Source organism: Neovison vison, chromosome 12 (genome assembly GCF_020171115.1).
Source record: "Neovison vison isolate M4711 chromosome 12, ASM_NN_V1, whole genome shotgun sequence".
Classification (NCBI taxonomy): Eukaryota; Metazoa; Chordata; class Mammalia; order Carnivora; family Mustelidae; genus Neogale; species Neogale vison.
Genome location: NC_058102.1, coordinates 53,549,000 through 53,621,088, shown reverse-complemented (window position 1 = coordinate 53,621,088; position 72,089 = coordinate 53,549,000). Strand labels below are relative to the sequence as shown.

The 72,089-nt window shown below is 36.9% G+C and overlaps 3 protein-coding genes and 1 pseudogene across 9 annotated transcripts; 1 reads left to right on the top strand and 3 right to left on the bottom strand.

The window, feature by feature from the left end:
- Window positions 1-13,268: 13,268 nt before the first annotated feature.
- Window positions 13,269-34,393, bottom strand: LOC122891267 (killer cell lectin-like receptor subfamily F member 2). 3 transcript variants are annotated; one of them, XM_044226804.1, is made up of 7 exons: window positions 34,288-34,393; window positions 25,594-25,685; window positions 24,667-24,765; window positions 23,459-23,548; window positions 19,662-19,816; window positions 18,553-18,665; window positions 13,269-15,901 (listed from the first exon to the last, which is right to left on the bottom strand). In XM_044226804.1, exons 2-7 carry the CDS (start codon window positions 25,682-25,684, stop codon window positions 15,769-15,771), a joined length of 681 nt encoding a protein of 226 aa, XP_044082739.1. In that variant the 5' UTR covers window position 25,685; window positions 34,288-34,393; the 3' UTR covers window positions 13,269-15,768. The 3 variants fall into 3 exon arrangements, with proteins under 3 accessions (XP_044082739.1, XP_044082740.1, XP_044082737.1); XM_044226805.1 differs by lacking the exon at window positions 34,288-34,393 and adding an exon at window positions 31,431-31,453; XM_044226802.1 differs by lacking the exon at window positions 34,288-34,393 and having other exon boundaries at window positions 25,594-25,720.
- Window positions 34,394-37,327: 2,934 nt separating this feature from the next.
- On the top strand, window positions 37,328-37,917 carry LOC122891269 (annotated as a pseudogene).
- CLEC2D (C-type lectin domain family 2 member D) lies at window positions 37,355-69,843 on the bottom strand. 5 transcript variants are annotated; one of them, XM_044226809.1, is made up of 6 exons: window positions 69,712-69,843; window positions 55,409-55,522; window positions 53,992-54,176; window positions 48,507-48,610; window positions 46,798-46,963; window positions 37,355-37,436 (listed from the first exon to the last, which is right to left on the bottom strand). In XM_044226809.1, exons 1-5 carry the CDS (start codon window positions 69,752-69,754, stop codon window positions 46,825-46,827), a joined length of 585 nt encoding a protein of 194 aa, XP_044082744.1. In that variant the 5' UTR covers window positions 69,755-69,843; the 3' UTR covers window positions 37,355-37,436; window positions 46,798-46,824. The 5 variants fall into 5 exon arrangements, with proteins under 5 accessions (XP_044082744.1, XP_044082743.1, XP_044082742.1 ...); XM_044226808.1 differs by lacking the exon at window positions 69,712-69,843 and adding an exon at window positions 59,718-59,937; XM_044226807.1 differs by lacking the exon at window positions 69,712-69,843 and adding an exon at window positions 59,718-59,906 and having other exon boundaries at window positions 37,355-37,432.
- On the bottom strand, window positions 44,332-45,588 carry LOC122890897 (glyceraldehyde-3-phosphate dehydrogenase-like). Its single transcript, XM_044226341.1, has 2 exons — window positions 45,580-45,588; window positions 44,332-44,747 (listed from the first exon to the last, which is right to left on the bottom strand). The coding sequence occupies exons 1-2, from the start codon at window positions 45,586-45,588 to the stop codon at window positions 44,358-44,360; spliced, it is 399 nt and encodes a 132-aa protein (XP_044082276.1). The 3' UTR covers window positions 44,332-44,357.
- Window positions 69,844-72,089: the final 2,246 nt, after the last annotated feature.

The following is a 72,089-nucleotide window of genomic DNA, read 5'->3' as shown; positions in this document are numbered from 1 at the left end:
TAGTGCTAACCCTCCTGAGAGAGTTGGTATCTCCATTCTCTTCATTTCTTCTCTCTGTGTCATATGATTTTTAGCTATTTTTCCAAAGTATCTTACAAAGACCCACACTGTGTGGATAAAAGGTAACTTTTTTGGTATGATTTTTAACAGCTTTATTAGATAAAATTGACATACATTAAAATGCTTAGAAACAGCTTCCCAATTTCTACTTTCCAAAAAAAGTGCCTGCTGGGAATTTTGTTTGGAATTGTGATGAAACTATAAATTATTTTGAATCGAATTGACATCTTCAAAAAATTGTGTCTTCTGACTCACTTAAATGGTATCTTTCTCCATGTATTTATGTCTGTAATTTATTTCACAATGTTTTCTGGTCTTCAAAGTACAAGTTTTGCACGTCTTCTGTCAGATTTATCCATGAGTATTTAATATTCTTATGCTATTGCAAATAGTATATTTTAATTTTCTTTGATCACTGCTAGCATATAGAAATATAATCAGTTTGCATATATTGACCTTGTTTCTACAACATTCTAAACTCCCATTTTAGTAGTTACTAAAAACTGATTGATTTCTTTATAGGAGATGTTATTACTTTCAACCTTACTAGAAAATCACAAGGACCCTCAAAAAGGGATAAAAAGCACCTTTGTAGCTCTAAAATTATCACCACTCTCATCTTCTTCCTGGTGCTTTTGATAACTACACTGGCCACAATTTTAGCAGGTGAGTTGCCCACTTCCCAAATATTCTCATGTTAACTCTACTACAAAATATTACATCATCTGTGTGCCTTTCACACTGTAGCTCAAGATTAAGGGTAATTTCAAACATTTTGTACATGGGATGAATATATGTTTCTTCTATAAAATGAGGATAATATTTATACTGCATATTGTGAGGATAATAGTAATTTAATACATATGAAACTTCCTTCTAAACCAGTATTAGCTATAGTCCTTACAAGGTAAGGGGATCATGGTAAAAATGTAAATCCCTATACAGTATATTTGGTGACACAGTTAGTTACCAATGTACCACAAGGTCCTTATCTCCATTTGGAGACTCTTTTATAAACCATATAGTAGCAAACAGTTTATGGAACATTATCTAGACATGGACTACCTTTCCCTAAACCATATACTTTTACATAAATATTGTTATCTTTTTTTAAGCTGCTTTTGGCTAATGACTATTTTTACAAGACTGGGAAACGGAGTTAAAGGTGTAAAACATCTGCTCTCTCTCTCTCTGATTGTGCAGCTTCCAATGATGCAGTCAGATTTACAAGTCCCAATCAAAATTCACAGCTAGGTGAGCTATAGAGAATTGGACAAGAAAAAGTTGTTACTATACTAATGACCATATTTTTTATACAAAATATAGATTAGCCTCTAAAAGCACATTTAGAATGATATATCTCCCCCTCATGAGGCCAAAATATGCACACGTATGCTAAAAATAACTTGAAGCAATTTTAACAAGATGTTTGAAAATATATACACAAGAATATATTTATATAGATGTGCATATATAATATGTATATGGTTTATACATGAATATATGTATTATAAATGTATATATTATACATAGATATGTAATTTGTAGAAATTAATGTACATATGTATTATATACACTTGTATAAATAAATGTGCACATAAGTATGTATAAATGAGTTTATATAATATAGCTATAATGATCAAGCTTATACTATCAACTAGGCATTAAGCCTTGCATATATACATGATTATGAACAGATACTTGACTATATTTGCATATGTATAGATATGAATAAATATGTAAGTAAACTGTATATATATAAATGGATGGATAGATAGATATATAGATAAGGAGATAGAGAAAAAATCATTATTTGAAATGGACACTATGTTAGGTGTTGACCAATGATTCTTGCCCTCATGGAACTTACTCAACTAGAGAAAAAGGAGGATGATGAAAAGGTGCAGAAGGAAGAGGAGTTGGAAGAGGAGGAGGAAGAGAAGAGGAGGAAAGAGAGGAGGAAAAAGGTTTTTGATAAAGCTATATATTTACAAAGCATTTTATGCTTTATATTTTAATACACAATATTTTATTTGCATTTTTGAGTGACCCAGAGAAGTAATGAAGTATTATTTCCCTTATTGTCTTCTGTTATACACAAGGACTTTGAATCTCAGAGATAGTAGCTATCTAAACACAGCTAAGTAAAAACTGAGTCTAAGTCTTCTGAATTTTATTCATTGTTCCTTACCACGTCTACAATGTTGTGTCTTCCTAAATGAGCTTATTTCCTACAGTTTATATAATATAAGCACCCAGTGATTTATTAAAGGAAATAAAATATGTTCAACCTGTTATTAGAAAGAGTTTCTTCTAGGCCACCTGCTGAAGTCCGTGCAGGCCTTACCAGGGGCTCCTAATTTTCCCTCAGTGGAATTTATTCAATGGAATTCCTAAGAATTCTCATTTTTGTTCTCTGATTCAAGTTATATTCAAAAGACTATTTTATAAACTGTATCACATTACACTCTAGTCAGTTTATAAAGGTTAATATGATTTATCCTGCAGTGATACTGAAATGTGGGGCCAGAATTCCATCTTGAGGTTTTGTTATTAATTATAAGTCTTCTAGGGTCTAACATCTCAGCTTCCCTATCTATACAACACAGAACTGGACAGGATAATTTTTAGTGTTGCTTGTAGTGCTGAAACTCTGATTTCCTAAAGTTATTAAGTAAAAATAAGGGTTATTTAAAATAATCTAGGAGAGGAGAAATAAATATGCTGAATGCCTATGCCACATCAGATGATTGATTCTGGACTTTGGCATAAAACTAGACTTTTCGTACATAAAAGACATTACTGCTTAGGTTAAAATAGTCTGCAACACATAAGTCAAAAATATAATCAGGTCTAGAATAAAAATTTTTCTTTATCTTAGGCATGCTTGAGAATGGTTACATAGATTTTTCTCAGAGACGTATGACAGTTACATATTTTGTTTATTTATACAGCAAACAGACATGACATAATCCTCAGGTGCTGGCATAGAGAAAGAAGAGGCAAAATTTATAGTCATTACTACAATGTATTAAGTCTGATGGTCTATGGGAAGCCAAAATCATGGAAAAGAGAATATCATCGATTCCACTGGGATAGAGTAGGGGGAATTTGTAGAGAAAATTAGTTTTAACATAATAGATTATTGAAATACAAGTAGATACTTTCCAGTTGGACAGGGGTAGACTTCTTTATTGCAAGTTAGGGTGGGGCTATGGCATTGGGGAACACAGGTCAGCATGAACAAAGGCCCATATATCACCTAAAAGTAACATGACATGTATTAGGGACTGCAACAAGCTTGGTATACAAGGAAATTAAGAGGAAAACAAAGTGCCTACAGAAAAATAAGACAAAATAAAGCCAAATATGTAAACAAAGATCAAATCCTGATGCACATTTCATTACAGTTTAAAGAAAAATTTAGGGGCACCTCAGTGTTTCACTTGGTTAAGTGGCTGTTTTTGGCTCAGGTCATGATCTCAGGGTTCTAGGATCGAGCCCCACATCAGGTTCTCTGCTCAGTGGGATGTCTGCTTCTCCCTCTCTCTCTGTGCTCTTGTCTTCTGTGTTCTCTCTCTTGCTCACTCTCAAATAAATAAATAAAATAAAAATTTTAAATCTTTTTTAAAAATTAAAACAAAAATAAAGAAAAGCTAGACTTTAACCATGGTTTAAGCTTAGTGGAAGAATAGGTGGAACTGGATCAGATATATCCCACTTAGTTGTTTTCATACACTTCAAATGGAACACTTGTCTTTTTCCCAAATCTGATTTTCTTCTGACAATTCTTTTTATGAATCAACATGCCATCCATCCAGCCCATACGTCACCACCTATCTCTAGTTTGGAACAATCCTTTTAGGATAAGTTGTAAAATATTTTCTGTGTACATAGGCAACATCTCATTCCTGTTCATTCTTCTGGCCTCAGTTCTTGTTAGGTTTCTTCTACTCCACTCAGATTGATTTTCCTTTCTCAAGTGAAAAGATCACTCACCCCAGGACCTTTATACATTCACTTCCTCTTTTCTGAGAACATGCTTTCCTCATTCTTCATCTGGCGATCCAGCTCTCTCCATCCTTAAAGTGTCAGCTGAAATGTCTACTCCAATTCCCACCCTTGAACTAGACTAGTTCCTCTCAACTCATGTTCTCTCAGTGTGGCTATTCCGCTTGTACCGTTCCTTGATTTTGTAATTATTTGTTGAATATCTAGACTCAGCACAGTGATGGCAGGGATTATGTCTCTAATAAACATATACAACAGTGCTTATCATAGTGTGTACTCACAAATACCTTGTTATTCAATGAATGGGTGTCCATTAGGTAGTTGTATATGGGAAATTTCTGATGAGAGGCCTGGGTTGGACACATCACTTTAGTAATTACCTGTATAAACATGATATAACGTCATGAAAACAACTATGTTCTCCTAGGTGAGTGTGTCACTTGAGAAGACACCCACCCCTGAATCTGAGCCATAACAACATATACATGAGTGCCATCTCCCAAGGATTTCTTTCAGTTTAGCAAGAAAAATAAATGTAAAAATTTAGGAGCTGACCTCATTTGGAGAAAAATAAAGAATGATTAATGAACTTCAAAACCTTCATATCAAAGGGCCAAAGCTAGTTTGATGAATTTCATTGATGTGGATAAGATAACTGTTTTAAATTAAATTCTATTATTTCTCAGAGCAGGACATTCAGGTTATGCCACCAGTAATTAATATGTTATTAAATCACTTTCAGTTGAAAAACACAAATATTCCACTGAACCTATGCCATGCTCAAATGGCTGGATTGGTTACCTAGGAAAGTGCTTCTATTTTTCTGAAAATACAAGAACCTGGGCAGCAAGCCAGAATTTCTGTGCCTCTCATTCAGCCACTCTTGCTGTCTTCAACACCACAAAAGAACTGGTAAGGCAATTCTTTTTTTTTTTATTAACATATAATGTATTTTTAGCCCCAGGGGTACAGGTCTGTGAATCCCCAGGTTTACACACTTCACAGCACTCACCATAGCACATACCTTCCCCAGTGTCCATAACCCAACCACCCTCTCCCTAACTCCCTTTCCCCGGCAACCCTCAGTTTGTTTTGTGAGATTAAGAGTCTCTTATGGTTTGTCTCCCTCCTGAACCCATCTTGTTTCATTTTTTCCTTCCCTACCCCCCAAACCTCCCACTTTGCCTCTCAACTTAGTAAGGCAATTCTTTTGAATTATAGTTATGTTTTCAGAGATCACAGCTGATGTGAAGAAGGCACTGAAAATGGAAAGAGCCAGAAAAGACCCTCTCACCCAGCTCCAAAGCCCTTTTTATCCACATCAGCTTAATCATAGAAAGAGCTCACATCAGGTCAGAACAACCCTTAGGGTACAAATTATCAGGAGATGACTGCCCTACTTGACTTTTCAAGTGGGAGTAAAAAGAATTTAAAAATAAGTTACATAGTAGGCATTTTCCCTATGCCCTGTATAGAGCAATTTATATACTACGACCTACCAGAAAGACCCCAACTATTGTCCAAAGACGTTCAACCACATATTACCCAGCTCTACATTTTCAAGTTGGAATACAGCACCAAAATCCAGGGAAAACCCAAAACTACCTCCCACGAAGTTCAGACCCATGAAGCCATAAGAAAGCCCTCATTAATGAACTATTATTACCTACCTATTTCACACCAAACTAAAGTTGCCCTTGGGGGAACCATATTCAGAAACATAATAAGCAGAAAGTTATGGTAAACCAGTTGTCAAAGATACTGGAAAGGACTTAAAATGCGTCACTATAACCAAGAAGGCCTGGAGCTTTTGGCACAGAAAAAGATCAATGGAGAAACCAACAGCACAGTACAAACCTCCCCAAACCTGAAATAATAGAGATGTAGAAAGCAGAAGTGTTAGGAGACAGAAGAGTTAAGACCTCAAGGAGCATAGGGATATATTTCACATTTACTGACCATATACTCTACCAGGAAAGGTCAGAAGAGGGATTGTCCCAAATTGATATTAGTTTGGTAGACCATTCTGACAAAGATTTTTAGATAAGTACATTTGGATGGCTGAAAAATATAAATAAAGTCATATAGTCCATTCTACAGAATAATAAATCGAGAAAAACCAAAGCAGAGAAAAAATGAGAAATGATGAATATTAAAACAAAACAAAAGAAATATTTTAACTAAAAACACAGTAATTGAAATAATTTGGGAAATAAACATAAAGAAGTCCAACAAAATAGTGAGGATATACAAAAGCAAAACTGGTTCTGTGCATAGACAGGATTGATCACAGAAAAGGAAAAAAGACATGTACCTAATAAATACAAACAGTAGGAATTTAAAAGCATAAAATCTTCAAATAATTTTATGTCCATAAATTTGAAAACTTTGAAGAAATGGTTAATTGTCTTCACAATTATTTGAATAATTGTTTAGACAACCTATATTGAGATATGTATAGACAGGCATTTATTTTTAGATAAATGGTAAGCACCAAGTAGTAAAAAATGTCCTAACAAATGAAGGTGTTCAAATAAATTAAAGATGTAGAAAAAGTGTCAATCCAATAGTATTCAGAAAAGGTAAAAGAACAAAGAAAAACTAGTAGTCAGAAAACACAACCTTAATAAATACAAATACAACAGTGATCATGATAAAACATGAATGTTCTAATTTGTTTCTTAAATGACAAAAATTATCAGACTGGTTTTTAAAAAAAACAACAAAGTCTAGTAACATGCTACTTACAGAGACATACCTAAGTGCATGTACACACACACACACACACACACACACACTAGAAAATGAAAGGAATAGTTATGCAAACCAATTGCTAACCAAACCCAAACAAAACATAAAAGCAAGGTTAGTGGTAATACTATCAGTAAATTTAATGTATCATAATAAATTATGAAGATATATAAAAACCTGGATGAACCAACTATCTTACTGTTAAGATTCTCCCATCCTAAAAGACACCAAACCTAGGACTTACTGGCAAATAGGAGTAAGGTATCACAGAACAGGTCATTTCTGTCTTTTAAAAACTCTTTGGAAAATAGAAAAGAAAGCTACTCAGTGCAATTTACTATGGTAATTGTTAGAGAAGTAACCCAATCCATGAACTAAACTGTGAACCAGATAAGGATGCTGTCCCCTCTATGATCACTTCCAAATATAAAAGTCTGTATTCTATAAAAAGTATACTGAGACAAAAGAAAATGCAACTGAATGAAGCATTTGCTATTCATCCTATAAATGTACTCTATTAAAGGATTTCCTGAAAAGATATTCTGACCATTCTCAGTATTGGATAGGACTGAGTCGAGAACCAGGACAGACGTGGAAGTGGATAGATGGAACCATATACAGTGGCTGGTAAGTCCTGGGTATATAACTCATACACCTAAAGCTGGGGCTCTGAGCCCTTTGCCACCACGGAAAGGTCTGAGTTACAGCCCATATGCACCATTCTCCTGGAAGTTTCCTCTGTGGTGGAAAGTAAAATGAGCCCACAGGAAAAGTAGTAATGTAAATATTACTGTACAGAGTATTAATACCTACAGTATTCCAAACAGTGCTTCATAATCGTGATCTCATTTGACCTGCACAACAACTGTGGGAAGCAGGTATATTTATCGCCACTTTACTTGCTGTTCAAAGATGTGAAGACCTACACTATTTTACAACACATATATAAAATGTATTTGTTTACATAAAATATAAATAAATTCATATAAAATATAAACAAAATTTGTTTATATAAAATATAAAATGTATTTGGCAATAAATCCCACACATCTCCATCATATAGCTTATAGATTTCTCAAGTTTATAAAGCCACATTTTAGATCAAAGCATATGAATTCACTTTGCTTTGTATTCAAACACTGCAGTGTTGGGTGAGACAAAAACTCTCAGTAGAAAAATCTTAAAGAAAAAAAATTTTTTTAAAAAGGGCACCTGGGTGGCTCAGTGGGTTAAATCTCTGCCTTCGGCTCAGGTCATGATCTCAGGGTCCTGGGATCGAGTCCCGCATTGGGCTCTCTGCTCAGCAGGAAGCCTGCTTCCTCCTCCCTCTCGGCCTGTGGCTGCCTACTTGTGATCTCTATCTGTCAAATAAATAAATAAAATCTTTTAAAAATTAAAAAAAAAAACTCAGCAGAAAAAAATTTTTTCACTAATTCTTCCAAACAGTGCTCACCAATCTATTGCCTTTCATTTTTCCTTCTGTGTTTTGTTTCAGGCTTAAAATAATTGGAATTGGAGAATGTGCCTATCTACACAGAATTGGGATTAGCAGTGCCAGTACGCACTTGGTTAGGAAATGGATTTGCAGCAAACCAGACACATGTATACCCAGAAGTTAAGACATCATAGTTCTAAGATATCTTATATAAAAGATAGTTTTTATTCCTCTTAAAATACATATATTATATTAATATAAAGTACATGAAATTCATGTTTAGAAATTTTCACTGGTGCTTTTTATTCCCAAATCTCTAAACCCACTTTTATAGATCTACTAAATACTTAGTATTCAAGAAATATATGCCCAATATATGTCCCCAAACTCCTATGGAGTAAAATTTCTGATACATTAAAATATAAATGAAAAATTTAAATGATATTTTAAGATATTTACTCATATGAATTCAGACTAAGATTGTTTAAAGTTACTTCTTTTTCAAGAACTCTAATAATATATTTGCCCCATCTCTTTACTTATATTATCAATATTAGTTGTTGATTTTCTTTCAGTTTGGCAAGATGAGATCCACTCATGAATGTAGTGTAAATTAAACTCAGCATTGTATTTAAATGTTTTGATTTCCTAGTGAAATGAATCTCTTTCATATACCAAACTCGCAGAAAAAAAAAAAAATTCACATTCAGACCATCATGGGCATCCAGATTCTGACTGAACAGGCTGAATCAGCAGCTTTCTAGTAGTGAATGCCAAGAGGCTGTTGCATAATGAACAATATGAATGGTACAAATTTGGGGAGCAGATGGGTGAGGGAGCAATTTGCACTTTGAGGCTCAAGCTTCTAGTTGAGAAAATGATAATTAGGTTCTGTGTCAGAATGTGTAACTTTTCATGTTTACTCAAGGTTAACAAGATCTCTTTGTTAAATATCATCCTTTTCTTAAAAGTGAAATCTGTAATCTACATCCTATGGGTGAGCAATCTATACTCATTGATAGAAATTAGAACACTTGTAATAGAACACATACTGGAGAATGGGATGAGTAAGAATTTAGGGAAATCACTTAAGAAAGTCTCATTCTTGTATCTTTTACAAGCCAGGTCACATTTCCCATCTTTTCAACCCCTCTCTGCACCCTCATTTTCACTTCCTTTTCCTCTCTGTACTTCCCCCTCCCCCATTCTTTAGAAAATCAGAGATGGGCTAGATGAACTTTCAACAGATCCTTACCAAACAGTGTAAGGAGTACACAGAAAAATGTAGATGATATATGAAAAGGTTCAGTGGCAGCATAAGAAAGAAAGTGTCCAAAGTCTGACAAAGACATTCCCAGGGAAATCATTACAGGGAAACTATTGATAAATTGACAAAAAAAAGTAAGGGTTTTCCAGGAAGAAAATTCTCAGGAAGAACATTGCCAGCAGAGGGGAAAGTACTGATTGCTGCTCCATTGAGAATTATACTTGTTTGGAAGCACTGGGATGAGAGGTGTGAGATAGGAGAGAGCAGGAGCTGAGGTTGGGAGTGAGGAGGAAGGGGAGGAGGGGGGAGGGCTAGGGCCAGGTTTAGGAGAAATTCTATGTCATGTCAGGGGAGGGTTAGCTTTGATGCTCTAGGTTGTTGGTCTAAAGTTATTGAATACTTGCAGATAGGATACTGACATCTTCAAATATATAATTTAGAATAATTCTCAGGGCAATATAAGATCCATCTGACAGACAAATTATTTAGAAGGCTTTCCAATTGATTAGAAGAAGAAATGATAAGGAGAGTGCCAGAAACAGTGTCAAGAAGAACAGAGACAAATGAGTGGATTCGGGAACTCTTTCAGAGAGAAAATCTTAGAAAATATAGGATGAGGGAAATGAAGGGGAAATAGACAGCAAGAATAAATCCCAGGTTAGGTAGATGAATCGTGGTGCTCTTATTTGATAATGTAAAGTAAAAGATATTTTCAGATTACTGAGTGTTAGGAGCCCATGGGAAATTCAGGTGATGTTTAGTAGGATGTCCATTGTACTGTTCTGGAACTCATGAGCAAGTCTGGGTTGGATACATGACATGGACACAAATAGAGCTGCAGAGGTCTGAGGGGTGAGCTGACATGACAAAAGACGCAAAGCGCTTGGGAGCAAAGAGCAGATGATTATTTGCTTAATAAAAAAATAATCTTTTATAAATGCTTATTTCTTGATTTTTTTGTTTTATTATTTTTAGGTAAGCTCTAAATTTAGGTTATTTTTAATCCCAGAACTGAATCTGTGTGCATAAGAACACTAGTAGAACAAAAGTGCAACTTTAGACAAATAAATTAGTTCATGTGTATTTACAGAAGTCTTAAATGAGAGAAGTGCATATTTTTCAGAAGACAGATGCTAAAATACTCTGAAGTAGTAAATCTGCAAAACTTCTAATACTGAATTGTGTCCAAAATCAAGTAGGAAAATGTACTAATCTTTCTTTGCCCTTTCAATGTATGATGTTAAAAATTATATGATCATTGTATCAGCCCTCTCTAATAATAGAGCAGTAATGTCAAGAATCCCTTTGCATGACTTGTGGCTTTTACAGCACCTAATGCTATTGCATACTTAATAACATAGATTTTAAAGTTGTCTGCCTCAAGTGTACTAATTAGTACTAAAATAAAGTTGTTGCTTTAGAAGCAAATTAAGATTTTTGGTGTTTTTTAAATAAAATAAAAATATTCTTACGTCTGTCTTGCAAGGAAACAATGAATAATTATGCTTGGAAGTGCATATCCATAAAATTTTGGAAAGACAATTTATGAAAGGTAAAACATTTTTTATATTTGATTTAAAATTTTATTATACCTTTAAGTATACTGTATTTGCACTTAAGTTTAATTACACATGTATATGTTATATATATATGTATATATACAGAACTAAGTATACATTTTTAGTATGTATATATTTGTAGTATATATAATATATATGTGTGTGTATTTTATATATACCAAGTATAAACAACGTATGAAAGTAACATGTTAATTTACACAATGATTAGCGGAAAAGCCGGGGTGTACAAAGCAATTGAGGATAAATGGGGCAGGGGGAGATGTTTAGGAATATAATCTTATCACTGTGTAAGAATGAATACATGATTTTTCATTTGACTTGAAAAATGTTTTTTTGAAAATAGGAATACTAATTCAGTCGCTATACAGTATTTACGGGATAGTTTCCAGAATAGTAATTTAATACATATAAACAGGGCGCCTGGGTGGCTCAGTTGTTTGGGTGACTGCCTTCCGCTCAGGTCATGATCCTGGAGTCCCAAGATGGGGTCCCACACCCGGCTCCTTGCTCAGCAGGGGGTTTGCTTCTCCTTCTGACTTTCCCCCTCTCTCTCTCATTTTCTCTCAAATAAATAAATAAAGTCTTTTAAAAAAATATGTATGAACAGTTTACTGTTAAGGGTTTATTGAACAATTCTTTTTTCTCCTTCAGAGTTCTGCTATGGGTTTGGCCTAATTCCACACCCAACATTTATCTCAGACCCACCACCTTTGAGTTGCCATACCATCCAGTGTACATCTTAACTACTAAAATAATCCCATTTTTTCTTCTTTGTTTTTGGGAAATACTCCAACTGGTTTCTGGGAATTAAAAAAAGTTCAGTGGGAAAATAAGGATAATGAAAGGAAGCCCTCAAGAGTAAAGAAGAAAAGCAGTATGGAGAGTTCCTTAGCTAAGGGTGTTCCGACAGGTCCACTCTGGGACACTAGCTACTCAGTTAAACCAGCGTGAAGGGAGCATGCGCTGAGGTGCACCTTATTGTGTTAACAACGTCAGAGAGAAATGTGCTGAGGGGACAAGCGGGCGGTACAACTGGTCCTTATATCTTTTTCACATTTCCTATCTACCTAATGTAGCTCTTTTTTTGGTTATTAGAGGTAATGCATCAGATGAGGTGAAAAAGTGTTAGAATTTTCAAAGAAGGTGAAAAAGGGTCAAGGAACAATAGGAGCCAGAAATGACGTAATAAGACTTCGGGAGAAAAAGAATCTTAGCTGGTCTTCCCTTCCAGGGGAAGGGAGGCAGTCTTAGCACTCAACTTTAATAGAAGTATAAATGGGAAGTTGAACGTGATCTCATCAAAGTCTTTAGTGAAGCAATAGTGAAGCAGCAGTTTTCCCCAACTGCATGTATACACATAAACCTATATACGTATCAAAATAAGTCTAAAGTTAAAGGATAAAAACTTTGGAAGTGCCATAAATTATAAATTTATTCCTAAAGGATCTGCTACTGAGAATCTTCTAATTTATGTCATTTAATATTCTCCTATCCCAACAATTGAATCACTGTATAATTTGGAGAACTGGGTAATCTAAAAGTAACTTTAGTTATTATGATTCAGGCAGTCTAACCCCTTAGAAATATATACATATGTAGATCTATAGTGGAAACAATAAGACAAACTTTGATTACTAGAAGGATTTTTAGACATGACTAATTAAATTCACAGTAGTTTTTAGAATTCATGTATCAAAATTTCAGCATAAAATATTTCCTTAGATACAAATGCAAATTTTAGAACTTAATGGGAAATAGTATTTCAAGAATAATCCTTGAACAAATTTTTTTAAAAAATCCAGCTAGGCTAATTGTTTTATTTTTTAATATTTAATTGAATGCTTAAATATTTAAATCAAATCTGAGTTACAAAGAGCATTGATAACTTAGCTTTGAATTTTAAAAATATCCACAGACTTCTTAATCTTTCATCATTTTTCCCTTCCTTTTCTTTAACTGCAAATTCTCTCCTAACACTCTTCCTGCATTTCTCAAATGTACACATTTAAAAACTAGTATATGTTTGCATTTATTATACTAAATAAACATGGACTTGTGTCCTCTGTGTTTAATTTTTTAAGTGAGTTGAAGTTCTTATATTTCATTTCCTATAAACTATAATTACTTCTGTTCACACATACCAGTTTGCAATAATTTTTTTAAATTCATGTATGACCTATAAGTTTTTCTCTTCGTGGATCTAAGACTTTAAAGTAGGTTTCCCATTGGCGATTTCATATTTAATTGACAAATATTACTGTAATAATCTATCTGCTCCAAGTCTCATTGTAGGTTCTAGGTCAAAAACAAAAACAAACAAATAATAAACCTGGAAAACGTCATTTATTATCTCATGTATACCTAATACTGACCTTTATTGAAAAAAACAAAACAAAAAAGAGTTGGCAGATAATGATCACCAAGGCTAAGGGAAGCAGGGAAGCTCTGTACAAATAGGAAGCTGTGCTGGGGAAACAATAAAATGTTACAAATAATCTCAAAAGTACTTATTTATCATCCATCATGCATCAGGCACCTTGTCTCTCCCATACAGTAATGAGGATCATGTCCTTCCAGAGCTTACAGTAGGTTAATAAATACAAATAATTAAACAATGGTCCAAAAATAGGGTATTAAATGTTAAGATATGTACAGGAAACTATGAGAATATACATCAAATGCATATAATTTAGTCTGGAGTGGAGAATGGTTAAGGAAATATTTTCCACCAAATGCATTTAACTAGCCTTCTCAAACATAAGCAAGAGGAGAAATGAAAGGGAAGCACATCAAGCCAAGCCAAACATATGATTAGATATGAGGCAAGAGAAAGCATGACACATTTGAGAAAATGAATAAAGTTTAGGTTATCTGCATCATTACAATCATGGTGGTGGGCGGGGGGGAAAATGAAGAGGAACCAAGACACAAAGGGTCTGGTCAGAGATGGTCAAAGATTTAAGCAAGGAAAAACCCCTACACAGAAATACGTAGTGAGTAATGTGGCCTGATATCAGATTTAGACAATCTCTGTGGTCATGATATGGAGAATGAACTTTGGCAGGGAAAGCTAGAAACAGAAAACAAGTGTTGAGGGAATCCAGAACCACAGGACCGGTCTGTAGATACGTAGATGAATTCAGAAATAATTATGTGGTAAAATTGACAGGTTGAAATGAGAGTTTGAATATCATGGATGAAAAGAAAGAAGTCATGGTTGACTCCAAGGACTCTGGTTGGACTAATGGGCACGTTGCTGTCATTCACTAAGCTAATGAGTTTCATTTTAACATGTGAAGGCTAAGGGGCTTTGAGGTGTCCAGTTAGAGATGTCCAGTGGCTAAAACCTATAATAAGTTCTGGGTTAGAAATATGGGTTTGGAAGTTACCAATAAGTTTATGACAATAGAACTTCCAGTGTGGGTGAGTTTAGCCAAGAATTGTGTATGATTGAGAATTCACCCAAAACTCTGAGGAATGTCAGTACTGAAGAGATCAGAAGAGAGAAGAGATCCTTCAGAAAAAACTGAGGAGCAACGGCAGGCAACGTAGATACAGGTTCAAGAGAGCACTGTGTCATAGATGCTGAGGTTAGAGAATATTTCTAGAAGAAAGAACAAGTCAATAATGAGCAACACTGCTGAGAGTTAAAATGAAAGCTAGAACATCTTCATTGTGTTTCGCCAGAGGAAAGGCATTTATGACGTTGCGAGAACAGTGGAATAGGAAAAGCAGAAACCAGATTTTAGAAGAACCTGGAGTGGGAGGTGAAAAGAGGAAAGTACAAGTAGAAACAATTTCTAGGAGGTTTGACTTAAAAGAGGTGGGAGAAACTGGGCAGAAACTGGAAGCCACATGTGATTCAGGGAAAATTTTCTTGTGCTCTTGCATGTTTTGTTGCTGAAAGAAAAGGAGACAGATGAAAAGAGGGACCAGAATGGAGATGATAGAGGAGGGACTGTCCTAGAAAAAAATGAAAAGAGGCGATCCCAAATGTAGCACTTAGAAATTTTATTTAGACAGACAGAGGGATATCCCTTTGTTGGAAATAGGGAGTGAGGAAAAAGAAATAAGATGCAGACAATTGTGTAGACTCAGTAGTAGAAAGTCAATGTATAAAATATCATCTATCTGATGGCTTCTTTAAAAAAAAAAAAAAAAGCTCCTTTGCTAATGGTGAATGAGAAGTGTAGGAAATTTTTTAAATTAATTAATTAATTAATTAATTTACTTTTTAGAGTGGGTGAAAGGGCAGAGGAAGAGGGAGAAAGAAAGAATCCCAAGCTGACTCCTCCCTCCACCAGCACAGAGTTCAATGCCATGACCTGAAGATAATCACCCGAGCCCAAATCAAGAGCCCAAGCTTAACAGACTGAGCTGCCCAGGTGCCCTGTGGACAGAATTATTGAGTAGACAAAGGGACAGCTGTGTCTAAAATAGCCACCATAATGCACAGGAGATAGCTGTGGAAATATAGCACCAGTGACCCGGTAGAGCTAGGGCAATGAGTTGAGGCTGATTGCCTGAATTGAGAGTGACACAAATCAACACCATTATCATCATTATCAGCATATTTGTTGTAAAAAATAATGTGTTTCAACAAAATACATAAATTAAAAAGTCCCTGTGAATAGTTTTTACTGGAAGGATAAACTGGGATCAGTTTAGAAGTCAGTGTCTGTAGAAAGCGCGCGTTGACAAATCCAGAAACTGTGATTGCAACACTTTTCGGAAAACACACCCTTCTTTGTTATCACAGCACAGGCATTATCTTCAACCTGGCCCAGGACTTGAAATCTGTGGAAAAGGCAACAAACATTCTGTTCTCATTCAGCTGAAAATGTAACTGTGTGTGTTTTGTATGTTTTCTCTCAGACAAGGAACAGCTGTTAAAAAATGACTTCTTTAATAAACGTAGTTGCTCCAAATAGTTTCTTAAACAAAAATGGTCATTTTTAAATGGAAAGGCTGTATGGAATTAAAATAAAAATGTGAATAAGAGGCACTGGTTTCCCAGTTCCATGTGATCATACAAAAAAAATAAAGATCTTAGAAGACTGTTATCTGGTATGGTCTAAAAGTATGTGTTCCCCCCAAAATTCATATGTTAAAAATTATAACCCATTAAAGTGATGAATTAGGAAGTGGGGCCTTTGGGAGGCGCTTAAATCATGAGGTGGAACCCTCATTAATTCTTTATTAAAAAGACTCCAGAGAGATCCCTAACCCCTTCCACTATGTCCTCACTTGGCTACAAACCAGGAAGAGGGCCCTCACCAAACATGACCATGCTGATGCTTGATCTTGGAGACTCATTTTCCAGAAGAGTAAGAAATAAACTTCTGTTGCTTGTAAGCTACCCAATCTGTTGTATTTTGTCATAATAGCCCAAATGGATTAAGACAGAGGACAGTCCTGCCCTTTTAGGAGAAAAATTCATTTTATTACTCCAGAGATTCTCGATTCAATTTTTTGAATATCTGCAACAATGGAATGATATCAACTTTATAACAGACAATATCATATTTATCATTCTAAGATTTAGAAATATCAACACATCTAAAAATATGTATGCTTTTCAAAAAGTATTAAATCAGTTTTCCGTAGAAAATTAAACTATTACCCTTTTCATTTTCCTCACCCACATCCCAAGTGTCACACCTTTTAAAAATATTCCTTCATTGTTTGCCTATAAGAAGCCTCCTTACTTCTATAAGAGAGCCTAAGAAAGAATGGTATATCTACACTGTACATGTTAAATGTGGCAACAGTAACCCCAGACAGTATGAGGGAAGGAGTTAAAGTCTTCCTCACTTTTAAATGTTTTAAACTCATATAGACACCTCAGCAAGGGAATTTCCACACATTTGTGTATATGTGGGTGTATCCAAATACTTTACCCTGTACACAAAAGAAGAAAAACTCCCCTAAGTTCTGTTTTTCCATATTTTTTGTTTATTTTTCCATATTTTAGGCCAACTTCTCTTGTCTTAAACAAATAAGCCACAAGGCACATTAAAAAATCAGAAAAAAAAACCCTCAATTTTAAAAACAAGACTGGCAAATTAAAAATTCTAAGCAAGTTTTCAAGTGGGTTTATAGCATCACTTAAAAAATACAGTGATACATTTCTATTAAAAATAATCAAAGCTGGGATGCCTGGATGTGGCTCAATTGGTTAAGCATCCGCCTTCAGCTCAGGTCATGATCCCAGGGTCCTGGGATCGAGTACTGCATTGGGCTCTCTGCTCATTGAGAAGTCTGCGTCTCCCTCTCCCTCTGCCTGCCCCTCCCCCTACTTGTGCTCGCTCTCTCTCTCTCTCTCTCTCTCTCTCTTTCTGCCAAATAAATAAATTAATTAAATCTTAAAAAAAAAAAAAAAAAGAATGGGGACGCCTGGGTGGCTCAGTTGGTTAAGCAGCTGCCTTCGGCTCAGGTCATGATCTCAGGGTCCTGGGATCGAGTCCCACATCGGGCTCCTTGCTCAGCAAGGAGCCTGCTTCTCCCTCTGCCTCTGCCTGCCTCTCTGTCTGCCTGTGCTCGCTCTCTCTCCCTCTCTCTCTCTGATAAATAAATTTAAAAAATTTTTTTAAAAAAAGAATTAATGTTAAGTATGGTAAGTTTTAAAATTAATTTAGTGTTTGATATACAGAGTATGATGGCATGGGTGGGTATGGAGTTTAAATTTTAACAAGAAATATTTTAAGTAGTCTCTGGATAAAAATATTCATTTGTAGGGTGACTTTCTCTGTTTCAGAGCATTTTTCCCCCTACTCTCACCCAGTCTATCACTCCAAAGCATCTATAGTCTTCCTAAAACCCCATAACTTCACATCTCTTTGAGAGACACAACAAAATTCCACATTTTCAAGAAGTGTAATTAACTTTTGATAATTCCTGGAACCTGGATGCCTAGAGTAGAAAGTTTCACCCTGGACCTCCAGGAGCTTCTGCCTGTGTTTTGGGGATTAATGCCTAACCTCCAAAGATTTTAGCACTCTCTATCCATGGAATTCAAACAGAAATGAATGAAGTACATAAAAGTAGATACACATAATGCTGACTGGGTGACAGTATTTAAAAAGAGTCAAATGATATTTGTATTATGTACAAAATATTCCATAATATTTCCCAATAATTGAAGTCTTCCTACTAATCAAAATAAGGATTGTTTGGTAAACTTTTAAGAAATACTTCAAAGAAATGAAACTTGGAGAATTTTCATTACCTACAATTTTCCATTTCTACCTCTAGTATTATAGATAAATTCAAAGCCCAAATAAAATAAATTCTCTTAACAGACTTCATTTCTCTAAGGCAAACTTCCTAATCGTTCACACATTAACAAAGGTCAAAGTCTGCGGTCTATGGAACCATTTGGCTATCTGGGGTTTTAGTCAACCCTCAGGAGAAACGGCTGCTGAGAGACTCAAATGTTAAATACTCACAACTGTAGATTCAATGGGGTGCCACCCAGCCAGGTCCATGTCATTTGTGGGTGTGTGATGTTCAACCCAATCCAAAAATAGATTCCATCTTGTATATTATTCTGTATGAAATCCTATGAGAAGACGGAGTTAAACCCTATTAAAATAGCCTCTTCTGACTTTTGTCCAAACTTAAGTCTTGATATTTATCTCCTTATTCAGGAAAATCTTAAGAAGCCTTAAGAAGTTTCTATATATTTAGGGAAGGAAACCGATATAGGAAGGATTTCACAACACATGACTCATATATTATGTGCAGGCATGTGGTGCTTAATGGAATTCATGGGGATAGTGGTTGAACAGCAACTGCTGAGGGGTCTCAAAGAGGATGTGAAGGTAAATCTAGGAAAGAATAGGTTGGCTTAAAGGAGCAAGAACTATTCCCAGCGTGCTGTTGCCAATGTGCAGTCTTGGGGAAACTTGGTACCTACGGTATCCTACCCATGAGCAAAACTAAGGAGCCCATCTTCCCTACCCCAAGGTACTCAGAATATTGCCAGATACTGAAAATGTGCAAAGAGAATCTTTCTTTCCAAGAAGTCCTACGGAAGGGTGGCATTGATATCCCGGCTTTGTCATTCACATGCTGAGTGAAACAGGCAAGTTTTACAACCTGCCAAGTTCTGAAGAGTCTTCTGGAAATAGGGGAAATCCTGCTTATCTCAAAGTTACTGTGAGCACTAAGTTTACGTTCATATGCCTACCACAGTGCCTGGCATCTGCTAGGAATTCAATAAATGGCCATAATTATGAGCAGTATAATTCTTTTATTATAAAACCTACTTTGGGGGGCACCTGGGTGGCTCAGTCCCTTAATTTTCTGCCTTCAGCTCAGATCATCATCCCAGGGTCCTGAAACTGAGCATTGCATCGGGCTCTCTGCTCAGTGGGGAGTCCACTTCTCCTTCTCCCTCTGCCGCTTTCCCTGCTCAAGCTCGCTCTCGCGCTCTCTCTCTCTCATTCCCCTGCTCTAGTTCACTCTCAAATAAATAAGAAATAAATCTTTTTAAAAACCTACTTATTTCTTTCAGCTTTAGAAGGGCTAATTTTCATAGCAAATTAGCTCTTACCAGTTCAGCCTTGTCTTGGATCATCAAGAGATGTGATTTCATTATTAAACAGGATTTTTGGCTATCGGTCCATGATTTAAAGTTTTTAAAAAAATTATAGCATTTCCCTTTTTTCTGCAGCCAGTTATTAGGACATAAGTTTAGCTTTGGTTTTGCTGAAATGCAAAAATAGGAAGAAATAGGAGAAAAGCAAGGTTTGAATATCAAAAAATTGTTTGCACTAATCTTGTAAACTTTTTCCTTAAAAGTAAAGATTTGTCCCACTTCTAAGAAAAGAACTCCCTTTCCACTGATGAATAGTCTTTAGAATAAATAAATGCCAGAAGTATTCATAATTACTGAGTAATTACCACATGTCAAACAATTTCCTGTCATGCTCACAGATATGTGAAATATTTTTCCTTAGAAGAAACATATAAGATATATAAAATTATTAATTTTGTATTCCTCATTTTGTAAATAAAGATACTAAAGTTAAGGTGAAGTAAATTTAAGTAGAAAGGGGAAGACAAAGGTTAAGGTTAAGGAATTTACTCAAGGTTATAATTAATACTGCCAATATAGTAAGTGGTAAGACATAAGGAAATTTAAACTAAAAAGGAGATTCTAAAAGGCATCAGGAGAAAACTGCTGTGGAAAAAATAATACATATATATCCTTTTCATAGTCCCTTGTTGGTACAAAAAAATATGTATTTCATAATATGTTTTATTAGTAACTTTGTAAAGCAAACGGTTCACCATGACCCCAGTAACCTGCCATGTATCTCTGAAAAGGAAAAACTTGAAATAGGTATTAAAATAAACTTATCTTCAAAAATAGGTACACACAGGTTTCAAGTGAACTAATAATTTCTTATATTTTAAGCTGAGTGATAGGTACATAAGTATTGACTGCATTCTATTTAAACTTTTGGGGCTCCTGAGGGGCTCAGTGGAAGCCTTTGCCTTCGACTCAGGTCATGATCCCGGGGTCCTGGGATCGAGCCCCGCATCGGGCTCTATGCTCCACAGGGAGCCTGTTTCCTCCTCTCTCTTCCTGCCTCTCTGCCTACTTGTGATCTCCGTCAAATAAAGAAATAAATAAATATTTAAACTTTTGTATATCTTAAGTAATCCATATTTTAAGATACCCACAAATTTGTGTGCAAACTTGTCTGATATATTAAATAAAATGAAATGAAAATGTAAATTATAAAATACTCTGTACAAAAGTTGTTTATCACTGGTAAAGGTTTTTGAGGGATGGTAGGAGGAATCATATTACTTGGGGAAAATTTCATATACTAAGTTTCTGTTTTGAATCAGCAAACTACCCTGATTTTTGCAACACTCTTCCCAGAGCATTTTATTTTATAAGTCATAACAACATGGGCATTGAAATATTAATGAACTAGGTTTAACTACACTGGTTAGGAAAAATACTTCAAAACACACTTCAGACTAAAGCTAGGGACAAATTTTCATTTTACTGAAATTTGGTATTGTAAATTATTGACAGAAATAAATGACTTTAAGGTCTTGTACTTATTTAGATGTTTATTGTGACATGAACTTTGCTGTGGTAGCATTTGTTCTCTAAAACAAAACATGAATCATTTACTTCACTCTTCTATTTTTTTGCCTGAAATTCACATAGTACAGCAATAAAGAAACCCAGGCTCTTGTCAGTGCAGTAAAGTGGAAAGAAATCCACCCATTGGAAAGTACAGTTATTTAGAAAGTGGGAGGGACCCCTGGGTGGCTCAGTTGGTTGGACGACTGCCTTCGGCTCAGGGCGTGATCCTGGAGTCCCGGGATCGAGTCCCACATCGGGCTCCCAGCTCCATGGGGAGTCTGCTTCGCTCTCTGACCTTCTCCTCGCTCATGCTCTCTCTCACTGTCTCTCTCTCTCAAATAAATAAATAAAATCTTTAAAAAAAAAATAGAAAGTGGGAGACTATTATTGATATGCCAAAGACAATGAGATGAAAACAGCAAATAATTTTTTAATGCTTTAGTTCTGGGACCCTCATGGTAGAAAGGCTTCCAAGTGGTCTAGAGGAACCCAGAAGAGTAATATATGGGGAGCAATATAGAAATATTGGAGAAGCAATGAGTTGACCTATTACAGAGAGGTGATATAAAGACTTAAGTCTTAAGGGAAAAGTGCCAACATAAGCATGCACATTGGTTATATTTTTCATGCTATTTTCTATCACTCTGTATGACCATCAATATTTAATTAGAATGCATTTATTAATTACCCAAACTTAACCTAAGATCTAAACATATATTTTGGCATAATTCATGGTATTTTGACCATGCAAAAGTTTATAGTTTGGGGTAATTTTTTACTTAGAAAATAGCTGTAACTTGGGAGAAAAAGTTAATTTTCTTATTCTACAATAAACATTGATAAGTAAGAAAAAATAAACACTAATTTTTATAAAAGGACAAAGTGAGAACCAGTTTACAAAGTTTTTACTTTAAAGCATATAAATATCCAATGTATGTGATTTTATTTTTAATTTCCTATTATATGAGAAATGTAACTAAAACCAACTATGTGTGGTTTTACCAGATTATATCAGCATTATAGTCTGAACTCTGTGTGTGTGTCTGTGTTTGTGTGTGTTAGAAGGGTTCAGAGAGTACAAAGTCGCAACAGAGAGATAAATATCCAAAAGAAATGGATTGGATCAGTAATGAACAAAGAATTGAGGATGAGAGACTATGTTGCATTTTATTACCATATTGAGGTTTGTTTTGCTGAAGCCTGGAGCACAAAGTGGAGAGTTGCATTGTGAGAAATGAGACTGCTATTGTAAGAAATCAAGTCTCAGAGGGAGACAATGTTAAAATGCTTACTTAGACTTACAGTGCTGAGATTTATAGCCCTTAGACTACAGAAATTCACTGGAGAGTTTGAAGCCCAAGAGTGCCAAAGGAAAGCAAAATATACCACCCCGAAATATCCCTCCTTGGCATGAGGTTTATGCTGAGATGGTTGTTTTTAAGAAAATGCAGACACAGAAGTTCTAAAAACCTAGTAGAAATTATCATTTTTGTAAGAGACGGTTACAGTTACAAGGGAAATCTCCATTTGTAAGGGTGCCCTTCCACTCATAACAAGAAGAGGATGACCAAAATCTCTAGAAAACCTATCGAAGGAGAAGGCATGGATTTAAATTTTTACAACAACCACACCCTGTGCTTTGCCTGAAAACCTCTTATAACTGGTGAAGGTATTAGGAGTTAGTGACTTTCTATATTTTGTATATGCCTAATATAATCAACAGGTTCAGGAAGAAACTTCCTCTGAGCTTCCCTATCTGACTAAAAATAGAATCTTCTGAAATAGGAGGTTGTCATAAATTCCTCTTTGGAGTGGTTTACTCCCAGAAAGAAAAAAAAGAAAAAAGATAACTAAGAACTTTACCATAAATCCCCTTTCTGGAGGAATTTTGTGACTACAAAGAAGGAAAGATTACTCACACCTGTGTATACAGACACTATTATTCACTTTATTATCTACACTTTGTTCTCCTGAAGAGGCCATTTTTCTTTCCTAAAGAAATATATTTGTTTTTCCCAGAGAAGCCACTTCTTTCCCTTCACTTTCTCCTTCTAAGCTAGGTGTATAAACCTTTCACTGAAACCTGGTAGAGCAAGCTACTTCTTTTGTTTGGAAATGAACCTTTTCTTCCTATTACTTGGTCTTTTGACAGTTTAATTCACAGGCACCCTGGTACCAAACTTAAGAGGGTAGAGGAAAATTTTTCCTCCCCTACAATACAATGAAATATAACCACTTACTTGTGAAGTTTGTACTGTTCTGCTGTTTCCTGGGAGAAATATTTATACAATCGCAATCTTTGGTTCCATTCTCGCTACTTAGGCGACTTACTATTAAGTGAAGGAAAGTAGTAACACTAATTAGATTTCTACAAATATAAGCTTGTGCCTTTTAATTATCCGTTAAAACAAAACTATAAATGAATGCACACACTGGTGGCTGATGAATCTGTCTATAGGATTTCAACCCTATAATTTAACAAAATGAATAAACTTAGAAACTCGGTAGATATCCACTTATGAAAAAGTAAGTAGAAAAAAAAACAATAAAAAATCATCTAAGTAAAATTAAAAATATTTTGAAATTTGTGTCTGTTTGGCATGATCTTGAACAGGTTATGTAGATTTCCTGTTTCTCAGTTCACTCACATATAAAAGGGCAAAATGCTTAACAAACTTAGAGTTGTCTCCAGACTAAAAAGTAATGTATGTAAAATGTTTATCGCAATTTCTAAGACATAGAAGGTCACAAGAGGGGCACCTGGGTGGCTTCATCAGTTAAGTGTCTGACTGTTGATTTCCGTTCAGGACATGATCTCAGGGTTGTGAGATCAAGCCCCATATAGAGCTCTGCCCTGAGTGTGGAACCTGCTTAAAATGCTCTCTCTTCCTCTCCCTCTGAAACCCTCCCCCACCTTGAAAAAAGAAAAAAAGAAGGTCACAACAAATAGAAACAATAACATATAATTACCCATAGCTCTTCTTGAAGTAGAGCTCATTTTAGGAATAATTCAAGTTAAATTGGCCTTAAATTTTCAAACAACCAATAAATTTTGTCAAAACTTCAAAATATCAAATTACTTCCAAAGTCCAAAAATTTTATTTAAGGGCCAAATAATCAACTTCCATAAAAGTAAGTGCTTTTACCAAAATATAAAACTTCACTTCATAGAATTGTGACTGCCAAACCCACACGATTTATGAATTAATTAAAATTATAAGCAGAATAGGCTTCTAAATTTCTAAGTTTGTTGTCTCCTCTGTATAGAGGGAAAAAGTATTCATATAAAAAACTACTCACTACAAATTATCAACTGTGTCATTTATTACTAATGTAGTTAAGTAATAATGAAAGAATATGTTAGGTAAGTGTGAAAGATGATTCTGGAAAAGTTTGAGAAATAAAGGTAAACTTCTCTAGTTGAACATACAGCTCTCAATTTACTCACCCCAAATAGTTAGTCCTATGACTGTGGCAATGAGTATAACCAGCACAGGACAGCTTAGTCTCAGAGCAGTGCGATGCCACTTGGGACACTTAGGGTAATCTGTAATAAATAATTTTTCCTTCTGAAACATTTAGGCATTTAAAACAAACTTGAAATGCATCATAGAAATGTAAAATTCTGAGGGTGCACATTTTCTTAAGTAGGGGAAGAAACATACAATCTCTGTTTAAATTACCTTGAGATGAACACATACTTAATTATCTTTAAAGAATTGGATTTATTGATGCTACGAGGTTAATATGTTTTATTTCCTATTTATTAAATATCCTTCTTATGTAACACTTCCATTCAAAAACTACAATTCGCACACAATGAAATTGGTGGATTATTAGTTGATCAGCTGGTTATTCAAACAATTGCCACTGAAATTTGTCAACTACCTTCATTTAGGTCTTTTCTGAATGACACAGATATTATTCAATGGGAATAAAGCCTGGGAAAGCAAAATATAAGTAATGCCAAAATAATTGAATAATAGTAAAAATGAGTGCCAAAAAGAGAAACATAAGCAAGAGTGAGTATTGCAGCCATCTTCTCAAACCTTATTTGAAATAGGAGTTATATTTATATCAATTCATGAAACAAATCTCAGCTGCTAACCTTTATAACTACATACTTTGCTTTAATAAAATAGCATTATAACACTTTCAAAATCTTCAACCCAGGTCAAATCAAATCTGACCCATTACATTCATTTTAACAAGATCTACATAAACATCATTTAAAAGTAAGATAAAACATTTTCTGATTAGCAGATTCTAGTTGAAGTTCTTAAAAGTTCTCATTAAAGGTCTAGGATTAAAAGACCCACAGAAAATTCTAACTGTATTACAATCTGTGGTCTAATGGAGGGTTATGAGTCCTTACCTTTGCGTGCCCACTTGTGTTGGCAATGATAGGGATGCTTTCTTGGCTTCTGCATCATTGATCTCTCTGTCTTCTGCGTCTGTCCAAACATCCTGTAAATAGAATAATCCATATTTGAATGAGATGGAAAGAGAGACATTACCTGATCAAAAGCAGAGTCAGTCTCTACAAACTGTGGCATTGAAATAAACCCAATGCTGAAAACCACAAAGGATGTGATTCATGAGTGAGTTGAGTTTCATCTTTTTTAAATAATCTATTCCTTTTAGGATAGTTTTAGACTGGCAGAAAAACTGTGAAAGTAGTAGAGAAAGTTCCCATATACATCATACCCAATTTCTCCTATCATTACCATGTTACATTAGTATGGTATGTCAAAATTAATGAATCAATATTCATGCATTACTATTAATTGAAGTCTTTAATTAATTCATTTTTCAACTAACACCTTTTCTTAGTTTTTCCTGAATACATTTTTCTATTCAAGGACCACATTCAGGATACCACAGTACCTTTATTCTTCACGTCTTTTCAGATAATCTTGGCTGACACTATCTCACTCTTTCCTTGTTTTTTTTTTGTTTTGTTTTGTTTTTTGTGGGTTTTTTTGATGTTTGGTTTTGGTTTTTTTTACAGTTTCAAGAAAAGTGGGTCAGATAGCTTGTAGAATATTCTCAAATCAGGGTAGTCTGATATTTTTCTCATCATTACACTTAGGGTAAGGTTTTTTGGAGGAAGATCACAGAGAAGAATTGACATTCTTATCACAATTTATAAAGAGTGCATACTACCAACATGCCTTATCACTGTTGTTAATTTTGATCACTTGACTGTAGTAGTGTTTGTGGTTTATGTACTATAATATTACTCTTTTTTCCTCCATTTCCAAACTGTGCCCTTTGAAAGGAAGTTAATATGTGCAGCCCACATTTAAGAAGTGGAGAGTTAGGGGTGCCTGGGTGGCTCAATTGTCAAATGTCTGCCTTTGGCTCAGGTCATGATGCCAGGGTCCTGAGATCGGATCGAGCCCCACATCGGGCTCCCCACTCAGTAGAAAGCCTGCTTCTCCCTCTGCCACTCCCCCTACTTGTGTTCCCTCTCTCACTGTGTCTCTCTGTCAAATAAATAAATGAAATCTTTAAAAAAAAAAAAGAAGTAGAGAGTTATACCATTTCTCTTTCACAACAGAGTTTCTACATAAATTATTTAGAAATCTTCTACAGGTGATTTTTGTCTAATCTCCCATTTATTTCTTTATCAAGTGTTTATATCAGTAAAACTGATTCATATTTATTTGATATTTTCTGTTATAATCCAATACTACTTTATTTATTTTGTTATTCCCATTGCCCCAGCTTTGGCCATCGGAACTACTTCAGTTGGTTCCATGAGTTCACAATGGTGTCTCCAACTTTAATAAATTATAACATGGATCATGTTAACTCTTACCTTTGCATTTCTATTACCTCCTGTTCCAGTAATGAGAAACATGGCTACCACCATCACCATTCATTATACTTAATTATTCAATTCCAGTATATATATTTTGTGGTTTTAGGATTTTTATTTCATACCCTGTGGGAAATTACCATTGACAGTGCTATGTACAGTTCCTTTTGTTACTAGTCTTACAAGCTAAGATGACACATTTCTAAGATTACATAGACTTTATCTCCACACCCTTCAATGAGGCTGCTTCATACCTCTGCAATACAGTCAGAGTCTTTTAGCAGTTTTTGCATTTCATGCTGAAGTACCATAGCCTCCAAAATTATTTTTTTTTAATTTGCATACCTCAAGGTTCACTCTTTCTGCCATAAAGTTCTGTGGGTTTTGACTTAAATATAATGTCAGGAATCCACCATTATAGTATCATACAGAATAAGTTCACTGTCTTAAAATTTAAATCCCCTTGTACTCCATTGAAATAGAAAAGACTTGGGAGTAAAAGATTGAGGAGACATAATTGGAAAAAGAATGATCTGATTCTGGACATAAGTTTGAGATGCCTATTAGATATCTAGAGGGAAATGTCATATAGGCAGACGGATATTTGTACCAGGAAGTCGGGAAAAAGAACTGTTCATGAAGCAGAATGAGCTCTAAAAAGTGCTTAAAGGAGGCTGAGTCCTGTCCCTTGAGGAACTTTGACAGTTGGAGCTAAAACAAAGGGACTGTGGGATGCGTGGGTGGCTTAGTGGGTTAAGCCTCTGCCTTCAGCTCGGGTCATGATCCCTGGGTCCTGCGATCGAGCCCCACATGGGGGTCCCTGCTCAGTAGGAGCCTGCTTCCCCCTCCCTCCGCTGCCTCTGCCTGTCTCTCCACCTACTTGTGACCTGTATCTGTCAAATAAATAAAATCTTTAAAAAAAAAAATTGGAGGGATGGAAGCCAGTAGGTAAGATTGAGAAGGGTAAGCTATGGATGGAAGAAGAAATACAAAGACAAGTTCAGAAATCCACAGAAGAAATTTTGTATTAAATGAGAGGTGGTCAACTGTGTTAAATGCTGCTCAAAGTTCAAGAAACACAAGTATAGCAAAATGGCCATTGAATCTGGCAAGGTAGATTCATTAGTAACATTGATCAGAACTTATTTTATGAAGAGAAGAGAAAACATATTGAAAAGAGAACAGAAGGTGAAGTAGTTGAGAGTGTGTACTTAGCCCAATCTTTTGACAAGTATACTCTGAGAGGAGTAATGAGATAGTAGCTAGAGGAATATGTCTGGTCCTGGGGTTTTTTTAAAAAAATATAGTGAGTCCTAGAACATTTTTATGGTAATAGAAATGAATCAGTGAGAAGGAAAAAATTGATACTTCAAGGAAGTGTGGAAAAAGTGGAAAACACTCAATAGTGTTTTGAGAAGTTAAGAGTAAAATGGGTTCCAGAGTACAAGTGGCTGGGTTTGCTTTTTATAAAAGCAAAGATACTATTTCTATTGTGACAGTAGAGAAAATAGTAGAGATAAAGGTTTTAAATGTATATTATTGATGGATAGAACAAGGATGATCCTGTGTTTGCATTCTAGACACATTTGGTACAATCTGCCAAGGGTTGTGTACAGACCTATAAATTATTTTTCTGCATCAAAGAAAAGAAGTTGTGGAAGGACAACCACAGTCTCTTCCTTTGCTGGGCATTTATTTCCTCTCTGCAGTGGTTCTGGCATTTCCTCAGCATATTTTGAAGACTGTGCCTTACCTAAGACTTCATCATATATGTTCTAGGCTTTTGTGATTTATTCAAAATTTTATAGGAAAAAATAATAAATTAGACCAGTATGCATCTAAGTGGATATGAAGCAAACTCACAAATTGGAAGCCAGGTATATTATGAAGACTTGCTGTGAAAAGGAGAAGATTTGGAACTAAAGAAGAAGGGTTTTTTTTTGTTTATTGGACAGACACAAGAGACAGGCAGAGAGAAAGGAGGAAACAGGCTCCCCATGAAGCAGAGAGCCTGATGTGGGACTCAATCCCAGGACCCTGGGATCATGACCTGAGCCAAAGGCAGAGGCCTTAACCCACCGAGCCATCCAGGTGCCCCAGAAGAAGTTCTTTTAATAGTATGTTTACCTGAAGAGACTATCCTCCAAAAGGCTGGAGGGAAGTGGGGCAAAATAGAAAACAAATAGGCATTTTTAAAAAAAGGAGAAAAGTGATAATGACTTAGAAAGGAAATGATAACAATGTTATGGCAATAGAACTTAAAGCAATTTTAAAAGCAAAGTAAAGGGTGCTTGGTCTCAGTCATTAACCATCTGACTTTGGCTCATGTCATGATCCCAGGATTTTGGGATCTAGTCCTGCATTGGGTTCCCTGCTCAGCAGGAAGCCTGCTTCTCCCTCTCCCACTCCCCCTGTATTGTATTCCCTCTCTCGCTGCGTCCCTCTCTGTCAAAAAATAAATAAAATCTTAAAAAAAAAAAAAAAAAGCCAGGGTGGCTCAGTGGGTTAAACCTCTGCCCTTTGGCTCAGGTTCTTGTCTCAGGGTCCTGGGATTGAGCCCTGCATTGGTCTCTCTCCTCAGCGGGGAGCCTGCTTCCTCCTCTCCCTCTGCCTCCCTCTCTGCCTACTTGTGATCTCCCAATCTCTATCAAATAAATAAATAAAATCTTTTTTAAAAAAAGGTAAAATAAAAAGCTAAGATTGACCTCAAGATCATTCAGTAACTAAGAATTGTTTGTATTCTTATGCTTATCAGAGATCATTTCTTTTCTGTCTTTGGATTTACATCATCTAGTAGAACACTTGATGAATGTAGCTTTAAAAATATGTATGTGTTGAGTAAACCAATACACAAGTGGGATTGACAAAGCCCAGTTGGTACAAAGTGCAGTTCATTTACACAAACCCACTTATGACTGGAGGCAGAAAATGAAAAAGATGAGGTAGGTATTCACTTATTTTGAAATAATAAAAACAGATATTTTATTATTTATATCACTTATTTAAATGATAGATATTATTTTTTAAATTGTTCTGAGTATTTGGACACCTTATTTCATTTAACCATTCAAACCACTCTATGACAGCTATTATCGCCAGTTCATAGATGAGGAAACTAAGAGGCAGAGAGAACAAGTTACTTAAAGTAGAACTGGATCAAGAATGTGGTTCTTGGGGCACCTGGGTGACTCGGACATTAAGTATCTGCCTTTAGCTTAGGTAGTGATCCCAGGGTCCTAGGATCCAGCTCCGCACTGGCTCCCTGTTCCGCAGGAAGCCTTCTTCTCCCTCTCCCACTCCCACTGCTTAGGTTCCCTCTCTCACTGTCTCTCTCTCTCTCTCTGACAAATAAATAAATAAAATCTGAAAAAAAAAAAAAAAAGAATGGATCTCTACAGTCTCTTAAACAAATAACTATAACATTTCTCAAAACAAGCAGACACCACACACACACACACACACACACATTTTCCCAACATCTATTCTATACCATCTCAAAGTCTTCAGTGTCTCTTGATCTTATGAGAAATTTTTTTTAACCAGTGATTACTAATGTGTGAGTAATCACCTTTTCAATCACTTACTGTGCATACTGTACTACCATATTCCTAAATACTTGTTATTAAGGAAACATTTTGATGGGTAAAATAATCAAAATGAGCACTAAGAACTTCAGGGTCTCCAAGACGAAGAGAGCAGAGCAAAGTGGTCTTTGGACAACCATTAAATAATTTAGTCCTGTGGAGGCTTGATCAAAAGATTCAAGAGGGAGAAATAAGTTATATAGAGAATGATTTTCTATAATTATCTAGAAAAGACACGAATCATAATGAAAAAATAGATAGATTTACTGATAATCAAATGTGAAACTTGTACACATCATAGCAAAAATGAAAGAAAAAGAGCCACAGAACTGCATGGACTATTAAGGAGCTAGAAGTCTCCTTCCCTATTCAATACCATTTGCCAAATAGTCAAATAACAAAGCATTATTTGATGGCACGCAGATAACTTATTCCATGGCCAGAGAATGTAAAAGGGGAACAGGTGCTCTAAGGGTTCCTTCTTCTGAGAGGTGGAGGAGCATAGATGACAGGGCTGCGGGGCAAAACAGCAGGGCTTAATGTTGGCCAGATTGCAGGAGGAGGACATGATTTCTAGGAAGGTAAGCCGCACTCTTTTTTTTCTTATTTGGTCAAGGACTTCTTGACACAATGCCTTTGAGGAGGAGATTTTGGTAAGTTAATATAATATAATGAGGGAATATAATGAGCTTTGGCCCACTTTGTCATCTTGGGACCGTCTGGTTCGATTTAGTTTCTTGTGGTCTGACATCAGTCTTATCTGAGCAGGAACACCTCTAGGGAATATACTAGAAAAACACCCACCTTTTAGAAAAATTCTCTCTGGAGTTCTTTGGGGCTCATCTAGTGACAGAAACACAACTTATTTATATTAGTTGATTGATTACATATTCTCTTATACTTGAAATTTCTTAACAGATCTTAATATTTCAAAAAAATATTTGCTACCTATTTTTCCAGGATAAATCCTAACTTACATCACACAAATAGAAAGAATGACTACTTTTAATTACTGGACTATACTAAGGAAATACATAGGATGAGATCAGAAATATGTGCACTTTTTTTTTTTTTAACTTAAAATGTCCATTCAGATTCTTGATACATTTTGACACTATACTTTGGGGAAAAAACAAAAAGGTCGATATGTCTCAAGTCAGAAGTGAGCACCTGAACTATTAATTTACGTTTTTTTCCTCTAGCAACAAGTGCAAATATTCTCAATTGTTTTCTCTAGTCATTACTACATATTCTGAATAATCTTATGAAAGATAATGGCATGGTCATCTTTATAATAATACTAATTCTGAATGAAGGAGTTGATTTCTGGAGTATTAGAGAAAGGAAGCACTAGTCAAAGAATCAAGCATAATTTCCGTGAAAAGGAAAGATAGCATCTCCTATTCACACGTAACCTGTGTTACCTGATCGTCAGAAAAAAGAAAAACTTAGTCACGAGCTGTACAGGATTTAGTCATAGCAACTCATCATATATTATAAAAATTTCCTTTGTTCTTTTCATGTTGTTGAAAACTTAAGACACTTGAAAATAAATCTTAAGCTAAACCAAAACTAAAACACGTTTTTAGACTTGTGTCTCATAACTCCTATGGTAACAACCTGTTAACATAAACAATTTGAGTTGTTGACCCTGAAATGGCAATATAGATTGAAACAATGTAGAAATCATTACAGTGTTATAAAAGTACTTTTGTAACTAAAGAAATCATAGAATTTGAGTGTGGGAAAAGATAATGAAATGGATTACATTTGTTTGTTACTTTGGAATGGAAATCAATCATAAATATAAGCATTGCTCCAAATTTGTTTTCTTAGCTTTTACAAAATGCAGATTACTAGTCCAGAACCCAGAAGATTCTAATCCAATAGACTTGGGACAGTACATAGGAAGGTAGATAGACAGATAGATAGATGGATGGATGATAGATAGATAAATGATAGCTTTTTTTTTTTTTAAAGAATCAGAGACAAGGGAGAGCATGTGGGGGGGTGGGGGGGGGTTGCAGAAGGGAGGGAAAGTGACGAATCCCAAACAGACTCCACACTCAATGAGGAGCCCAATGCCAGGCTCAATCTCAGGACCCTGAGATCATGACTTGAGCTAAAATCAAGACTCTGACTCTTAACCAATTGAGCCACTGAGGCTCCCCTAGGGATATATATGTCAAACAAACAAAAAAATCCCCAGATTTTTGTGATATACATCATAATATAGAGCCATTGATCTAAACTAATAGTTCATTTTTGAAAAATAAAAGAAAAAAAAATGTGAAGGTGTTAACTGGTCACCCAGATAAGTGTGATAAAAGAAGATGGCACTCAGTGTACCTGAGGCTGCCTCCAGCATTCTCCTTATCATACAATACTGCTCTATTAATTATGAGATATGTTATTACAAAAAGGACCCTTTTGCTTCAATAAACGTACTTTCACTAAAATGATATTAATAGCTTAAAAAGAAGGAAAATTGAGCATGTTACTATTTTTATTACCCCAAATCTCAATCTTTACTATGTAGATCATATGCCTGGTCATATTTTCCCTTGGTGCCCAAATCACAATATTGCAAGCTCTATCTCTTTTTTACAGAAGAGAGTCAGCATTCACAAGGTCGCCCTTCCTAAATTTGATTCCGGGGAGATTTTTACCTTTTTTACACATATGCATTAAATGTTCATTTAATTTCACCCAGGATGATTCTAGACGGTAAAATTGAATTACAAGAAGTTGAGTAGCTTGCCCAGAGTCACACAGGAAATAAGCTGAAAGTCAAGGCTTTCCCACAGGCAGCCTGATCCCTACACTTACCTAATCCCACACTACCGTCCGGGGCCTAGGTGGTATTGGAGCTTTTGGCAAAACCACTCACCTCCTCCGCAAAGTGAAAAGGAGCCCTTCCAACCCCTAGAGGTTGAGGTTCCACAATCCCTAACCTCCCTGCTGGTTTTAAGATGTTGTTGTTGAGGCACTTCCCTCAGGAAAGCCCCGCGGAGCCCATGGTTTGAAGCTGTCTTGTCAAATATGACTGGAGAGAATTTAACCACCAAGATTAATCCCTGTGAACGCCAAGGAGCTGAGAGAACCACGGCTAGTCATGTGGTATCCTTTTTATCCACAGGATAAAAAGCACCCCGGGTTGGGGATGGAGGGGATGGGGGTACTTTTCTAGAAGATATCTCCTCTGAGTTGAGGAATTACAAAATGTCCCCCTTCTGGCCTGAGGTAGCACGCCCCCCCACCCCCCCCACACCCATAACCCACCCAGATGCAAGACTTCTGGGTTTTCTTAAAATTGACAATTCCTCTCTCTGTTTTCTCCCATTATAGATGGAAGCTTTTTTTTTTTTTTTTAATCCAAAATTGTTTGCTTTAAAAGTACCTTGGCCACGGACAACGTTCTAGCTAGAGTATTTCGCCTTAGAGACAGAGATTCTTTGCAACTGCCAACAACATATGGACTGTGTAGCCATAAGGATTGAATGATATTGTGCACGGGGGAACACCAAGTTCCACCATGGTACCGCCAGGACCAGCAGTAGATTTGATTATATCCCCGGTTAAAAAAAAGAAACAAAAGCAATGCTCTATCGTGTTTTCTTTCCGTTCCGTGATAAACTAGACGGTTCTGCAGAATCCTCACCCTCCACGGAAGAAACACCTTCGGTCTCAGCGGGAGGAAGTGGTGCACCCACAGTAGCGATTCTTCTCTTTGCAAGGGCGGCAGGGCGCAGGGGAGCAGGGGCGGGGGTGGGGGCGGACTGGCGGCGCTACGGCATCGGGTACCCGGGTTCCGACGCGCGCCCCCGGCCGGCCCTCCCGCGCGACCCGCGCCATTGCGGTGGCGCTGTGCAGCCGGGACTGGAGGAGGAGAGGAAGTGGGCGCGGCTTGGGAGCTCTGCCCCGCAGGCGAGTTCCCCGGATCTCTGGGGCGCTGCGAGGCCCCCTGCTGGCCTTCAACTTTTTTCCCCCGTCTGGATGCCCGGCATCCTGACCATCCCTTAGAGCAGCTGGGGGCTGGCCTGGCGAGACCATGGAGGCGCCTAGGAGTCCTGGAGGAAGATACCCGCTCTGGATTTCCCCTAAAAAAAGCCACAGGTGATCTGGACAGAGCCGGTTTGGGTTAAGTGGGTAAGAAAAAAAGCAAACAAACACTTAGCCAAATGGGTTCAGGAGAGAACGAAAGGGATGTGAAGAGGGGCCTGTAGACATTCTTTTCAAAAGCTATGCACCAGAACAGCTGGGAACTGTAATCAATACAACGCAGTAGTGATTAAAGCTGTTTATTTAACCCAAAACGATCCTTAGCTTTTCTAGACCCTGGTTTATGTTAACTTATTTAGGAATTAAGTCAGTTAGCTAAAAACCATTTGTTTTATTCCTGGTCTCAGAGGACAGAGGCAGGACTGGACCATGGAAGTTTCCACATGGGTAGTAGGAACCGGAAAGGAGACCCCCGGAGGAATAGCGCTGAAAGGCAGTAGAAAACCACAGCTGTGTGTAGAAGAATGAAACTCTACCATTCTCTTAAATGATACGCAAAGATGAACTTGAAATGGGGAAAAGACCTCTACCTGAGGCAGGAATCCATCAGAATCCTAGAGGAGACCATAGGCAGTAACCTCTTCAACAATAGCCACAGCAATTTTTTTCATGATGTCTCCAAAGGCAAAGGAAACAAAAGCGAAAATGAACTTTTAGCAAGATCAAAAGCTTCTGCACAGCAAAGGAAATAGTCAACAAAACCAAGAGGCAACCCACGGAATGGGAGAAGATATTCACAAATGACACTACAGACAAAGGGCTGGTATCTGAGGTCTATAAAGAACTCCTCAAACTCAACACACACAAAACAGATAATCACGTCAAAATATGGGCTGAAGACATGAACAGACACTTCTCCAGTGAAGACATACAAATGACTAACAGACACATAAAAAAATGTTCATCATCACTAGCCATCAGAACCACATTGAGATACCACTTACACCAGTTAGAATGCCCAAAATTAACAAGACAGTAAACAAGTGTTGGAGAGGATGTGGAGAAAGGGGAACTCTCTTACACTGTTGGTGGGAATGCAAGTTGGTGCAGCCTCTTTAGAAAAATATTGTGGAGCTTCCTTAAGAAATTAAAAATAGAGCTTCCCTATGACCTTGCAATTGCATTACTGGGTATTTACCCCAAAGATACAGATGTAGTGAAAAGAAGGGCCATCTGTACCCCAATGATTATAGCAGCAATGGCCACAGTCTCCAAACTGTGGAAAGAACCAAGATGCCCTTCTGTGGACATACGGATAAAGATATGGTCCATATATACTATGAGGTGTTATGCCTCCATCAGAAAGGATGAATACCCAACTTTCGTATCAACATGGTTGGACTGGGAGAGATTATGCTGAGTGAAATAAGTCAAGCAGAGAGAGTCAATTATCATATGGTTTCGCTTATTTGTGGAGCATAAGGAACAACGTGGAGGACATGGGGAGATGGAGAAGGGAAGTAAGTTGGGGGAAATTTGAGGGGGAGACAAACCATGAGAGACTGTGTACTCTGAGAAACAAACAGGTTTTTGAAGGGGAGGAGGGTGAGGGGTTAGGTGAGCCTGGTGTAGGTATTAAGCAGGGCACATATTGATTGCATAGAGCACTGGGTGTGGTGCATAAACAATGAATTCTGGAACACTGAAAATAAATGTCACCAAGTTATTCACTTTAAAGGAGTTAATTTTATATTATGCCAATTTTACCTCAAATTAAAAAAAAATATTCTGGAGTGACACTTCCACAATGTGGGAAAATCCACACCCATATCTAGTTCAGAGTAGAAAACCAAAAACACCACGTGAAAGAGTCAACAGAAGCAACAAACAGAAAGATTAAAAAGAGAAGAACCCAAAACCATGTTTAAGTAATGACATGAAACAATATTGTGCAACCGCCACTTCTATCTAGTTTCAAAATATTTTGATCATCCCAAGACAAACACCCATATCATTCAGCAGCTGCCCCGCACTCCTTATCACCACACATAGCCCCTTTCAACCAATCTGCATTTGTCTCTATATTGTCACCTCCTCTGGATATTTCATGTACATGGAATCATACACCATGTGATCTTTTTGTGTGGTTTCTTTCACTCATCATGTTTTCAAGAATTATCTGCATTGTAGCATATATCAATACTTCATCTTTTTAAAAGATTTTATTTATTTATTTATTTGAGAGAGAGAACAAATAGGTGGAGGGACAGAGCAAGAGACAATCTGAAGCAGACTCCATACTGAACATGGAACACAATGTGAGGCTCAGTCTCACAAGGCTCAATCTCTCGACCCTGAGATAATGACCTAAGGTATAATGAAGAATCGGATGCTTAACTAACTGAATCATTCAGGTGCCCCAATACTTCATTTTTTATGCCTAAATAATAATCCAACTCCAAAAATAATTTTGTCTCTTCTTGTTACCACAGGGCTATTGATGGTTTAGTTTCATTTTTGGTTTGTGTCAGTTTCATGCCCCAGTGTAGCAAGAGCAAAAAGAGAACAAAACAGAAATATCAGAATCCAGAAGGGAAGCTCTGACCATTTCTTCTTTTCTGCTGTAGACTCAAGTGGCTGTGTCCCCAAGTTCTTGAAACCTGGAAAGGTGGTGCTGGTCCTTAAGTGGCTATGTCAAGATGGGCAAGTTCATGAAACCTGGAAAGATGGTGCTAGTCCTGGCCTGGATGCAAAGTGGCCATCGTGAAGAACGTTGATGATGGTACCTCAGACCATTCCTCCAGCTGGCTAGGAGAAAATCACCAAGAGGTCAAAGATTAAGTCTTTTATGAAAGTTTGTAACTACAACCACCTCATGTCCACGAGATACTCTGTGGATATCCCCTTGGACAAAACTATCATCAACAGGATGTCTTCAGAGACCCTGCGCTTAAATGCAAGGCCCAACAAGAGGCCAAGGTCAAGTTCAAGGAGAGATACAAGACTGGCAAGAACAAATGGTTTTCCAGAAGCTTCAGTTATAGATCTGTTTTGTTTCGGTCACTAAAAATAAATAAATAAGAGAAAGAGAGAGACAAAGAGAAGAAACAACAGCAGCAGCCCTGTCCTGCTGCAATATCCCTTCAAAAAGAAAAAAAGCTTAAAGTCTAGCCCATTAAAGCAGAACAGGTAATGAAAGCATGAACTGTAAATAAGACACTAACTGATACCTGCCATAAACTGAGAGTGACTGCTCTCTCTTAGGGAGAAACTTGTATAAGGAGAAAATATTTTAATTATGAGTTAAAAGATTAGGGGTAGCTACTCTTCTATATCACCTGGACTTAATGATCATACAGATGGTTTCGATGTGCCGCTTTATATAGTTTTGAAAACCTAGCATTAGTTTGAATGTGATTTTAGCTGTTTTATGATCTCGGAATATCTGTTGTATACAAAAGCTAATAATGCAGCATTTCAAGTTCATCAAGGATTGCTCAAGATATTTGCTCATTCCCTTTCTGTACCATGAGAGCCAACCACGAAATATAAAACTATACCTGTTTTGAAACTGGTGAAGCCATAGAAGTTATTGCTTTTCTTGGCCACTCATACTCCATAGGATGTAGCTGATGATTCCGCATTTTAGTCTACATACTATTCAATTTCTACATGTAAGCCCCTACTGTAATCAAAAGTTACTATTTCTCCATGTTTCAGTTTGTACCCAACAAAGATATTTACAACAGAAAATAAAACCAGCCATTGTACACTCTCCTCCTACTTTTTCTTCCTCTTCTTCTTCTTCTTCCTACTTCCTTCTTCCTTCTTTTTCTTCTTCTTTCTCCCCCCTGTTTTTCTTTTAACTCAGATGATCTCCTGAAGCTCATAGCAAATATATTGCCTATGCTTGTCATATTGGAGCCTCGACACTGGTCAAAAAACCCCATGGTTCAGGCCCAGAGATGGTATTACATACACCCTGTAAGTTCTTCAGATGATTCTATTATCATTTCTCTGCTGTGCCCTTTTAGTATTCCTAATAGATGTATATTTGAGTTTCTCCATGAATCATGTGCCTCTTAATTTTTTAATATTCATCAACTCTTTATCTCTTCATTCTGATTTCCCAGTGATATCTTCAACCCAATCTATTCCTTCACTCTTTTGTTTGTCAGCTGGTTCCTTTCATAGATGTAGCTCTTCTATTGAGTATATTTCAACAATAAATTTTGTTTTCAAGATTATGATCAGGTCTTTTAGATTGTTTTTCCTATTTTATGCCCTATTCCTTTATCTCCTCAAGAATAATAAATATAATCATTTTAAAAGGTTTTTTTTAGGGGGATTGAGATTATTTTCCATTTGTTTGTTTTTATAAATTCTTCTATTTGCACTATTTCCTCAGATACAAATAATTTTTTCATCTTTCTCTTCCATTTGGTAAATTTTGCATATGAACTCCTTTTTTGGAATGAGATGGCTTCCTGATGAAGCAATTTCAGGAGGGCTGACCCCTCTTCACTGCAGCAGGCCTGGCTACAAGTTGGCATTCTTGCTGATGCCTCCTTTAGGCTTCTGGGCCCCCTCCAGGTAGTATGGTTCCTTTGCAAGTCTCTACCATTTGACTAAGAATGTGAAAGGTAGACTAGTGTAAATCTTTATTTGACTCCTTCAAATACTAACACACCATCACATCTTAAGATTATTGGTGAAAATAGATGTTTTCTGTAACCCAAGGGATACTGAAGAGAAATGGAGAAATGCATTCCCCATTCATATTTATTGAACAGAGTATACAAAAAAGGAGAAATGGAAACTAAATCTTTGGTCCATGAACTATATAACTGACTACTGTATCACAAATAACCCATAATTTCTTCAGCAGGAGGCTAAGATCTAAAGTCCAAAATGATTGTGCTTCTTTTTTCTCCTATTAGTTTCCTACAAAAAAGTAGAATGGAGCTAAAATAGAACTTTGTTAAAATAAAATGTTGACTCACTTGTAAGAAATATCAGATCCTAGGACAAAAACCATATTTTTATGAAGTCAGATGTGTGGAGGTGCTCTATCACAATGGGCATATGGAAAAATTAGAGTGCCTTGGCCAGGTTCAATATAAGAGTCTCTTACCAAATTTTTTTTAATTGAACCCTTACTTGGGAATACATGGTGTTGCAAAAAAACAAAAAAACAATACAAAAGACTGCTGAGAAAACTCAAGTGCCTGAGTAGATATTTCTAAATCATAACTTTGGTATTTTAATGTTCAACACAGAATTAGAAACCCCATATATCTGCTGAAATGTAGTATTTTTCAACAGAAAATAGGTGATTATTAATAAAAGCTAACTCAGTAAACATATTTTAATCTCACTAAACAGGTTTATTTTAATACTACCAAATTTTACCTTTACCACAACCAAGATATCAGATCACCATGGATTTTGAATTTTTAAAAATTTTTGTTTATTTTACTTTACAATGTAATTAACATACAGTATTATAATAGTTTCAGGTGTACAATATAATGATTCAACAAACTTATGCATTACTTGGTGTTCATCATGATAAGTGTGCTCTTAGTTCCCTTCACCTATTCCACCTCCCCTCTGGCAACTACAAGTCTGTTCTGGTGTGGTTAGGATTCTGCTTTTTCATTTGTCTCTTTTTTTCTTTGTTTATTTTGTTTCTTAAGTTCCACACATTGAGTGGATCATACAGTATTTGTCTTTCTCTGACTGTCTTATTTCACTTAGTTATTATATCCTCTAGATCCATCCATGTTGTTACAAATGGCAAGATTTCATTCTTTTTGTGGCCAAGTAATATTCCATTATATATGGCACATGTTCTTTATCCATTCATCCATCAGTGGACACTTGGGTTGCTTCCATATCTTGGCTACTGTAAATAATATACAATAAATAGCATGGTGTGTATCTTTTCAAATCAATATATTTTGTTTTCTTTGGGTAAAATACCCAGTAGTAAAATTTCTGGATCATATGGTGATGCTATTTTTAATATTTGAGGAACAACCATACTGCTTTTTACCATAGTTGCGCCAGTTCACATTCCCACCAACAGTGCACAGGGAATCCTTTTTCTCCACATCTTCTTTTGTTTTTTTATTACAGTCATTCTGACAGGTGTGAGGTGATACCTCATTGTAATTTTGATTTGCTTTTCCCTGATGGTGAGTGATATTAAGCATCTTTTCATGTATTTATTGGCCATCTATATGTCTCCTTTGGAAAAATGTTTGTTCATGTCTTTTGCTCATTCTTAATTGGATTATTTGGGGGGGGTTGGTGTTCAGTTGTATAAGTTTTTTATATATATTTTGGATATTAACCCCTTATTGGATCTATCATTTGCAAATATCTTCTCCCATTCAGTGGGTTACCTTGTTGTTTTGTTGATGATTTCCTTCTCTGTGCAAAGCTTTTTATTTTGATGTACAGTCAATCATTCAATTTTGCTTTTGTTTTCCTTGCCAAAGGAGAAATATTTAGAAAAATGTTTTTATAGCTGATTTCAAGATTAGTGCCTGTATTCTCCTCTAGGAATTTTATGGTTTCAAATGTCACATTTAGGTGCTTTAATCCATCTTGAGTTTATTTTTGTGTACTGGATAAGAAAGGGGTACAAGAGTGCCTGGGTGGATCAGTGGGTTAAAGCCTCTGCCTTCGGGTCAGGTCATGATCCCAGGGTCCTGGGATCAAGCCCCGCATTAGGCTCTCTGCTCAGCAGGCAGCCTGCTTTCCTTCCTCTCTCTCTGCCTGCCTCTCTGCCTACTTGTGATCTCTCTCTATCAAATAAATAAATAAATAAAATCTTTAAAAAAAAAAAAAAGAAAGAAAGAAAGGGGTCTAGTTGCATTCTTTTGCAGGTAGCTGTCCAGTTTTATCAATATCATTTGTTAAAAAGACTTCTTCCCATTGTATATACTTGCCTCTTTTGTCATAGATCAATTGACCATATAATTGTGGGCTTCTTTGTGACTCTCTAATCTGTTCTATTTATCTGTCTGTTTTTGTACCCACACCATACTGTTTTGATTACTATAGCTTACATTAGTCTAATTTAATTTGGAGGTTGCTCGTTTGAACCCATTCTAAAATCACTAAATTTTTACCCCAGTTCTCCCCACATTTTAGGTACGTGGTGTCCTACTTTATGTCCTTGTGTTTTGTGAATCCCTAGGCTGATTGTTACAGATATATTTAATTTTATTGCTTTTGTGCTTTAACTTCCATACTGGTTTTATAAGCAATTAATCTACTACTTTTATTATGTTAGTATGTATCTGTGAAATATTTTCCTTTCTTACTTTTATTTCTCTTTATGATATTTCCTTTCCACTCAAAGAATCCCCTTTAACTTAAGGCTGGTTTAGTAGTGATGAATTCCTTTCATTTTTGTTTGTCTGGGAAACTCTTAATCTCCACTTCTTTCTGAATGATAGCCTTGCCAGAAAGGATAATTTTGGTTACACATTTTTCCCATTTAGCACTTTGACTATATCATGCCTCTTCTTTCAGGCCTGCAAAGTTTTTGCTGAAAAATCAGCTGACAGTCTCATAGGGTTTCCATTGTATGTTATTGGGGAGGGGTTGTTTTGTTTTGTTTTGTTTTTCTCTTACATCTTTTTTTTTTCTTTTAAGAGAGAGAGAGAGAGAGAGAGAGATGGGTCAGAGAGAGAGAGAGGGAGAGAATCTTAAGCAGGCTCCACACCCAGCACAGAGTCCAATGCAGGTTTTGATCTGACAACCCTGAAATCATGACCTGAGCCAAAACCAAGTGATAGATGCTTAACAGATTGAGCCACCCAGGCACCCCCATTCTCTTGCTGCTTTTAAAATTCTCTCTTTATCACTACTTTTTGTCATTTTAATTATCATGTGTCTTAGAGTGGATCTCCTTGGTTGATTTTGTTGGGAGTTCCCTTTGTCTCGTAGATCTGCACGTTTGTTGCCTTCCCCAGATTAGGGAGGTTTTCAGCTACTATTTCTTCAAATAAATTTTCTGCCTTCCTTTCTTCTCTTCTTCTGGGATTCCTATAATACAAATACTACTCTGCTTGATGGCATCATTGAGGTCCCTTAACCTAGTCTCATTTTTTATTATTCTTTTTTCTTGTCCTGTTTCATTTGACTTATTTCTGTTATTCTCTTTCCAAGCTCACTGATCTATCCTTCTGTTTCATCTAATCTAATATTTATTCTCTCAAATGAATTTTTAACTTCAATAATTGTTTTATCTCTGCTTGGTTATTTTTATATTTTCTATCTCTTTCTTGAGGGTCTCATTGGATCTTCCACCATTTTCTGAAGTCTAGTGAGTATCTTTATGATCATACCTTTGAATTCTTTATCTGGCATATTGCTTATCTCTATTTTATCTCTTTGGCCGCAATTTTGTCCTGTTCTTTCATTTGGTCCATATTCCTCTGTCCCCCCATTTTATCTAACTCTCTGTGTTTGTTTCTATGCATTAAGAAAGTCAGCTACATTTCCTGCTTTTGAAAACAGTGACCCTATGAAGAAGTCTGGTAGTGTCCTATAGTGCAATGCTTCCTATGTATCAGAACCTGGTGCTTCAGGAGTGTCTCCTAAGTGTGTTGTATGTACCCTACTGTTGTGATTGAGATAGGTTTGCCTTCAGGTCAGTTGTCTTCAATGGCTCTCTTTGCTTGCTCTGCACAGTGTTTGGTCTCTGTGATGTTAAGGGGCCAGACTGGGTCTTCCTTGAGCTTGAATTGGGTCAGCCCAAATGCCTACTCTCAGCTCACTTTCCAGAACTATGGTCACACTGAACTGCAGGATGCTCTTTCTGCATCATTCCCCTGAGAGGTTTTCATTGGTGGTTGGAGCCTGCAGTCAGACTAGATGTCTGTTAGGGTTGCAGTGACCCCCACGTTGCTGGAGTCTCCCTTTGTACTGTCCCTTGTAAAGTTTTGTTGCTTGGTGGGAACAGAAGTCAAATCAGATGTCTGCTTCTAGCTCACTCCTGAGGCTGCAGTTGACCTGATATATGTGGTTATCATCCCCTTTATCCAAGGCAAGAATCACTCTTAAGTAGTGCTTGTCACTCTTGGGGCTGCTTACACAATACCACACTTGTTGTTCAGTTGTGGATGAACTCCTGCCAAGTGGGGCTGATTACGGGGGTTTCATACACAGGGGTAGGCTTCAGAGTGTTAGCAAGGTATGTTGTTGGTCTGCTTGTGGGCAGCAGTGTGGAGGTGCTTTGGAGGAACTCCTACAGAGAGGGATGGATTGGATTGGGAAGTCCAAGGAGAATGCAGGGACAGGGTGTGTTGTTAGCAAATCTTGGTGGGGAGTGTTCATGCTGGTTCTTGCAGGTGTTGGTGTATTCAGGTTGGTGGGGTGGGGGGAATAGAAATTGTTCCAGTCAGCTCCTTTGTTCTTAGAGAAGTCTCCAAAGATCCTTGACGTTCCTGTGCTTGCTCTGAGACCAGTAAATACACCTTCTTGAATACTCCTGAATACATCTCTCAAGCCACTGCTTCTGTGCTGTACCTTGGTGAGATTGTTTGCTATGTTGGCCCTTTAAGGGCATGGACTCAGTTTCTTATTACCCTTAGGCTTTCCCAGAACCAAGTCCACTGATTTTTAAGGTTCCCAGTGATAAGCTTCACTGATTTTAAAAACTCACAAAATTAAGTCCTTCTAGTCTTTTTTTAAAAAGATCTTATTTATTTATTTATTTATTTTGCCTACAGCCTTGGCCGCACCAGTGGAAGCAGGGATGATGCTCTGGGCAGCCCCTCGGCCGTCACGCCACAGCTTCCCAGAGGGGTTGTCCACAGTCTTCTGGGTGGCAGTGATGGCAGGGACGGTGGTCATGAGTCCCTCCACAATGCCGAAGTTGTCATGGATGACCTTGGCCAGAGGAGCCAAGCAGTTGGTGGTACAGGAGGCACTGCTGACAATCTTGAGGGAGTTGTCATACTTCTCATGGTTCACACCCATCACGAACATGCGGGCATCAGCAGAAAGAGCAGAGATGATAACCCTCTTGGCTCCGCCCTTCAAGTGAGCCCCAGCCTTCTCCATGGTGGTGAAGACCCCAGTGGACTCCACAACATCCTTGAGAGAGAGAGAGAGAGAGAGAGCGCACAGAGGACACTGAGAGGGAGAAGCAAACTCCCCACTGAGCAGAGAGTCTAACACAGGGCTTGATCCCATGACCCTGAGATCATAACCCAAGTCAAAGGCAGACATTTAACCAACTAAGCCACCCAAATGTCTCTAATTTTTTCTTTAAACTTTAATGAAAAGTATTATTTATAATAGCCAAACTATAGAAACAGCTCAAGTGTCCATTGATAAATGAATAGATTAAAAAAGACATTGCATAGTCAAACAACAGAAATAAATAAAAGGCATCCAATCAGCTAAGAAGTCATCAAACTTTCACTATTTTCAGATAACATGATACTCTATGTAGGAAACCCAAAAGACTCACCAAAAAACTGCTAGAACTGATAAAAATTTTAATAAAATTGCAGGATACAAAATCAATGTACAGAAATCTGTTTCATTTCTATATACCAATAATGAAGCTGCAGAAAAAGAAACCAAGGAATCAACCCCATTTGCAATCACACTAAAAACAATAGGATGCCTAGGAATAAGCTTAACAAAGATGTAAAGGATCTGTACTCTGAAAACTATAGAACACTTATGAAAGAAAATGAAAAGCCCAAAAAGAAGTTGAAAAAATCCCATGCTCATAGATTGGAAGAGCAAATACTGCTAAAATATCTATACTATCCAAAGCCATCTACACATTTAATACAACCAGTATCAAAATACCACCAGCATTTTTCACAGAGTTAGAACAAACAATCCTAAAATTTGTGTGGAACCACAAAAGACACTAAAGAGCCAAAGCAATCCTGAGAAAGAAAAGCACAACTGGAGACATCGTAATTCTGGACTTCATGCCTTATTACAAAGCTGTGATCATCAAGACAGCATGGTATTGGCACAAAAACAGACACGTGGATCAATGGAACAGAATAGAAAACTCAGAAATGGACCCTCAACTATATGGTCAACGAATTTTTGAAAAAGCAGAAAAGAATATCCAATGGATAAGAGGTAGTTTCTTCAACAAATGGTGGGCACTTGCTGTGATGAAGACTGGGTGTTATATACATATATACATATAAATGATGAGTCATTGAATTATGCTCCTGCAATCAATATTATACTATATGTTAACTAACTAGAATTTAAATAAAAACTTGAAACAAAGATGAGATATACAAAATGGAACATTATTCAACCATAAAAAATGAAATCTTGCTATTTGCAACAACATGGATGAAGCTACAGAGTATCATCATGTAGGTAAAATATGTCAGAGAAAGACAAATGCCATTTTATTTCACTCATATGTAGAATTTAAGAAACAAATGAGAAAGGAAAAAAGAGAGAAAGTGATAGACTCTTAAGTACAGAGGAAAAATCTGATGTTACGATAGGGGAGGTGGGTCAGTGGGTTGGGTGAAATAGGTGAAGGGGATTAAGGGTACACTTACCCTTTATTTTTATATATATATCTTTTGTTTGTTTGCTTCAGGTTTTTATTTAAATTCTAGCTAGTTAACACATAGTGTAATATTAGTAACATTAAAGAATGTTCTGAGAGTGTAATAAGATTAAGAAATTAAATAGAAAGAAAACTTCTTCTACTCATTTAATAAGTAATTCTAGAATGAAAACTTTTTGTCCACACAGAGTTTTAAGAGAAAATTTATAAACTTTATGATAAAATGCCAACTATATACAAAAAACTTTAGGTTCTAGTCCTGTCCTCTTTTTAAGAGCTTGAATCTTTTTTAAGTTTTTTTTTTCTCTGCAAAAATAGGTTTTTTCAAAAAAGGAAAAGGCAAAAAAAAATAGGTGTTTTGGTCTTTTAGGGTTTTTTGGAGGGGGCTGCTCTTTATTTTGTTTTTTGTGTTTGGATTTTTTTTGGGGGGAGTTGTTGTTTTGGTTTGATTTAGCTTTATTTAAGTAGGTTCCATGCACCACCCAGAACCCAAAGTAACAGAGAATCACCACATTAAAAAACTTGGAAAGAATAAAAGAATATTCTTTCCAATATGCAAAATGAGAAATAAAAACTCACTGGTATGTTATGATGAATATATGAAGATCAGGTAGAACTTTGTCTCTGCATCTGGACATACGTGTCTGGTTTGGAACAGATCCACTTCCTCTCTGTGTAATGCCTAGCACTGCTGGCACCTTTGTCATTCAAATAGGCACATTCTCCTCCTCCTCTGATAGGAAAACTGCAATGGAAGAAGCAAAGTCAATCAGCTGGCCACCAGATATTTCTCCAAAAGCAGAGAGAATAAAGACCAGAAAACAAGGAAACTGACATTAAATCAGCCTCTAAATGTAAGATACATTATACATGTCATCTCTTTAACACTAAAAATTACCCTCTGAGATCTATATCATTTCTTTTCATGGACAAAAACAACAACAACCAAACAAACCAAAACAACAGAATTTACCAAGATTCTTGTAACAAGTAAAACTAGGATTTATACCTAAATCAATGAAAATACAGGGCCCATGCTATTCTCACCTTCTTCACTTTGAGAAAGAGAAGAGGTAAGAAATGCTGTTATATTGCAGGTAATTTTTGTTGTTGCTGCTATTCTTGGGTCTTTATTTTCTCTTGTGGTGTTCATCAGCATTTAAATGGCCTGCCACAGACATCTCAATCAGCATTTAGACTATAAGTTTTTCCTCTGTACTGTGTGAAATTGTTTTCATGTGACCTGATTTGCCTACGGTTGAGACATGCTAGCCCTTAATAAAATATATTTTTCATTTCTGTGTGATGAACAATTTTCAACAACTGAATAGTTAACAATATATTTGCTCCTTTAAATACTTAGAGAATTAGGTGAAGTGACTATTATTATTTCAGTATTTCTGAGGAAGAAGTAAAGATTAAAACAAAATATTTAACAAGTTTCCACAATGTGCTAGGCACTACACATACAACAGTGTATAAACATAAGTTCTAACTCTTAAAACTTAGTATCTGTCCAAGATCAAAAAGCTAGTAAGAACTAGTTTTCAAAACTATGAATGTCCTACCTAGTGCCTTTTTCACCAAAAAAATGTGATATTTCCAATGCTGAAGTCTTTTTCATAACCTCATAAAGCAACTTTTCAAAACTTCATGTGCTCAGACAAGAAAACATTTAGCAGAACTGTCTGGATCCAAGTCTTCCAGCATTATCTGAAATTTTCCCAGTAATATAAAGACCCAATAGATATAAGATTGAGATTAAATTTGACAATGCCAAACTGTATTTGTGCTGACCATTATAATTATGATCTTGTAATGGATGCCATTACCATCACTCATCCCTATGTAAATGGTTGAATACTGAGGCAGTGATAGTTTAATATAATTTAACTTGCATTTATATAAGATTTTAAAGTTTAAGTAGTGCAGCCATATACATCAAAATCTCTGATTCTCACATCAACCCTGTGAGATCAATAGAGCAAGTACAATTAATTTTGTTGTAGAGGTAAGCAACATACTTAAAGATAGTGTGTAGTTTGCTCAACGTGAAAGAGTTGGTCAATGACACACAGGAGGCTGTTGTCAAGTTCATCATTCTACCATGCCACATGGTATTGGTTGGAGGAGGTTTCAAAACCTCTACCACCTACAATTTTTCACTTTATTCCTTTATAACTAATCCTAAAATAAAAATTCTTAGAGGATATAACTGGAGAATACATTTGATTTCATGCAAAGTAAATTCAAATACAAATAGTGCTATCATATCTTTCAGAACTTACCAGTTGCTCCATTCAGTGCCATTTATCAATTTCCACGGTTGGCCTAGTTCTCTGCTGAGCCCAATCCAGTGGTCATAAGGGCCTTTATACCTCAGTAGGAAATTCTTTTAGAAAACAAAGATGATATGCATTAACCTGTCATTCTCTGACCTCTCCCAGAAGAAGTGTTGCTTGTATTCTATGTTCTCTTTTTTAAATATTTTATTTACTTATTTGACAGAGTGAGACACAACAAGCAGGAGTGGCAGAGGGAGAGAGAGAAGCAGACCCCCTGCTGAGCAGGGAGCCTGATGTGAAGCTCAAATCCAGGACCTCATGATCATGACCTGGGCCACCTAGCAGCACCTCTATACTATATTCTTAACTGCTCTTAGGATTTTCTCCTTTTTAATTTTATATTGTTTTATAATACATAGAGACTAGATATGCTACAGCAACATACACACACAAATATTAAAACTAAGAGAAATTGCTGATAATTTGTTCACTTTTAATTCAGCATAGTGCTACTTTGTATTAATAATCCACAATTTGTTTATCTGTTATATTATTGGTTTCCACCAGTATTATTTCAAGTTTGAAGTTATTATAAATGTTGTAATGACATTTTTGGCACCTGTCCTGGAATGGATGATCCAGCCACAGTGGATACTTATTGTCAATTGTACTAAATGACACCAAACTCCTTTTTTATGTCATTGTAAGAAATTACACTCACACCAGCCTTATAGGCCTGTTTTCCATGCTATACATCCTTGTTAACAGAGTATTTTTTATTATTACAAATATTAATTTCACTATAATTAAATGTGTGATTTTCCCTTATGATTAGTGGATTTGTGATTTAATGATTTCTTAGGAAAATTTTTACTCTTTTGAAGTCATAAACATATTTATTTTTGCTTTTCCTTGAGGTATACAGTTGGGATACTGACTTTTATATTTTTTTTTCTTTAAGGTATGCATTTACAGCTCTGAATTTCCTTCTTATATTGCTTCTACCACATACCATGAATATGTTGTGTTTTCATTTCATTTGTCTCAAGGTATCTTCTAATTTCCCTTGTGATTTCTTTTTTTTTTTTTTTTAAGATTTTATTTATTTATTTGACAGACAGAGATTACAAGTAGCAGAGAGGCAGGCAGAGAGAGAGGGGAAAGCAGGCTCTCTGCCGAGCAGAGAGCCCGATGCGGGGCTCAATCTCAGGACCCTGGGATCATGACCTGAGCTGAAGGCAGAGGCTTTAACCCACTGAGCCACCCAGGCACCCCTTGTGATTTCTTTTTTGTTCACTGGATATTTAACAGGGGGTTATTTAACTTCAACATATTTCCACTTTTCTTTCTGTTGTTGATTTCTAATTTCATTCCACTGTAACTGCAAAAAGAACCTTATATGATTTCAATCTTTTCAAATTTACTAACTTGTTTTGTGGCCTATCATATGATCTATCCCAACAAACATTCCATGTGCACTTGAGAAGAATATGTGTTCTGTTGTTGGGAGGAGTTTTCTGCATGTCTTCTACATCTAATTGGTTTACAGAACTGTTCAAGACTTCTATTTCCTCACTGTTCTTCTCTTTGGTTGTTCTACCCATTATTGAAAGTAGAATCATGAAGTCTTCAGCTATTATAATAGAACTATTTCTCATTTCACTTATGTCAATTGTTCCTTCATATATTTGGGGCCTGTGTTATTAAGGTACCACAAGTTTATAATTGTTAGATCTTACTGTATCAAAATTTGTACCAAGATATAATATCCTTCTTTGTGTCATAAACTTTTTTGCTTTTGTCGATTTCATCCAACAAGAATCTAGTCACACAGCTCTATTTTGGTAACTATTTGCATGTAGTATCTTTTTTTTTTTTTTAATTTTTTTTTAAGATTTTATTCATTTATTTGACAAACAGAGATCACAAGTAGGCAGAGAGGCAGGCAGAGAGAGAGAGAGAGAGAGGAGGAAGCAGGCTCCCCGCCAAGCAGGGAGCCCGACGCGGGACTCGATCCCAGGACCCCGAGATCATGACCTGAGCTGAAGGCAGCGGCTTAACCCACTGAGCCACCCAGGCGCCCCTGTGTGTAGTATCTTTTTCCATCCTTTCACTTTAAACTTCTTTGTGTTTTTATATCTATGGTGAGTCTCTGAGAGAGAACATACAGATGGATCTCGTTTTGTTTTCATCCAACTTCCAGTCTCCACCTTTTAATCAAATAGTTTCATCCATTTACATTTAATATGATTGCCCATAAAGAAGGACTTGCGTCTACCATTTATCTTTTTTTTTAGTAGGTTCCACTCCCAGTGAGGAATCCGTATTTATTTTTTACACCTCTTATATGTTCTTTATTCTCTAATTTCTCTATTATTGTATTTTTTATTGAGTTGAGCTTTTGTAAGTGCCATTTTTATTCCCTCTTTCTTTTTCTGTATGGATTTTAGTAATTTTATTAGTGGTTACCTTGGGGGTTGCAGTTAACATCTTAAACTTATAACAATCTAGTTTATAGTATGAACTTGGTTTTAATACTGTATAAATATTTTGCCCCTATATTTCTCCAACATTGTCTTTATATTATTGTCATAGATTATATGTATATTATGTACATATATGTATATTATATGTATACATTGCATGCACATTAACACAGATCTATAATACTGTATTATGAATTCATCTTGTAAATCTTTTCTGAAAAAAGAGAAGTTACAAACTAATCCAAGAGTATAGCAATACTGGCTTTTGTAATTTATCTGTGTGGTTAACTTTATGAGTGTTCTTTATTATTTTGGCTCTGAGTTACTATCTAATGTACTTTAATTTCAGACTTTACAGTTGCTTAAGGATGGGTCTACTACTAAGAAAATCCCTTAGCTGCTGTTTGTCTAGAAGTGTTTTAATTTTTTCCCCATTCTGAAAGACAGTTTCAACAGATACAGAATTATTTTTTTAAAGATTTTATTTATTTGTCAGAGAGGTAGAGCATAAGCAAGGAGAGCAGCAGGTGGAGGGAGAAGCAGACTCCCTACTGAGCAAGGAGCCCAGGGTGGGACTAAATCCCAGGATCCAGGGATCACAACATGAGCCGAAGGCAGACGCTTAAACAACTGAGCTAACCAGGTGTCCCAACAGATACAGAATTATTGATTCAGCAGGGTCTTTTGCAGAATTTTTTAGAAAATATTTTATTTATTTATTTGACAGAGAGACAGATCACAAATAGGCAGAGAGCCAGGATGAAAGAGGGGGAAGCAGGCTCCCTGCCAAGTAGAGAACCCGATGTGGCACTTGATCCCAGGACCCTGAGACCATGACCTGAGCTGAAGGCAGAGGCTTATCCCGCTAAGCCACCCAGGTTCCCACAGCATTTTTTTTTTTTAAAGATTTTATTTATTTATTTGACAGAGATCACAAGTAGGCAGAGAGGCAGGCAGAGAGAGAGGAAGGGAAACAGGCTCCCTGCTGAGCAGAAAGCCTGATGCAGGGCTCCATCCCAGGACCCCGGGATCATGACCTGAGCCGAAGGCAGAAGCTTTAACCCACTGAGCCACCCAGGTGCCCCCAGAATTTTTAAAATATGTAATTCCACACCTTTCTGGCTTCTATAGTATCTCAGGATAAATCAACTATTAATCTTACTAAGGATCCCAGGTACCTGACTAGTCCCTCCTCTTGCTGCTTTCAAATTTCTCTTTGGGTTTTGACTACTTGATCTAATTTGTCTTTGTGGGGATTTCTTTGAATTTATCTTGCTTAGGGATTTGTTGAGACTCCTGGACATGTATATTCATCTCCTTCCTCAACTTTGGGAAGCTTTGGGCCATTATTTCTTTACATATTTCTCCTACTTCTTTTTCTCTTTTCTTTCTGAGATCCCTACAAGGCATATATTGAGTTGCTTGATGACACTACCATTCCTTCGGGATCTGTTCATTTATCTTTGGTTTCTTTTCTTTCTATTCCCAAACAGGATACATTCAATTGTGTTATCTTCAAGTTTGCTGATCCTTTCTTCTTCCTGTTCAAATATGCTTTTGACTCCTCTAGTGAGCTTTTCATTTCAATCATTGTACTTTCAGCTCGAGAATTTCTATTTTGTTCCTTTAATAATGCCTACTTTGTATTGATATTCTCATTTTATTTATATACCATTTTCCTGATTTCTTTTACTTTGTCTGTCTATGGTTTTCTTTAGTTCATTGACCATATTTAGGACAGTAGATTTTACATCTTTGACTAATATTTCCAATGACTGGGCTCCTTCAGGGATGGTTTCTGTCAGATATATCTCCCTGTGAATAGGCTATGCTTTCTATTCATCTTTATGCTTTGTAATTTCTTTGTTCAGAACTGTACATTATGGTATTTTATGTGTATTTTATATGTATTTATATACATATATTTATATGTATTTACATATATTTATATGTATTTATATGTATTTTATATGTATTTATATGTATTTTATGTGTTAACTCTGGGAATATAATTATTTTCTTCAAAGATTTTTGAATTTTGATTATTGAGATTTGGAGCCATCTGTTTGTGACTTTTCTAATAATTTTTGGAAAAAGTGTATTCCCAACTCTGTTTGGTCACTGAAATTTTTATTCTGTTATTTCTAAGGTCAGCCAGTTACCAGCCAAAGATTTTCTTAAATGCCTGGCTCCCAAAAGGGGGAAAAAAAAAACAAGTACAGTTTCTGTAAATCCCTTGGAAATCACTTCAGTTGGAAGGAGTTGAAGAAAAAATGGCAGCCCATCTCTGTATCTTCCCCTCAGCAATGAAAAGCAGCACTCAAAAATCAAAACACAGGGGCACCTGGGTGTCTCAGTGGGTTAAGCCTCTGCCTTTGGCTCAGGTCATGATCCCAGGGGATCCCAGGGGATGTTGGGCTTTCTGCTCAGTGGGGAGCCTGCTTCTCCCTCCCCTCTGCCTGCCTCTCTGCTGGCTTGTGATCTCTCTATCAAATAAATAAATAAAAATTTATTTTTTTTAAATCACAATATGTAACCAAAATATTTGAAGAACAATACTCTTATTGGCCATCCTGGTTCCAGCAAGTTTTACCAGGAATATGGTCAGAAGTATCCATGGCTCCCAGCCATGATGAAGTGTGGGGAATAGTAGCCACTGAGTGGGAAAGTTGAAACTCACTGGGATTAAATGAAATTTACTAACCTCTTCATTAAGTTATCCCTTGGATGGTACAAGACTCCAGAGTTCCAAAACAGTTACTTGAGGAAGTTTCTGCTAGCTCAATAGTTGTACAGATTTAGGTACAGATTCCAGGAGCCACTGCTCCTTTTCATTGCTGAGGGGAAGATACAGAGATGGGCTGCCATTTTTTTCTTCAACTCCTTCCAACTGAAGTGATTTCCAAGGGATTTACAGAAAGAGTACTTGTTTTTTCCCCCTTTTGGGAGTGAACTGGAGGGGTCGTTTTTATTTTTAATTCTAGGTAAAACTATTTTCTTACCAGTTCCTTGATGGTTTCAACTTGAACAAGATCAGCACCATGTGAGTCACAAAACCTCTGGCTGAATGTCCAATTCTTGAAGTCATCAGAAAAATAGAAACACTTTCTTTGGAAACCAATCCAGCTTTCTGGGCATGCAGCTTCAAGACACTCTGATGATATCCGATGCAATTTTCTACCAGTTACTAAAAATAAAAACAACTTGCTTTTATATTTTCCTATATATATTATCAAGTGCTTTCTAATACACTTTTCAATGGTCATGTGAAATACTAAATGTATTATCTTTCTTTTTCAAATGAGGAATAAAATTCTGAAAGTCATTGCATACACTACATAATAAATGTCAAAGCTAAGGTTCAACTAATGTCTTAGTGGGTTGATTGAAAAAAGAATTAATAATGCCTTAAACTCTGGACTACTGTTACCTTTCCTTAATGCCAGGTAATCAATAGCAACATTTTATCAGCCTTAGAGAACAGATAGTTCAAGAGCTCTAGATTCTTTCCTAAATAAAATGAGGGGCAGGGTATAGATATCTTTTGTGAATAAGGTTTCTTGAGATGAAATCACCAGATATATGACTAAATAGTCCTATGAGGATAAAGTCAGTGATATCATAGGGAATGATGGAAAATAACAGCCCCCAGTCCTATTCCTATGTGACAGGATTATTGAAAGGCCAGAGAGGTCTATATTTTGTAAGCCACCATGTTTTTGTGGTCCTCTCTTCTTTCTAATATCATCTCAGCCTATGTCCTCACTAACATATTATTTAAAATTACTGAATTCTTGGCCAATATTCAAACATAAATACAATTTCATAAATCATACACACTCAGCTTATACAGCTCTATTTTGATGTGTCCTCCATAAGGATCTGCACACAATACCTTTGCAGTAATTTTAGTTGAAAATGTAATTTCAATTATATTGTACACCTGAAACTAATATAATATTATATGTCAGTTATAGCTAATTTTTCACACATCCTTAATCCAAAGAAAAATTTTTAAAAAGAAAATGTAATTTGAGAGTAAATTTATATATAAAATATACAAAGTATATAATTACATGTTTGTAAATAAAATATATGAGTATATAAATATATATATGTATACCCGTAGAGTAAAACTACATGATAAAAGGCCTAGCAATAATATAAATTAAAGCACAATATGGTTGGAAACTGGGTTCTACCTTATGCAGGCTCTGGTCCTTCTATTAAGCTTGCAATAATATGACCTCTATATTACACAATTAAAATCAAAGACCCAACTTACAAGGTAATTAGAATTTAACTCAGTGAAATTTTTTAAAAATTAGGAAGTGTAAATAACAGGAAAATTATCTATAAGTCCTCTCTTCTTTTGGAAAGTGTACTTCTCTAGATGAACAAAGATTACAATTCACTTACCTAACAAACCCACTAGTATTGCAGTCACTGTAATTATAAGCAATATGATTATGGATAAAACCAACAGTCGATTCAGAGTATTGGTAATAGAATGCTTCCTTGGATGCAGATTACCTGGAAAAAAACATAATTAAAAATGTGTTTTTGTTTTTGTTTATATTCAATGCAGAATAGACATCAGGCTAGTAGAAGAATTAACCATCAAAATGCTAGTTCCACTCCATTCCTTTCCACTAGAGGGGGCAATTGTCCTGTTATTTTGTGAATTTGCAATTTTCGTTCTTGATTTAATTGTTCACAGAAATTAAAATTGATCTTAACATACAACCCATGAACAGCTTTGCATGCCTCCCAAATACTAAATACAAATCTCTGCTGCTTCCAGTCCGCGACGAGAGAAGAATTAGGCACACACAAGTCAGCAGCAAAAGACTGGGAGCAGGGGACAGCAGTCGCAAAGGACTGCTGCCCCGAGCGACTCCACCATCTCACTTTTATTGGATAGAAAACAATAGCCAACAGAATGATCGACGGTCAAACGTTAGTCGCGTCTTGCCTGCAAGCAAGGAGGAGAATAAAGTTTATAGTTAAACAAGCACATTCAAAGGACTCATCTAACTAACAACGAGCACTTCTGGGAAGAGAAAGGAGCGATAACGGAAAAGGGAAGCAGGCGGTTTTCGTTCCACCCTGAGCTGACCCGGCATTCCCCGGTGCTCGGCTTCCCTGAAGCGGGGGGGGGGAGTTCCACCCTGGGCGGGCTGGGCAGGCCGGGCGTTCCTGGCTGCCCGGCTTCTGTGAAGGGGCGGCCTTCCGCCCTGAGTGAGCCAGGCTTCCCCAGCTGCCCAGCTTCACGGTGGGATATCGTCCTTCTCCCCAAAGACCTGTTGCCAGGTCTAAATGTCTTAGGCCATATCTAAATGTGCTTGGTAACTAGTAAAATCCTCCAGGGGTTACAGCTTAAGTAACAAATTGTTCCGAGGGGCAGCAGCAAATCTCATTAAAGTTCCAGACCCAGGTACCAATTTAATAGAAATACAAGAGATAGAGAATCACGTCAATTAAAAAACATTCTACGTAATTCTACATAGTTAATTATCTTGCATCTTAAAGAAAAAAGTAAAAAGCAAATTTTAAAAAGCAATCATGGGGGAACTTTTTTTTTTTTAATATTTTATTTATTTATTTGATAGAGAGAGATCACAAGTAGATGGAGAGGCAGGCAGAGAGAGAGAGAGGGAAGCAGGCTCCCTGCTGAGCAGAGAGCCCAGGACTTGATCCCAGGACCCTGAGATCATGACCTGAGCCAAAGGCAGTGGCTTAACCCACTGAGCCACCCAGGCGCCCATGGGGGAACCTTTTGATTAAAAATGAACTTAAAATGCTTTCTTTTTTAAGTCAAAATTAAAGTGAGATAATGATTCTCCTAAAAGTCAATTTAGTTTGATTCAAGAGAATGCCTGGAGGGCCTCTGAACTTGGTAGCAAGCTTCTTTCTCTGACAAAGACAGTATTTAATTAGGATGCTCAACTTAGAATAATTCATTAAGCTGTGTATTTGTTTTGTACAATTTTCTACATTTGCATTGTAGCTCAAAACATTCTACATTATCTAAAACCTCTTGTAAATTTTTTAAGATTTTATTTATTTACTTATTTGATAGAGACACAGCTGAGAGAGGGAGCAGGGGAGTGGGAGAGAAAGAAGCAGGCTTCCCACTGAGGAGGGAGCCCCACGCAGGGCTCGATCCCAGAACCCTGGGATCATGACCTGAGCCGAAGGCAGACACTTAAGGACTGAACCACCCAGGTACCCCCAAAACCTCTTGTAAATTTTAAAATCATGTAAAATTTAAATCATTGGAACTTCTGACTCCATCTCTTGGCTACCACACACTCTCTTAGCTCCTTCATCTAGAGATGTTCTTGGCTAAACAGGCATATTTCTCTGTAACATTCTATCCACACTAGGGACACCTGGGTGGCTCAGTTGGTTGGGTGACTGCCTTCAGCTCAGGTCCTGATCCTGGAGTCCTGGGATCGAGTCCCACATCAAGCCCCCAGCTCCGTGGGGAGTCTGCTTCTCCCTCTGACCTTCTCCCCTCTCAAGCTCTCTTTCACTCTCTCTCTTTCTCTAAGATAAATAAAATCTTAAAAAATATATTCTATCCACACTAGAAAGCTTTTCATTAACGTTTACCAGATTGACCACTGGTTGATATACATGCAGGAAAGATGTGAATAACCCTACAAAGGATCCAAAAAGTGAGCTTACTTTGGAATCTAAGCAGACAGAATGCCTGAATTTAGCCAGAGTAATTGCCTGCTAAAACCAAAAATTTAAATAAAGTCAAAAGTCTCACAACAAAATATTCATTCAACATGTCCAGAATACAGTCCAAAATTACTCAGCATATGAATAACCATGAAAATTTCAACTTCCATGGGAAAAGACAATCAAGAGAAGCCAATGGTGAGATGATACAGATGTTGGAATTATCTGACATATACCTTAAAGCAGCTGTTGTAGAAATACTCATAATACCAAATGAATAAAGAAATAAATGAAGTCATTTAACAATAATTAGGAATCATCTTTTCCTCATCTGAAATGCCTTCTCTCTAAATTGATTACTATTTCTACCAAAGACAAAAATATTTTTTTTCACTTCAATTTTTTTCACTTCAATTTTTCCCAACTGGTACAAAATACTTTTTTTTTTCACTTATTAAGTCATCATGTAAAGCCTCAAATACAAGGGTTTTTTTCTTAAGATTTTATTTATTTATTTGACAGAAAGAGATCATAAGCAGGCAGAGAGGGAATCGGGGGTTTGGGGGAGAAGCATACTCCCTGCTGAGCAGAGAGCCTGATGTGGGGCTCTGTCTCAGGACCCTGAGATCATGACCTGAGCCAAAGGCAGAGGTTTAACCCACTGAGCCACCCAAGTGCCCACAAATACAAGTTTTTTGTTTTATATTTTTAAGTTTCAAGCCTCGCCGGGCGCCTAGGTGGCTCAGTGGGTTAAAGCCTCTGTCTTCAGCTCAGGTCATGGTCCCGGGGTCCTGGGATCCAGCCCTGCATCAGTCTCTCTGCTCGGTGGGGAGCGTGCTTCCCCCACGCCCCCTGCCTGCTTCTCTGCCTACTTGTGATCTCTGTCTAATAAATAAATAAAATCTTTAAAATACAAAGTAAGATAATTCTATTTGAATGCTCTATTGTTTTTCCTTTGACTTCTGTTTATGTTTTTTATTTGTTAAACTCTTTATTTAAACTTTCCTTTTTAATTCTTTCTTTCCTATGAGATTTCATTATAGATTTTTTTACCTTACTTATTTTTAAAGATATTATTTATTTATTTATTTATTTAAGAGAGGGAGTACACGAGCTGGGAGAAGAGGCAGAGGGAAAGAGAGAAGCAGACTCCTTGCTGAACAGGGAGTTGGATGTGGCGCTCAATCCCAGAATCCTGAGATCATGACCTGAGCCAGGGCAGACACTTAACTGATTAAGCCACCCAGGCATCCCCCTTTTTGCCTTATTTAATAATGATAATACCATATGTCAATATAACACTTTCAACTATGTATTGCTCTTTTCAGTAAAATTATTTTTTAATAATTAGTAAGTGTATAATAAATTAAATTTATATTTATAATAATATGAATAAATATTTAAAATAATAAATAGAATTAATATTAATATTGATAAAATAATGTTAATGAATAATTTATAATAAATAATGAATTTATTTAGTTAAGAAGAGAGAGACACTCTTAAACAGATTCCATGCAGAAACTGGAGCCCAGTGTGGGGCTCCGTCTTATGACCCTGACACCATGACCTGAGCCAAAATCAAGAGTTGGGTGCATAACCAACTGTACCGCCCAGGTGCCCCCCAGTAAAATTAATTTTATTGTTTATTAATTTTTAATTTCATCATTTAATGTTTAATTTAATATTTTAAATTTTAATATTTAACAGCTGGTTGATGGGTTATTAATAATATTAATATCGATAAAATAGTATGTGTTTCAGTGATATTAATTTTTAAATACTTATTCTCAATCATAAATTTAACCTGACCCCCATTCTCTTACAACTTTCTCTAATAGTTCTCTCTCCTTACTTGTTAGGACAAGTGCACTTAAGTAACTGCATAGTTTTACAAAAATTATAAACTAATTTATAAACTTCAGCACTCCACCTCTCATCCTTGAAAAGTCCCTGTGCAGAAACTAGATCCCATCACTGCTATAATCTTACCACCTCAGTGCCCACATTCATGACATACAGTCCAGCTTCTTACTTGAGTCTGTCAATTCCACTGTCTCACAGTCTTTCTTCAGTTGATTGCCATCATGCATTTTGTGCTCAGTTTTTACAGAATAGCTCCCTCAGTTGGCAATTTCATCTCCAGAATGTGACAAAAACGAGAAAAACTCACATTCTGGTTAGAACTTCCTCTAACTGAAGCTTTGGCTTCGGTTATACATGACTAAAAAGGAAAGAGAAAAAAGCCATGCTGAAAACCACTTGCTACAGCAAATGCCCCTTATGGTTCTCAGCATAAATGTGGTAACTCTCAACTTGTACATCGGCAGAAGTAAATATAAATTTCAGGTTTATCCTCTTTTCATTTTTTCATGATTTTGTTGTCAAAGAGGACAGAAAGTAAACCTTGATAAATTTCACATTTTCTTGGAATTCCTATACAGATGACAGAACTAATAATGATACTTTTACTATTATTCTCATGGTGTGATAACATAAAACTATGGTTTATTGTCCCTTACCATGATACAGAAGTATGGATGAAAGACTTAAGTATCTGTTCTCATTTAATTAGTACAACTAAATAATGAGGCTAATATTACCATTTTTATTTTAAAATAAGCTTCTTGAGTAAAGACTAATTTGTCTTTAAATTCACAGATACTGACAGACTACTTTGATTTGGAAATGATTCTAAATCATTTAGAGTGATTTAGAAACTACTTTGTAAGTTTAAGACCCTACATAGTCAGTAAAGGTCAAATGTTGATTCCCCTGACTCCTCTGACATTTATACATTATACTCCTCATACACTCATAAAATCTCAGTTTCTATTCCTGTAACAGCTCCTCACTATGAGGAAAAGAAACAGAAAAATTAGTTCTTACAGTCATGATGATGTGTTAGCTGAACAAAACAGTGAGGCTGAAATGGCAGAAGGGCTCCAGTTGAAGGAAACTGTGTTCATCTATGCCCAAAGAGAAGAGAACATGGAATGTAGCCGAGAAACCTCCTGATATTTAAGATGGCTGGAACACAAACTGTGAAGGGTGAAACATGAGAAAATAACTTTCTAATTAACTCTATACTAAACTATGCATTTCATGACTTCTAAGCCCTAAGATCTTGTTCACTTTCTTATGAAACCCTGTGCTGACACCATACTTAAGATACACTGGCATGTTTTTTGCATGGTGAAAGGACAGAGGACACAGAGAACTATTTTAATTTCACTTAGGAAAAGGATTTTTCCTTTTCTGAAACAAGATTTTTTTTTCTAAAATTAGGCATGTATTTAAGAGACAGAAATAAGTGACTAATTATCTGTGAAAATAAAAAAGTTTCTTCAGGGCTATTACTAGTCAATAGAAAAAACTACTCCAAGTGAGTAATGTAAAAGTAATTTTAGGACACCTGGGTAGCTCAGTTATTAAGTATCTGCCTTCATCTCTGGTTATGAGCCTGGGGTCCTGGGATCGAATCCCATGTCAAGCTCCTTCCTCAGCAGGGAGCCTGCTTCTCTCTCTCCCACACCCCTGTTTGTGTTCCCTCTCTGACTGTGTCTCCTTTCTCTGTCAAAAAAATAAATAGGGGCACCTGGGTGGCTCAGTGGGTTAAAGCCTCTGCCTTCAGCTCAGGTCATGATCCAGGGTCCTGGGATCGAGCCCCACATCGGGCTCTCTGCTCAGCGGGGAGTCTGCTTCCTCCTCTCTCTCTGCCTGCCTCTCTACTTGTGATCTCTGTCTGTCAAATAAATAAATAAAATCTATAAAAAAATAAATAAATAAAATCTTTTTAAAAAATAAATAAATAAAATAAAAGTACTCTTACCAGATTTTGTTTTGTTGAAACACATCAGTGATAAAAAAAAAAAAATTATACAAAACAGCAAAATCTCATGAAAATTATTTAGTCTTACTTGAACTCTGCCCCACTTTTCTTGGTCTTTCTTCTAGTTTCAGATAACACCATTTCCCTCAAGTGCAGAACACTGGCCAGAGATTTTTCTGATAGTCCAGTGCCTACATTTAAATATTTTGATATGAAGTGTTTTTGTACCTCTGTGAAAATTCAATTGGTCATATTTGTATGGGCCTATTTGTGAGTTCTGTATTCCGTTATATTAATCTATGTGTCCAGCACTCTGAAACTATTGTTTTAATGATCTTACATCATATAGGAGGATTTCCCCACTTTATTCTTCTTTTTAAATATTGTTTTTAGCTTTCCTAAGGCCTGTGCCTTTCCATTTGAATTCTGGAATAAGACTGTTTATAATTTATCTCTACAAAAATCCTACTGGGATTTTGATAATTGATAAAAATTACATCAAACCTATAGATCACCTGCAGTCTCCAAATCCATGAACACAGTATGTATCTCAATTTATCTAGGTTTTCTTTTACTTTTTATCAACACTTTATTTTTTAAGATTGTATTTATTTAGACAGAGAAAACACACATGCACACACAAATGGGAAGAAGAGTAGAGGGAGAGGGAATCTCAAGCAGATTCCCTGCTGAGCGTGCAGCCCAATGGAGGTCTTGATCTCACAAACCTAAAGTCATGATCTGAACAGAAGTCAAGAGTTGGACGCTTAACCTACTGAGACACCTAGGTGCCCCTTTCATCGGCATGTTAAAATTTCATCATTCTTATCCTGAATGTTTTAGTTTTTTACATCAGTATTTCACTTTCTTTGGAATGACTGTGGTTGCTATTGTGTCTTTAATCTGTTATCACATGTTAATTGCTAGTATATAGAAATGTGATTGATTTTTGTATGTTGAACTTGTATCTTGCAAACTTGCTGAGATCACATTAGTTCTAGGAAGTCTTTGTTTTGTTTTCATTTTTCTCGGGTTTTCTATGTAGACAATCCTGTGATCTGCAAATAAAAGGAGTTTTAATTCTTCCTTTCTATCCTATATGTCTTGCTTATTTTTGTTTGTTCATTTATATTTTTGTCTTATAGCACTGCCTAGAATTTCCACTATGATGTTAAGTGCTGGTGGTGAGATAGGACATAATTCCCTTGTTCTCAATAACAGGGAGAGAGAATTTAGTCTTTCACCATTAAATATGAGGTCATCTGTATGTTTTGTATAGATGCTTTTTATTGAGTTGAAGTTCTCCTCCCCCATCCCTAGTTTTCTAGAGTTTTTATCAAGTTCTTTCCCTGGTTCATGGTATGATAGATGAGTTTCCATCGTATCCTAGATATTCTGTCTGTTATGTTTGGAGACTCTGGGAACTATTCATTTTCATTTTAGCAGGCAGTCACCTTTTTTCAATTTAGCATGCATGTTCTGGCCCACTTTTGTGATCTGTGTTTCCAGTGTGAATTTTCAGAGGTTTTACCATGCTATTTTGGCCTTGGCTTATTTGGTACCACAGGGGCTCTCCTGGCCTGCTGTGCACGGGAGCAGGAGTTTTCCCAAGCTGTTCAACCTGGTGCATCTAGCTGGAGGAAGGGGACCTTCAGCCCATAGAGATGAAGAAAGCTGCCTGGACTGTTGCTCAACACAGTACTAGAACTCTTAGCCTCAGCAAACAACAACAAAAAAATAAAATAAAAGGCATCTGAATTGGCCAAAAAGAAGTCAAACTCTCACTCTTCACAGAAGACAAAATACTCTATGCGGAAAACTGAAAGAATTCCACCCTATGTGAAAGAGTATGGAGGTTCCTCAAAAAATTAAAAATAGCACTACCATATTATTCAACAGCCTCACTTCTGGATATTCATCAAAAGAACTGAAATGAGGATCTTGGCAACATTAGCACTCCCATGTTCAGTACAGCACTATTCACAATAGCTAAAACATGGAAACAACCTAAATGTCCATCTGTAGATGAACTGATAGTGAAACCATGATCTATACATGTAATGGAATGCTGTTCAGCTTTTTAAAGAGAATGACATTCTGCAATATGTGATGACATGGATGAAACATGAGGACATTAAGTCAAATAAGTCAGCTACAGAAACATGAAGACCAAATGATTACATTAGTTAATCTAAAATAGTCAAATTCAGAGAATCAAAGAGCAGAATAATGGGTGCTAGGGGAAGGGGAGGGAAGGAAATGGGGAATTACTAATCAAAGACATAAAGTTTCAGTTAAGCAAGATGAATAAGCCCTAGAGATGTGTATGACTCTGTACCTACAGTAAAAGATAATGCATTATACTCTTCAAAATTTGTTAAGAGAGTAGACCTCAGTTAAGTGTTATTACCACAATAAAACAGAACTTAAAAAATAAAATTTAAAAACCCCAACGTCAAAAAACAAGATTTAAGTACCAGTATTAAATCTATTTCCTACGTTGACAAAATAATTGTGGTACATATCTTGTACCTTACTTTCCACTGCGCAAATGTCAAAATCTACTTCTATTTTATTTCATAATAGGAGAATTAGCATAATGAATGATAATCTTAAATGTCGCTAAATATAACTTGCATCATTGCTGTGTTATAGAGTCGATGTACTTTATCTCAAAGGTTTCTGGGTTATTTGCAGGAGAGATTATATCATTGTTCTACTTTACTCAAAATCAACTATGTCAAAAGACTATCAAGTATACCTCATGATACAGAAAGACTACACATGTTCTTAATCAAACTGGCCACAAACTATTAAGAGTATGATTTTTTAAAAATACACAAAAGAAAAATACATTCAACCAGACTAATTAATAGGTATTAACTACTAACCATCAGGGACTACACAAAGCACTGAGAACACAATCAGGAAGAAGTCACTGTGTTCTCTTCCTGGATGTAGCTACACTCTTATTGGGAAATAAGAAAACTGGTTAAGTAATAGCAACACAATATAATGTGGTTTCAGTTGGGTAAATAACAGCTATGAGAACACAAGCATGGGGAAGTTGAGAAAGTACATCCATGGTATGTATGTGTTGATGGAATGAAGATTAAGATGAGTTGGCCAAACTCCTCCATGGTTGCAGTTCTCTATTCACTCACCACACCCAAAGTTGATGCACTCTTTCAGAGAATTCATCCTCTGCACTGGAATTCAGGTCTTTGGAACTACAGCTGCTGATGTGACTATAATCCCAATCACTCATGGATGGCTGAGGCCTCATTCCTTCTCAAATTGCTAACACAGCAATGCAGCAATCCCTCCATACCCATGGGGAACACATTCTAAGTCCCCCAGTGGATTGTCCACAAGTGCAGAGAGTCCCAAGCCCTCTATATACTATGTTGTGTGGGGGGGGGTTTTGTACTTATATATACCTACCATAGAGTTTAAGTTATAAAATAGGCACATAAAATCTTAAATCTCTTAAGATGAACAACAATAAAGTAGAACAATTTTAACAACACACTATAATAAAAGTCATGTAGATGTCATTTTTCTATTTCAAAATATCTGATTATACTGTGCTCACTCTTCCTTTTGTGATGATGTGAGATGATAAAATGCTTATGTGATGAGAGGAAGTGAGGTGAATGATGTAGGCAATGAGATGAAGCATTAAGCTACTACTGGCCTTCTGAGGTGATCTCAGGAGGATTGTCTACTTCTGGACCACAGTTTAAAAAGGGTCCATGAAAACACAGGAAGTGAAACCATGGATAAGGGGTGACTACTATATTATTTCCAGTGAACACCACGGAGTTTCTGTACAAATTCTGGCTTGACAATTGCACCTTCTCGAGCTCTTCACAAGCTTGGTGTTTTACCCTACTAGGAAATTTACTCAGTATATAATATTCTCTCTCTCTCTCTTTTTTGGTATCAAGTTTGGAGAGCACAGGCATTTTAAAGATGGAAAGGAAAGGGAGACATAATTACATTATGTGGCCTTAATTATCATTAGGCGTTTGGGTTGTATAATGAGAGCAGAGGAGGAATTATTGAAAAATTCCATGCAAGCCAGTGACCTGATCATATATGTATTAGAATGATCACTCTGAATTTCAGTGGCATTTGACCGAATGAGTCAGAATGGTTTTAAAGTGGAAGAATGGGCAAGTTCTAAATTATGCAGACATTTTCTGCTATAAACCATGTACTTTTCAAGCTTGTTCCCATGAAGAAATGTTTTCCACATGTGCTTTGAATGAGTAATTCAACCAGTAATGATTTCTATCAGAAACTGATTTGAACAACTCACTGACTTCCTGCTGGGGGTAGTAGGAAAATGGAGATGAACTTAATGTCACTTAGATGTCTCCACACTGGTGGCAGAACGATTGCTGCTACTTTATTTTTATTTCCAGAGAGTTATAATGGAAGAATAACAATTTATTGAACATTTACTATGAGCCAGATACACTGGCAAAGACTTTCATCTGTTAGCTCATTTGAATCTTGTAACTGGGCAGAGCAACTGCTATCTTATCCTTACTTTTCATATGAAGAAACTCTACTTAAGGGCTTGATAATTGATCAAGGTCACAGCTGGTAAGAAATGGAATGACGGAAGAGTAGGGGACCTCATTTCATCTGGCCATTGAATTTAGCTGTATATCTATCAAACCACTCTGAACACCCACAAATTCAGCCTGCAATGTAGTAAAACATATCTGGAAGTCTACAAGTAGAAAAGTGACAGCTTTCTGCAATGTAGGAGGTTTGGAGGCCTGAATCTGTGGGGAGATATAGGAAGATGAATGGGGGGTAGGGGAAGTGAGGGCAGGCCTCCATGAGCCGGCTATCAGAAAGTGCTATAACACCAGAGCACAAAATCAGAAAACTTAGAAATCTGCTCTAGTGAGGTTCCCCTTTCTGAAAGGGGTTCAGGGCATGAAAAGGGCAGAATTCTAGGTGGGTCATTGTGGTCTCAGGATCTGAGGAGACACAGAATGAACGATGGTGCCTGAACGAGTAGTGTCCAAGCAGGGGAGTAGAAAACTGATTACTGTCAGTGAGCCCAGGAGGGGACTCTCAGCTCAAGTTGCCATAAACAGTGAGCTGGGCTGGTTGAGTGAGTGCTCTTTGCTTGAGCTCCCTGAAAGAGACTGGAATGCTCCAGCCATTTACCATCTCCCGGAGGAGCAAACTGGCTGTGCTCACAACTGGGCAACAATTCTTAGGGCAGTGCTGGCCCCAGAAGAGACAAGAAAGTGACACCCCACCTGAGTATATGCATACTCAGACCCAGTTTTAAGACAAATCTCTTTCCCAAAGTTGAGGCATTTGTGTTCTTGGGAAAGAAGGAAACCTGGGCCAGTTCCAAATATCTCTGCCTTCCACTTAATATACTAATGCTTCTTGAGAGCAGCTTTCATAAATTTTCAACCCAAGAAGGCCAAGGAGTTGGGGGAGGGAGAAAGGAAGACTGAGAACTAAGGGGTGGGGGGAGACAGAACCAGAACACCAAACACAGGTTTTCCCAACATTCCCAGGAACTCTACTACTCACTGCCCCCTTCCAAGCTCTGCACTCTTGATGAAGAGAGAAAGCTGGTCAGGGGTTCATGACATCTGGGGAAGACGTCAGGTCAGATTTTTCAAATGCCCTGGTCAGGGCAGAAGTTTACCAGGCTAGGGAGGTCCTGAGACCAAACTCAGAAAGAAACCCAGAAGCCATTTTCTTCTCTCCCCTTTTTTCCCTTTCTGGTGATAGTTCCTCTTTCACACCAATGGGGAACTCTGGACAAAGTGAAAGAATGCGGTTTGTGGGGGTGGAGGGGTCTTAGGGCTGCCAACCTCTGCATGTGGCCTGTCTTTCTCTCATCTGTGGCCTGGACCCCTCCAAAGCTGCAAGCCCCCTGAGCCCAGCGCCTCTGCTTCCGGGCTGCAACCACCTGTTCAGTCCATGAACAACAGCAGCTTCCCAGCACCCCCTCCTCCGAAGTGTTCACCCCCAGAGCGAGTTCTGGCTTTCAGTTTTATTTCCTGTGGCTTTCTGTTTTCTGAACAGCCTTTGAAATAGAAGAACAGAAAGCCAAAACTTCATAAACAGGAAGGCTAGCAGGTCATTGGTTTCCTTATACCCCCAGTGGGGGCATGTTACCCCGTTGCCCTTAGCACCTGTTTGGTGTTCTGGTGGACAGCCATGGACCAGAGGGAATGTCCATATCCTATGGTCCTGATTCGGAGCAGAGCTTCTTCCCAGGCCTGGGGACCAAACTCGGTCCCTGCCAGTCCCTGCTAGACACAGCAGATAAAATTTTGCTCAGGACTCAGCATCCTGGTATGGCCTGACCTATCAAAGATGGGGGCACGGCTCTGCCCCTAGGGTTAAGTCTCTCTCCATCCTGTAGATGGAGAGCATTTCTTTGGGGTGATTAGATTTCAAAGTTGAGGACGGCCCACAGTAAGATTTGTCCAGTTGGAGCAGTCTTTACGTATGTTCATATTGTTAAAACAAGACAGTAACTGCAGAAATCAGTCTTAGGTCAAGGACATTTTTCCCCCCCAGTGGACTATTTTAATCTCTGAGATTTTTTTTTAGAAGTTTCACCACCAGGTAATAATAAAAAACACATGACTTTGAAAGACATATTGCCAGTTTCTTAATACACTGAATACGCTTGGGGTGCCTGGGTAACTCAGGTCATGATCCCAGGGTCCCAGGATCCAATCCTGCATTTGGCTCCCTGCTCAGTAAGGAGCCCGCTTCTTCCTCTTCCTCTTCCCCTAGCCCTGGCTCATGCTCTTTCTTGCTTGCTCTCTCTCAAATAAATAGAAAAAAAATCATAAGAAGGAAAGAAAGAAAAGGAAAGAAAAGAAAACAGAAAAGAAAGGCTGGCAAAATACACTTACCCTATGGTCCAGCAATGTTGCTCCTTGGCATTTACACAAATTAATTGATTTAAAAACTGAGGTCCTGGGACATTGAGAAGCCTGCCCAAGCCTGTTTGGAGTAGCTATATTCATAAGTGCAAAAGTTTGGAAGCAGCCAAGATGCCTGTTAATGGATAGATGGGTAAACACAGGATGGAACAAATTTAGACTGAAAAAGAACTCCTGTAACAGATAAAATTAAAAGGGTAAGACATAATAAAGAAATGAAAAATAAGCTGGCAGCTTTCAACACAGAAAAGGAAGGTGAAAAATACCTCTGATATTCTTATCAGAAAGATAAGAATGCCCACTGATATCTGATAAAAGAAAATTGTTAGAAATATCATGATATAATAGTGACTCTGCAAACCAAGTCAACACAATTAGAAAGGGGTTAAACCAGAAAGGGAGACAAACCATAAGAGACTCTTAATCTCAGGAAACAAACTGTAGGCTGCTGGAGGGGAGCTGCGTGGTAGGGATGGGGTGGCTGGGTGATGGACTTTGGGGAGGGTATGTTGTATGGTGAGAAAAAATTTTTAAAAAATTATTTTATAAAAGTGATTCTTAAGAAAGAAAAGAGTTCTGACATGCATAAAATCAATATTCCTAAAGACTGGCCCACAGTAGAAAACAGCTAAGCATTAACAGAAAAAAAAAAAACTGTCCTGAAATAAGACAACTAAATCTGAGCATTGAATAAATAAATAAAGCACATCTTGGTAAAGCTTCTTATTTTTCAAAATAAAAATAAATACAATGGGTCATGCCAACCCCACCTTAGACTTTTCACAGTCACATCAAGGGCTGGAATTGATAATGTCAGCACTGTACGAGAAAAATACTGAGTGAGGCAAGTTCTTATATCCATTCAGTTCTCACGCAAATTAAAACCAAATAACATTAGGAACTTATTGAATACAATATACACAATATATATCTTTCTAAAAATAAACTACTTGATAAATAAATAGATCCAGTTGGATAGTTTACAATAAGGATCTCAGAAAAGATAAAGACATTGTATTAAATGAATGGAACTATAGATTCTTCACTAGGACTAATGATTTTATTTTATATGAAGTTTAAGCGCTACATATGATGATTAAACTGTGTACGATGAAATAATAAGGATAGTCAGAAGAAAGGCAGGTGAATCACTGAACTCTACCTCTGAAACTAATACTATATGTTAATCGAATTTAAATTTTAAAAAAGGAAAAAACAAACAAAAATAAAAACTTCCCTGTACAAACCTTTTACAACTGTCTTCATATTTAGATTTTGTCTGAAAGCCATTTCTCACAAAAAGAAAAAGTAAAAAGAAGAAAAAAGAAAAAGAAAAAAAGATCACCCCTGAAAGGATCTTTCACCAGCCTGGAAGGAGCCCTCCACCCTTTCCACGTGAACAACTACTTGATTGGTAGATGAGCACGTGGACAAAAACCTGATTGGGTGACAGGCGCGTGGAGGAGTAATCATATTATAATGGTCGCCAGAAGCCTGTAAAAACCCCTAGACTTAAGACACTCTGGTTGGATCACCTTCCTCTTCTGGGAGCTTTGCATAAATCGTGCTTTGCAGCCCACCATTTCTTCTGGTCTACTTCTTTCTTTGAAGCAGCGTGACTAAAAACCATGTGCACTAAAAGAAAAGAAATCCTACAATAGTAAAAACTAAGGCTAAACAACAATCGAAACTTTCATTACCTAAAAAAAAAAAAAAAGTAAATATAAGAAATGTAAATGTAACTGTATTCTTCCTCTGGCAAAGGTAGGAACTCATTTGATAGACTTTTGATCATCCAACAAATATGAAATTGTGAAAATTTAAATTGGAAAAGTTACAAAGTGACATAGCAACATAAAAATCCCTCATTTTGTCCTCTCTTAACATTTAAAACATGGCATCTATCCACGAACAAAAGTGTCGCTTTGGGAGTTTGTGTTTTCCAGCACCATACGCCAAGGGACTCAGAAGTCACACTCACCTAGGAATTGGGCAATGGGCAGACAGACCCCATATGGCTGTGGAACCAGGAGGATCCTGTTCACTGAATCCAATCCCTTTTGACCACAGTGCCTGGAAAATGCTGACTTGGGCAGATACTCACAGACACAAGAGTCTTTATAGAAGTTCCCGTTTCTAGGGGCGCCTGGGTGGCTCAGGTCATGATCTCAGGGTCCTGGAATCCAGCCCCGCCTGGGGCTCTCTGCTCAGCAAGGAGCCTATTCCCCTCTCACTCTCCGCCTGCCTCTCTGCCTCATTGTGATCTGTCTATCCAATAAATAAATAAAATCTTAAAAAAAAAAAAAGTAGTTCCGGTTCCTAGAGAAAAAAAAAAAAAAAAAAGACAAGAAACACCAGTCCTACGAACTGCGTTCTAGACTCCAGTAGGAAGTCTGGCCAAGAACTGCTGGGAAAACTTCACCTGTGGATCCACCCCAACTGGTGTCTAGGCACCCCCAAAGCCCTTAGCACCAAACCCACACTTACCCCCAATTTGTAGCTGGCTCTTTATGTGCACTCCTTGGGAGGGCAGCAAGAGGAAACTAGATTAGACACAGTATATGCAGAAAACAAGTTAGGTTTTGAGGCAAGAGAGGAAACATAATCTTCAACTCTAGCACCACCCGCAGGAATAAAAAGGGAGGTTACCAAAGCCAACAGGCTCTGTTGGAAGGTGGAGAAAATACAAACTTAAGAATTGTGCCAAAATAGGGAACAAGAAGCATGGAGCAAGTATATCCTACGAGGCCAGAGAAAGCCTCAAAATATGAGCAGGAGCAACAGAAAGTACCTCTCACTTGAAGGCAGCTAGTAAAGATTGAAGGAAGTGACTGCTACTTCAAGTGTGAAAACAGCAATTAATCAGATTCCAAAAACTTTACTTCTGTAACATGATGGTGTATTAATCACTTAACCTTATTACAAATGTTAAAGAAAAAGAGTATTAAAATCAATTATTGCTACTATAATTACTTAAATACAAAATGTGTAAAGCGGGAAATTTCAATATTAAAAACGTAAAAGGAAAGCTAAAGGGGTAGAGTTTCTGTATGTTGTCTAAGTTAAGTCACTATCAGTATAAAATGCACTCATATCTATAAGATCTTTTGTGTGAAATCATAGTAGATTCACACAAACACACACACACACACACACACAAAACAACAAAGAGAAGGAAATCAGATCATGCCACCACAGAAAAATCACCAATTCACAGAGGTAGGCAGCAGATGAGGAAAAAAGTACAACTGAACTACAAAATAGTCAGAAAGCATTAATAAGATGGCATTATGAAGTCTTTACATATCAATAATTACTCTAAAAGCAAATGGAATTAATTATGTAATGAAAAGGCACAGAGGGGCCAAATGGAAAAAAGAAAAGAGGAAGAAGAGGAAGAAGGAAGAGGAGGAGGAGAAAGAAGAAAGAAGAAGGGGAGAAGAAGGAGGGGAAGGAAGAGGAGGGAGAGGGGGGAGGAAGGGGAGAGTAGGAGAAGGGAGAAGAAGAGGAGGGAGGGGAGAGGAGAGATGAGAAAAGAGGAACGGGGAAAAAGGGGAGGAGGAAGAAGAAGATCCAACAATATGCTGCCTATAAGAGACTCACTTCAGCTTTTGATAACACAAAT

Bases quoted from the DNA above. Each gene is read 5' to 3' on its own strand.
- CLEC2D (XM_044226808.1), bottom strand. From the start codon at position 59,775: ATGCATGATGGCAATCAACTGAAGAAAGACTGTGAGACAGTGGAATTG. The intron at 55,523-59,717 runs GTAAGAAGCTGG...GTTTTTTTCCAG, and splicing joins AGTGGAATTGACAGACTCAA to GTAATCTGCATCCAAGGAAG. The intron at 46,964-48,506 runs GTAAGTTCTGAA...CTTCCATTGCAG, and splicing joins GGCACTGAATGGAGCAACTG to TTTTCCTATCAGAGGAGGAG.
- LOC122891267 (XM_044226802.1), bottom strand. From the start codon at position 25,705: ATGGATTATTCTATTTACAGGATGTTTGGACAGACGCAGAAGACAGAG. The intron at 24,766-25,593 runs GTAAGGACTCAT...TATTTATTACAG, and splicing joins ACACAAGTGGGCACGCAAAG to ATTACCCTAAGTGTCCCAAG. The intron at 18,666-19,661 runs GTAAGAGCTAAT...GTCTTCTCATAG, and splicing joins TCCAAGACAAGGCTGAACTG to GATTTCATACAGAATAATAT.